The sequence below is a fragment of the Pelodiscus sinensis genome, chromosome 19 (assembly GCF_049634645.1).
Source record: "Pelodiscus sinensis isolate JC-2024 chromosome 19, ASM4963464v1, whole genome shotgun sequence".
Taxonomy (NCBI): Eukaryota; Metazoa; Chordata; order Testudines; family Trionychidae; genus Pelodiscus; species Pelodiscus sinensis.
In genome coordinates, this window is record NC_134729.1 from 1,042,481 (window position 1) to 1,112,835 (window position 70,355).

General features: G+C 56.0%; 1 protein-coding gene and 1 long non-coding RNA gene across 3 annotated transcripts; both read right to left on the bottom strand.

Annotated features, from left to right (window-relative positions):
• Nucleotides 1–25,762: 25,762 nt before the first annotated feature.
• LOC142818905 (uncharacterized) lies at nucleotides 25,763–29,638 on the bottom strand. Of its 2 annotated transcripts, none has more exons than XR_012896605.1 (3): nucleotides 29,544–29,638; nucleotides 27,782–27,959; nucleotides 25,763–26,826 (listed from the first exon to the last, which is right to left on the bottom strand). It is a non-coding gene; the product is annotated as an uncharacterized LOC142818905 (long non-coding RNA). The 2 variants fall into 2 exon arrangements; XR_012896606.1 differs by having other exon boundaries at nucleotides 25,763–26,118; nucleotides 26,482–27,959.
• Nucleotides 29,639–56,814: 27,176 nt separating this feature from the next.
• Nucleotides 56,815–68,974, bottom strand: SMUG1 (single-strand-selective monofunctional uracil-DNA glycosylase 1). Its single transcript, XM_075901643.1, has 3 exons — nucleotides 68,857–68,974; nucleotides 61,334–61,638; nucleotides 56,815–58,958 (listed from the first exon to the last, which is right to left on the bottom strand). The coding sequence occupies exons 2-3, from the start codon at nucleotides 61,607–61,609 to the stop codon at nucleotides 58,431–58,433; spliced, it is 804 nt and encodes a 267-aa protein (XP_075757758.1). The 5' UTR covers nucleotides 61,610–61,638; nucleotides 68,857–68,974; the 3' UTR covers nucleotides 56,815–58,430.
• Between the last annotated feature and the right edge of the window lie 1,381 nt (nucleotides 68,975–70,355).

Consider the following 70,355-nt stretch of genomic DNA (forward strand, 5'->3'; position numbering starts at 1 on the left):
TGCCGATAGATCTTTTTGGAGATGCACACAGTATTCAAGAGGTGGGCATCCCACGGTTTTATAAAGAGGCAATATGATATTTTCTCTCTTATTCTCTCTCCCTGTTTAAATGATTCCTAGCACTGTTGGCTTGTTCGCCTGCCGCTGCACACTCAGTGCGGGGGTATCGGCGTGAGATTGCAGGCCCTGCTGATCCCTCTGGCCCATGCCTCCCCCATGTCTCTGCAGCTTGTGTTAATCACCGGCACAAATGCGGAGCAGGGGGCTGCAGGCTCCCTCGGCGCTGGGGAACGTGCCTGACCGAACACGCCACAGGAATCCAGGCAGCCGGGCCCTTTCCCCCCCGGTGTCGTACGGTTATTTCCGCCGCAGGCCCTGCTCGGCTTGGCGCTGCGCAGACTCGGCCCCCGGCCCTGGGGGCTTCCCAAAGCCATCGTGTGTTTCCACCTGGCCAGCCAGTAAGGAGCCCCGGGGAGTCCCCGCTGTCCGCCTGGAGGAACCGGCCCGTGTTCCAGTCCCCTGCACTGTGACTTAGGATGAGCGGAGCCCCTTCAGGCCGGGATCCGAGCCACTTTCACCGGCTAAGCCGAGCAGGGGCGGGAGCGTTCACAGCATCAGGGCTGGGCCTCCGGTTTCGTTATTCCCAATCAAATAAAGAGCGCTGGCAAAATAGGAGTCTCCCCGGCCCAGGTGTGTTCTGCCGCTTTACAGGGGTCTCCCTGCTCCGCCACCCCTCCCTGTGCTCCACCCCTCTGACTCGGCACCCTCCATCACCCACCTCCTTGTCCCGGCCTCCATCATCACAGGGCGCCACCTCCTCCTCTTTTCTTCTGGACCAGGCCCGGAGGATGGCTGAGAACCCACATCCCTACCCAGACCTCAAGCCGCCTCCAGCACCAGAACCTTGAAAAGCGAGTGGCCAGGCTCTGTCGGCACTAGCTCCGGTCCTGTGGAACGGCCTAACCGAGGACCTTTGGGCCGCCTTGCCGGGCGACTGCTCCCGGCATTAGAAGACACCGTCTCCCCCCGGCGGGCGCCCTTCCAAACGGGGCAGGGACGGGCTGGAGCAGCCCCTTGAAGCAGCTGTAAACCCCGCAAAGGATGAAACAGACCCGCCAACTGCGGGAACCCCCCGTGTGCCCCGCCCCACAGAGTGCGCCAGCTCGTTCTCCCGCACGGCGCTTCCAACAGTCGACACAAGGCGCTGTTCCGCCACGCCCCGACTCCTCGTGGCACATCGGAGTAGCGTGCCCGAAATAACGGGCTTACTGTGAAGAGGCAGGATAGCGACTTCGGGATGCTCCGGCCTCCCGAATCACGCTGCGGGGTCGCCGTCCCCGGGTTTGCTCTCCAAGGAGAAAGCCGGGTCCCACGTGAACTCAGGACTTGTCTACACTTGAAACTCGGCGGGGTTCCTCTGCTGACACATGGAATCCGCCTCCCGGAGAGGGGGGTAGCGACGTTGACGGAAGAATTCCTCCTTCGACCTACTGCTGTCTACACAGGAACTTCGATTGGCTTAACCATGCTACTCATGGAGGTCGATTTTTCCCAGTCCTGAGCGACTGGCCTAATTTTGTACTGTAGACCAGACCTTAAGCTCAGAGGCCATATGCTGGCATAGCTGTTCCTAGATTCCAAAGCCAGCAAGGCCCTTTGTGATCACCGGCAGCCCCGGAGCTGTGACCCAGGCACGCTGGGGGAGCTCATAGAGGGACTCTCCACCTCTGTTTCGAAACGCCAGGCTCTTGGGAGCAGCTGCAGCCTTGTTTGGTTCCAGCACCAGCTGGGAGGAAAAGCAGGAATGTTCTGCCACGGAGGCCAAAGAAGAAATCTGCCAGGGCCGAGGGCGAGAGCTTCCCCAAGGAAGTTAACCACGCAGGCAAAGCCTGGCCAGGGAGGCAGTGGGATCTAGTGGCTAGGGCACCAGGGTAGGACTTAGGACACTGGGTTCCATTCCTACCACTGGCCAGAGCCCTGGGTGACCCATGGGCAAGTGACATCACCTAGCTGTGCCTCAGTGTCCCAGGACAATATTTCTGGCCACTTTTGTCAAGTGCTTTGAGATCTGCCGTTGAAAAGCGTAATACAAGAGGCAGGTATTAGAAGAAGAAGACGACGAATGTTTACTTCTCACCTCTTTATACAACCCCCACCCACCTCATCCCCTGGCCATCAAAAATCAGTATTTAGCCTTGGGGGGGGGGGGGGGGGGGGACCTATTTCAGTGCAAGGAACTCTCATGGTTTTATCACAAGTCTCAAAGTTTGGGGGGGGGGGGCTTAAATCCGGTGAATACATCAGGATCTCTGCTGCCGTTTCATGACTAAAACCTCTCTCACACCGACGGTTACACAGACCTGCTGGAAAACATGCCCCTGGCGGGTGCAGAAGCTGGAAAGCAACGGGCCCAAGGCTCGGCTGTGGTGGTTTTTACAACCTCGCGACCGTTAAAGCCCCGTAAAGCCGAGAGGACAGACAGTGGTTCGGCCGAGGTCACGCTGGGAGTCTGCGCCAGAGCCAAGGACTGAGCCTGGCAGGCGTGGAGACGAGGGTTTCTGAGCTGCGAGCCGAGGGGTGCGGGAGTGGAGGGGCTGGGCGGTTTCCCCGCCTCCTGGGGGTGCAGCGGGGAGCAGGCAGCGTGCCCCCTCTCCCACTAGGAGCTGATGGGACTCTTCTCGGAGAGCGGGTGGAGCAAAGAGAGCCCAGGATCCCAGGGGAATCTGCTGCCCCATCTCCTCCGCTCCCCCCCACCCCACAATATCGGCTTGGGCTGGGGCAGAGGGAGCTCGTGGCCCGAGAGAGGGGGCTGGCGGTTGGAGTCAGGCTGCGGGGGGCGCAGTGCAGGAGAATTTTGCTCCCCCACCCCTGGGTGCTGGGGATGGCACTGAGCTTTGACGCCCCCTAGTGGAGCAGGTGTCTCTCCTGGGCCGGGAGGGGGGATACGTTTTGAGGGGGGAGGACCATTCCAAGAATTCGGCAAGTGGCCAAGGGCCGGATGCTTCCATGATACTAATGGAGGGGCTGCAGGGTCTGGGGGGGAGGTTGGGTGCAGAGGGGTGCTTGGGGTCAGGGACTGGGGTGCAGAGGGGGCTAGGATCTGGGAGGGAGTCTGGGTGAAGGAGGGGGAGGGTGACCGGAGGAGGGGGTACAGGGCGTGGAAGGGGACAAGGGGGCTAGAGCAGGGGTGCAGAGGGGGCTAGGATCTGGGAGGGAGTCTGGGTGAAGGAGGGGGAGGGTGACCGGGGGGGGGCAGGGCGTGGAAGGGGATAAGGGGGCTGGCGCAGGGGTGCAGAGGGTTTGTGTTACATGGGGTAGGGGTGCAGGAGGGGAGGCAGAGTGTGGGGGGGGGAGGGGCAGATTTTGGCCAGGAGACGTTTACCTGGGTGGCTCCCAGCCAGCAGCCCAGCTGGTTTCCCAGCCGGGGTCCCCGCCTTCCACACCCCTGCACTGGCAGCGGGGCCATGTGTGGCTGACTCTGAATGCTGCGAGCCTGCGGGGTGGGGGTGGGGGGGCAGGGAGCCTGGCGGAGGCTCCTGCGGGCTGGATCCGGTGGCTTGGCGGGCCAGATCCGGCCCACGGGCCATATTTTGCCCCCTCTGACCTAGGCCGTGCGCTGTCCTTGGGGAGCCCTCTGGACACTGAGCCAATGCTCGTGAGTGGGGGGGGGGGAATCAGACCTCTCTGCCCCCTGCCTGCCTCTGCCAAAGGGGCAAGAGGAGAGCCCCCCAGTGCCCCAATGCCTGGTTCTTACGCAGGCTGGGGGGAGGGGAGGCGACGTCCTCGCTCTCGCTCCTGGCGTGCTGGGGCAAATCCCAGGGCAGCTCTCCGGGGTTCACGCTCCTGCGGTGCCAGCTGGGCAGGACCTTTCAGCAGCTCTAAATATACCCGGAGCCCTCCCGAGCCTCCCCGGCGCCGGCGCGTGTCAAGGCTGCCAGGGCGGCTTGCAAGGCGAGGGGCCGGCCCCGGGCTTTGCAAGGGGAGCTCAGTGACTGGGCTGATCCTGGCTGGCTAAGCCGTTTCGGGAGGCTTTGAGCAGCTGCTTCGAGGCTCTAATTCCCCAGCAGAATCCAGCCGGGGTCAGCGCTTACGTGAAGGCGGGAGGCTGCCGCCTAGGAGAAGGCCAGACTGCTGACGTTTTCACGGCCCCCTCGGCACGCCCCTGCCGCCTCCCCGGATGGCGCCTTTCATCTCCCCTTCCCCGCCACGCAGCTTGTGGCTCCAGGGCGCGGAGGAGGGGAGGGGGAGGGTCAAATTCTGCTCCCAGCTGACACCCGAGCCGAGGGGGATGGGATCGGCCACGTGGCAGCTCGATGTGGCCCTTTGCCTTCCCAGGGCCGGGTGGGTTAGCTCAGGGCAGGGCGGTTCAGCGTCCCGTTTCCGAAGAGAAGCAATGCCATCGTTTCCTGCAGTGCTAGGAGCGCTAGTTTGAGACCGGGAGCCATAATGCTAGGTATTGTACATTGTTCATTAGGTGAGTTACTGCAGTATCTAGTTACCACAGTCATTCACCCAGATTTGTTGTGCTAGGCGCTGTATATTATTTATTAGGTGCATTTCAGTCATGCCTGATGAGCCCATTGTGGTAAGCTATTAGCTGTATTACAGTAGCACCTAGGCACCAAGACCCCATGTTTCTAGGCTATTACATATATTACGGTAGCATCTAGGCACCAAGACCCCATCTGCTAGGCTATTTGGTGCATTACGGTAGCACTTAGGCACCAAGACCACATTGTGCCAGGCTATTTGGTGTATTGTGGTAACACCTAGGCTCAAAGACCCCGTTTCTGCTAGGTTATGAGGTGTATTACGGTAACACCTACATGCCAAGATCCCATTGCTTTAGGCTATTAGATGTATTACGGTAGCACTTCAACACCCAGGCCCCATTACGTGAGCTCTGTATGGTATTGAGAGCTAGGATTGTGCCCGTGGAATGTGCTAGGTGCTGTACACAGAGCACAAAGATGCTTCCATCCCCTGGCAGCTTCCACTGTGATCTGTATGTTGTAACCCGCCCAGCCGGAGCCTGGAGATACAAAATGGGAACTTTGCCGTTCTGTTTATGGTTTGACGTTTGCTTTTCACAAATATTCCAGGCAGAAAATATTCTGCCTGAGACTATTCCAGAGGTCGAACGTCACGGAAAATGAATGCAAGAGGTGTAGGGGCTGGGTTCGGGAGAGCGGCTGGCTTTCGGCTTGCAGCGCATGACCATGGAAAGGTTCGGCCAACAATTTCTCCGCTCTAACCATGGAGTTTCCGGGCATAGATCCCCTGATCCTGGGTGGTTCTGAGAAGGTGGTAGCACTTTCTGCGGGTTGACTTTCTTAAACCCATAAAACCCAGTCTGTGTCAAGATCAGAAAGGCAAGTTTCTGGCCAGGAAGTGGATTTTCAGGGCTAACAAGTCTGGCTGGCTAGCTCACCACGTCTGAATGTGCGTGAAAGTGTGGCCTCATTTTTAAATGCTCAGCCTGTTTCTGGCACTTTTTTGGTGCATATTCTTGCTGAGTCCTTCTCCATTACAAGGACGCTCCATGTTTTACTATACAGGTGGAACCTCTCTAGTCCAGAACCCTCCGGACCTTACCAGGGCTGAACCAGAGAATTTGCTGGATCACGGGAGGTCGAGATTGTCTAGCAGCATCACCAACATGGCCACTGCTTGCTGGGCTCGGAGAAGATTTTGAGGGGTCCATTCGAGCTAAATAACAGCCCAGAACACAGAGATCCAGGACTGTGAACAAACTTCATGGGACCGTGGGAGACTTGGACACACCCACGATAAGTGGACATCCGGCGAACCCAAATCATGCCGGACCACGGAGGTTGCCGGACCAGAGAGTGCCAGACTAGAGAGGTTCATCCTGTACCACAGTGCCATAGAAATCACATTTTTCCAGGAATGCGCAATACAGTCTTGCTGATAACAAGCCAAAAGAAATTCATTTGTGGTACTGTTTAACATGGAGATCAGGCCTGGGGAACCTCTTCTGGGTCAGGGGCTGCTGACTCACCGAAAAATCAGTCGGGGGCCAGGCGCTGCAGGAAGGCAGCGGGGGGCTGGAGTTCCAACATGGGCTCCCTAAGTCTTGGGAGCCAGATCCAGGCATCCCAGGGGCCGCACTCGGCCCCTGGGCCTTTGGTTCCCCACCCCTGATGTAGATCCTTTAATGGGCATTAAATAAACAGGTCAAGGGATCTCTAGGAAGTTAAGCTAGCACATCGTCAGAAGATGAATCTCTTTAATAATTTCCTCCCAAATCCATCATCTCTAAGGATCCACAAATCCCTGAAATTCTCTCTCTCTCTCTCTCTCTCTCTCTCTCTCTCTCTCCCCCCCCTCTATCCCAGTATGCACATACCTTTATTTATCTCACAAAGTCAGCAGAAAGGGGGGCAGGACCCAGTACCCATGCTGCTGAACAGACCGAAGCTGTTTATTGCATTTCACATACCAGGCCCCTGACCAGACCTGGCTGCAGAGTTAACAGAAGCATCTGAGGCTCTGACAGTCAACAGGAGGGATTAGGACCTGCTTTCCTGTGTCTCAACCACAGGAATTTGCATTCCAGAAGGGCAGCGCCTTGGTCCCAGCCAAGAAAAACGGCGGCCGTTGGTTGATTTTCTAGCGCAAGCTGGAGTGCCATGTTCACTTTGCATTAAAAGTCAGCCTTACTTCGTCTCCAGGAAATTAATGATTCCCGATTCCAAAAGGTCTCCAATATTTGAACAGTCATTTGGCGTCTTGACAGAGGCACGCAGAAAGAGAGGTAGTCAAATATGACAATTGCCTTGAAATATGAAGGCATCTAGCCCTGGGTAATATATGGACTGCATTCCCTGTAAAAATTATTTATTAGGAACTTTTAGTTACTGAGTGGCACCGTGATTTAGTGCTCTCCGGACGAGCACGGCTTTTGCCGCTGGGACCCAGAGCCCTCGTGCAACTTGCGAGGCTGAACTTAAAACGATGCAAAAAAGTTACCCGGCTCTCTTGGCTCACTTGAGGACGGGCCATAAAGCTGTCATAACGAGCTTAAATCAAGGTCCCCTTCCACGCCGGGAATTCCATCGGACATCTTCCTGCCACATGCGCAGGGGAAAGAAACAATGCAAAGCACAGGGGGCGCAAATTCTCTTTCCTTGCTTAGGGGGTGTGGAAGGGCTGGAGCCGAAGTGGTGTTGGAAGATCCGGATTAGGATGCTCATTAGCCAGAGGCACTGTGCAAGGGTGCCGGAACAGGGGGGCTATAAGGACGACCATGCAGGGGAGGAAGCAGAAAGGAGTGAACGGGGAGGAAGGGGCGCAGGGTCTCGGGGGAAGAAGCTGCACGAGGATAGGGCCTAAGGAGGCAGCGGAGGGGTGGAGCCTTGGGGGAAAGGGCGGGGCAGGGCCCAACTGTTTTGGACCGAAAACAAAATTGACACATTCCACTCTGGTGTTGTCTAAATGCAGCCTTTGGGGGTTTTAGCTTGAAATGATTTTAAATTTCAAAATGGCTTTGCTTTTTTGAAAATACCAGAACTGTTGAAAAAAAATGGCCCACCTTGAAATGAAATGAGTTTGTCGAAACACAATGTTTTGTTGGACTCAAAATAATTCTTTTCTTTCAAATTTTTGATGGGTCAAAAAAAAAAAATCTTTAACGTTTTGTTTTTCGTTTGACCTGAAATGATTCTCTCCCCCTCTCGCCCCCCCTCCCTCCCACTTGATTTTATGGAATCGTCAGCAAACAAAAACATTAGTTATTTGTCCAGGTCTGATTGCAGACGCTTTGTGGGAGAGCGTGTCGTAGGGCTTACCTACACAGGGCAAGTCTGGGATGGAAGTGACTGTATTGGAGAATAGGCGTGGTGGACTGAGAGAAACCTTCCAGAGGAGTTCACAGAGTTATAAATTCTATGACTGGAAGGGACTCTTGTGATCGTCTGACCTATAGCACAGAGAAAATCTTTTATGAAGACATCCCCTCTTGATTTAAAAATGGTAAGTGGCAGAGTATTCAACACAACGCTCCGTAAATTGTTTCAATGACAGAATATCCGCACTATGAAACATTTACAACTTATTGCCAGCGTGAATTTGTCTAGCATCCACTTCCAGCTGGTGGCCTCCGTGGGACCTTTCCCTGCTAGATTGAAGAGTCCCTTATTGTTTATGCGTTCCTCGGGTAGGTGCTTACACACTACAGGTTGAACCTCTCTGGTCCAGTAACATCTGTGGTCCGGCATGATTTGAGTTTGCCGGATGTCCACTTAGCGTGGGTGTGGCCACGTTTTCCATGGGCCCGTAAAGTTTGTTTATAGCCCCCAGACCTGGCTCTCAGTGTTCTGGGCTGTCATTTCCCTCTAATTTACCCTTCAATGACTTCTCAGAACCCAGCAAGCCATGGAAGTGTTGGCAATGCTGCTGGACAATATCGACCTCCCTGGTCCGGCAAATTCTCTGGTCCTGAGGGTGCCGGATTAGAGAGGTTCAACCCTGTGCAATCAAAATCTTTTCTGTTAAGCTAAATAGCCTGAGCTCTTGCATCTACTGCTCCGAGGCATGTCTTCTAGACTTAGCTCTTCTCTGAGCCCTCCTCACTTATCAAGACCCTTCTTGAATGGGAAGGTGCCAGAATTCCAGCAGCATGTACACCAGTGCCACAGAGAGACGGGAAAGTGCCGCTCGGCCCCAACTCGAGTTTCCCCTCCGGGATCACCCCCACGGCAGCACTAGCTCTTTTAGCCACGGCGTGGCTGCTAATTATCTACCATGATCCCCAAAGTGTTTTTGAAAGTCCCTGCTTCGCAAGATCAAGTCCACAGCCTACGCTCCTCCTTCCCGGGTGTCCACATTTCCATGTAACACTATTCAAATGCCGATTGTGTGAACGAGAGACCTGCCCTCTTCATTATTTACCATGGCTCCAGTTTGGGGGGTCATCTTCAAACTCTCAGTGAGGATTTTATATTTTCCTTCAGGTCATTGAGGGTATGTCTAGACTACATGCCTCTGCCGACAGAGGCATGGAAAATAGGCTCCCGACACAGTCAATCAAGCGGGGATTTAAATATCCCCAGCTTCATTAAAATAAACATGGCCACCGCGCTGTGCCGGCTCAGCTGATCGTGGGCACAGCGTGCGAGTCAAGACGCAGCTCAGGCGAAAAGGGAAGCCTTTGTCGACCGCTCCTGTAAATCTCGTTTCACGAGACATAAGGGAGCAGTCGACAAAGGCATTCCCTGTCGACTGATCCGCGTCTTGATTCGTGCGCTGTGCCCACGATCAGCTGAGCCGGCACAGCGCGGCGGCCATGTTTATTTTCCTGAAGCCGGGGATATTTAAATCCCCGCTTGACTGACTGTGTCGGGAGCCTATTTTACATGCCTGTCGGCAGAGGCATGTAGTCTAGACGTACCCTGAGCGAGGGGTTAAATAGCATAGGGCCAAGAACTGAGCCTTGAAAGCAATGTTTCCACTCATCAACTTTGGATGCCCCGGCGGCCACAGTGATACTCACAGCGCATGTCCAGCGCTGCAACTTAAGTGTGGTTGTATATACATGCAAATATATGCAAATATATGCAAATATATGCAAATCGTTTTTCACACTGATGGGCATAAATACCCAGATGAAGGCAAAACTACACATCACACAGGCCCCATTTAGGTCAGTTCTGCTGATACGGATAAAATGTGATAGTTACCCAATTTCCACCCATATGACAGCACTTTTAATGAGCAATGACAGTCCAGGAATTTAACTACTAAAATGCATCTCAACAGAAGACCCTTATATTGACGACTTTTTTGTTTTGGCTTCACAACAGTCCAGGAATTTAATGATTAAAACACATATCAACCCAAACCGCACCGTAGGCTGCAAACACCACCATGGGCCGCGTATTGAGTAACCCTGGTCTAGATAATCCCTGACAGGTGTTGTTCAAAATAGTTTTGGGGGTTTTTTTGGGGGGGGGGGGGAGGAGCGAATTTGGTCCTGTCACAGAAAATCACTCAGAAAGCTAGCAGAAGACAGATTTAAAAATAATTAGCTGCAAACCCGATTTTCAATGAAACACAGTTTGGGCAGGTATCAGAGGGGTTAGTCTATGTAAAAGGAATAAATGGGCACAAATCAGACATTAGGAATGGCAATATACAAAAACCTGTAGGAGAACACTTCAGTCTCCCTGGACACACAGTAGCAGACGTAAAGGTAACCATCCTGCAGCAAAAAAACGTCAGACTTAAAAGAGAAACTGCTGAGTTGCAGTTCATCTGCAAATTCGATACCGTCAGTTCAGGATTAAACAGAGACTGTGAATGGCTAGCCAAGTACAAAAGCAGTTTCTCCTCTTTTGGTGTTCACACCTCCACATCAGCTGCTAGAAGTGGGTCTCACTCTCCCTGACAGAATTAACCTCGTTATCTCTAGCCTGCATATTTATACCTGCCTCTGGAAATTTCCACTACATGCATCTGACAAAGTGGGTCTTTGCCCACAAAAGCTTATGCTCCAATAAATCTGTTAGTCTATAAGTTTGGGCAGAAAATGTTCAACCGGCCTTCGTTAATATTAATTTAAGGAAAACATGCAGGTCGTCAAATCCAAGGCAATTTTAGATGGGTCCATATGGCACGCTACAAGGCGTGTTAACTAATGAAAATCAGGCCTTGATGCTTCTGCTCTGAGCTGCCGTGAGGAATGCCCTGGCTAGAGAGGCTAGCATCAGGACCCTAAATCATTGTTTCCTGCAAGGCAGGAGGAATTTTAAGGCACCATGTTACACAGTCGTCTACCTCCTCTCTTCACCGTTTCCCATCATGCCTTTCTCCACTTGAGACGTTCATGCAATGCTTCTTGACCTTGTGAAGCAACCCTCTATGTGACTCTACATCAAAGCTTCCTCCGCCACGAGATTCCTACCTCCCCTCCAACATGTCAGGTGCCTTTTCCCCAAGGGGGGGTCCATTAATTGAACCCTCTTTCCAAAAGCCAGGAGAAGGAAATTTAAAGTCACCAAGAGTGATATTGTGGATCTGGTAGGAGCTGGAAGCCCTGATGAATTTCCTCTTTAACTGCAGACGATACAGCAGAAATGATGTTGTATCGATAATATTTCATGGGATTCCCACTCCAGTGTCCAGGCCTCAGGAGCCAGCGTTTAAGGTTGCCATTTTCTGTATATTTAATGACCTTGTTACCGTAAAGATGCTGATTCATTAATGTTGGAACTAATTAAGCATCATAAATTTGTCAGTGATATTCTTGTTCATGCCCTGTTTCATCGAAGCCGGGAATGGTTTCATCATGAGCGGAGACAAGGGAGCAATGTAAAATATGAACTTTTTCAAAATCTCCCTTCAACTTTGAAGCCTTTTCAGAAGTTTGATAATATCTCACGATGGCCTGTTTATATTTCAGTGAAACCAGCACATTTCTCCTTAGATGCTGTTAAGTTCTCCCCAGGTGCTCTTTAGTACAGCTGTGCAAATAACAGGGTTTTCAGCTCATTGGTAGTTCCCAAAACCAGGGGAAAAAATATTTTTGGGTTGAGCCAAAAATATTTTTGTTTGTCAAAATTTTCAGCTAATCAAAAAGTGAAAAAAAAAAACATTTGGGACCAAACAAAACATTTCATTCAACACAAAATGAAACACCGAGTTGTTTTTAAAAATATGTTTGCCTTTTTTTAAAATAAAAGGGAAGGAATTGAATTGTTTTGACTTTTTCGGATTTCTTTTTCTTGGAGGGCACTTTCAACATGACGAATCTGATGAATTTTCCAGGCATTTTGGGATCATCAAATCAGCATGTTTCCTGAACAAAAAAAGTTTAGTCTGAAAATTATTGCACAGATCGACTCTCAAGCTTTTTTATATGCAGTTCTGGTTATGGACTGGAATTTTCAGCTGCTCACACTGTTATCCTAACTCTGCCCAGACTGAAGTCCATGGCAAAACTCTGTGAACAATTAATAGGAATTTGATTTCAAAATCCCTTGGGTTGGATCTCAGCTATGAGCCTCAAAGTGTATCCAAATGCACCTTAGATTGAAGGGGCAGGACAGGATTCGATCATAAATAATAAAGCTTTAATTAAGTATAAAAAGTAGGATTTAAGTAATTGGAACTGGTGACAGACAACTCAAGGTAAGTTACTAAGTGAAAATAAAACAAAAACACACCAGCTAAACATAACACACTGACTAAAGGATGAGAGAGGATGCCTGAGGTTCGCACCCCTGTAACCTGTAGGGGGCATGGTTGTAAACTATCTATATTTCATACAACATCTTACTATATATTTTGTCTGTCTGTCCTTCCGTCTGTGAGGCTGTTTGTTCAGGGACTCCTAACCAGGCAGAGCTAGGGCCACTAAATTTGGCAGGCAGCTTCCTCTTCTCGTAACTTAAAGCAAGGTCAGGGTTTTGGTTGTGCCAGGACAATGGGATGTGCCTGGAATTTGATTGTTTCTCACAAAATGGAAAGGGAGGGGTCTGGTAGGAGGGACAGTTGTACTGCAGAATGACCACAAGGGGGCAGCCAGGGGCCAGAGATGGGGACCGGTACAGCTATTTCCCCATTGGGCCAGCAGGGGGCAGAAGTAGAGTAAGGGACAGCTCTCTCCTATATACAGTAGACTTCCAATAATCTGGAACCTTTGGGACCTAGGTGGTGCCGGATTATCGGATATGCTGGACTATCAGGAGGTACTATACACTGATTTTTTATATATATACAGTATATACTGTATATAAAGTGTTTTTAACCCTTTTTATTGTAGCACAAGCACTGTCCAGCATCACACAATGCCAGTGGCAGACTGACTCGGTCCCTTCCGGTTTCTCTCGGTTCAGCTGCTGCTGCCTTGTGATTTGATTTTGCCGAAGCTCACTCACGAGGTTCTTGCCATTTTGATGCTGGACTCTCGGGAGTGCCGTACAATTGGATGCCGGACTATTGGGGTGTGTCTAAACTACATGGATCCGCCAATGGAGCCATGTAGGTCAGACTGATCGGCAGAGGGAAATGAAGCCGCGATTTAAATAATCGTGGCTTCATTTATATTTAGATGGCTGCCGCGCTCTGCTGACCAGCTGATGATCAGCTGTTTGTCGGCAGATCGGGGCAGTCTGGATGTGCCACGGTCGACAAGGAAGCCTTTGTTGACTGGCGCAGGTATGCCTCGTGAAGCCATGTTTACCTGCGCCACTCGACAAAGGCTTCCTTGTCGACCGTGGCACATCCAGACTGCCCCGATCTGCCGACAAACAGTGATCATCAGCTGGTCAGCAGAGCGCGGCAGCCATTTAAATTTAAATGCAGCCGCGATAATTTAAATCGCGACTTCATTTCCCTCTGCCGATCAGCTTAATCTACGTGGCTCCATCGACGGAGCCATGCAGTTTAGACACACCCTTGGAGTTTTACTGTATTTCAGAGAGTCTGTCTGTCTGTCCCCCAGCTGGGGGAGATGCGCCCCTCTCCTGGCTGTGCCTGCTGCAGCGGCCACGGAAAGGTGCTTCTTCCGGGCTCCAAGCTGCTGCGGAGAGAGGAGACTGGGGTTATTCTTTCTCCGCGGAGCAGGCTGCACTCTGAACCCTCCTCCCCAGCCCCACCTCAGAGCCATGACTGCAATGAAACAAAACTTATTGGCACTAAGGAGCAGAGCAACGCTGGGTCAATCTTCTAGTCCAACCAGTAGTCCCCTAGGATTGTATGGGCGTCACTAGGGTGCACCCAACCGCTGCTGAGACGTGCAGGGCGACACAGGAAGAGAATTCAGAGGCTTCCATTCTCAAAGCACAGGCCCTTCCCACAGTCCGAAGAAGAATCATTGTTGGCTCTTTGCAGCACAGGGTCTCTGACCTACAGTTGAGCAGTTCCCCATCCATCCAGAGGAGGGCGCTATGACACAAACACTAGCCAGTGCACGAGAGCACATTCTAGTGCAGGGGTCTCCAACTTTTTACGCATGAGATCACTTTTTGAATTTAAGTGCAGTCCAGGATCTCTCTCGGACCCAAATACCCTGGCCCCGCCTCCTTCATGCCCCTCCTCCAAGGCCCCGCCCCTGCTCACTCTATCCTCCCTCCCTCCATCCGCACTCACTTTTATCAGTCTGGGGAAAGGAGTTTGGGGTGCCAGAAGGGTTCAGGACTGGGGGCCGGGGTTCCGAATGCAGGCTCCAGCTGGGCATCACTTACTACAGGTGGCTTCTGGGTGGTGGTGCAGGAAGCTCACCCCTCCCCTAGTCCTGCAGCACTCCCAAAAGCAGCCAGCAAACTCTCTCCATCCCTGCCCCCCTCTGCTCTGTGGAGATGGGGTACAGGGTGGAAGGAGGGGCACCTGACATCAGCACCCCCCTTCCTCTTCTTCCCAAGGCCTGCAAGCAAGCAGGAGGCTCTCAGGGGTCCTCCAAGGCAGGCTCATCTGTCAAAGGTTCCGAGATCTACCAGTCCATCCTAATCTACTGGTTGGTGACCACTGTTCTCGTGGTCTCCGGAGTCCCTTCTAAGCAGAGCCCAATGGGCCAGCGGGCCGGCCTGACTTCATTTCCTAGGCTCCGTTTTCTGGTCAGCCGCCCCCGCGTGCCACCCAAGGGAGATTTGTTACGAGACGACACGCACAGCCCTTGAGGCGTAGGATCATCCGTCTGACAAGGCCGCCCGTCGCGTCTCCACGCCCTCTCCCTCCATCGCCTCGCGCCCATTTGATTTCATCTCCCGCACGGCCTATTTATTCCACAAGATGCTTGGCTGGACCTGAACCGTCTGCCTTCCCCGACTCACTCCAGTCGGCATCGCAGACAGTAATTGGGAATTATGCCCTCTCTGGCCAAGTGAGCTGAGCTACAAACGGTATGAGACGATGCAAAGCATCTCCAGAGCCAAGCCCTCAGAGTCTTATTGATTAAAGCATGCAACCAAGGCAGCACCTTGCCTCATGGTTTTGGACAAGTAATTCAACCCCTCTGTGCCTCAGTTTCACCTTCCATAACTTGGGTATAATACCTAGCTTTCATCTAGCCCTTTTTTCTGTAGATCTCAAAGTGCTTTACAGTGGAGTCAGTCACCCTTTCACAGACGGAGAACTGAAGCGACTTGTTAAGATCCCGCCACAGACCAGTAACAGAGCGAGAAAATGAACCAAGAGCCATCCGAAGCTGCTGCTGTAGCCACTAGGCTGCACTGCAGTGGGAATGTAAGATTGGTGTTTGGTTCCCATTTTAAAAGTTTTCATTTTTTTTCAGAAATTTTCCCTCCAACAGTGTTTGAGGGTTTTTTGGGAAGAAAAAATCGACTACCCCCATCTCCCCAAAAGGAAACTGCTAAATATTGGTCAGTTTTCTGCCAATATTTGGTTTATTTGCATTAAAACCTCCATTTTGTTCACTAAAAAAAAAAAAAAAAGACAAAATCCTGGTGAAAAATGACAGCCAACTGTGAGGATAACGCTGGCCTACCTCCGAGAGTCATTGTGAAGTTTAATTAATGTGCGTTTTGACCTTGCCAGCTGAATTCATTAAGTATAACGTATTATGTAAATAGAACAGGCTATTTGCTTGTTCCTCCGGTTTCCTAATGGAAAGAAGCAACCTTTGCCTGCTGTTACACCTCTTGGAGCATCCGTCTTTGGATGCTGCTCCATGCATCCTAGCATCACCCCGTGCAGGGCCCTACCGGTGACGGCACTTCTGTTTGGGATCTATTTTTTCCATCGGCCATTGGGGTCACGGCCGGGTCTCCTTTCCCAGAGGGGAAATGGGATGCTTCTGCCGGCCCTGGGAATTGAAACTCTGGACTATGTGGCCTCCCATTAAAGGGCTAATGCAGCAAAAGTTAGTTTCTCCAGGCAGTGCCCGGCCCTCGGGGGTAATCATCCAATCGGAGTTCCTTCTAATGATGTCATGTTTCCCACTCGCTGTTCCATTGGCTGAGGGGGTAGACACTTGACATCCAGCTGGACTGGAGTCCCTCTCTTATCAATAAACTCGATGGTTCTTTTATGGTGGTTTGCCCTTGCTGCTCTAAACACTCTTGCTCTAAACACAAACTGGCCCAGACATCTGTGCTTGGGGCCAGGCATATGCAAGGACATAAAAAAGGACTCCGATATCCAGCTATTCCCTCCCCCTCCATTGTCAGTTTCATTCCACCCAGATCTGAGCCCTTCTGAGCTCTCCGGGGATGCGGTGCTAGAACAGGACATAGGCAGCTTCCAGCTGCCTAACATCTGGCTGAAAGAAGGGGCTGTACCAGGAGCCCACAGACTCCAAAGGACACCTCGCCCTCCTCATGTTTCACATGGCAAATCCTATGTTAAATTTCATTTAAAACCCATCTCTGCCTTAAGTTTCAAAATAAACCTTCCCTACAATAATAATGATAAAGCAGGGAGCCACGGGTCTGGACAGCAGAGATTTTTCTTGTTGACACCAAGTTTCCGATTAATGGCAGCCAAACGTAAATCCTTCTTCATAATTGCTGCACTTGGGCTCAGATGCATACCTTAGCTAAATGGATTTCTCAACGCCTCTTCCCCCCCCTCCGCCCCCGCGCACTCACACCTTATCTCCATCCCGCCCCCAAAGCGAGCAGAAGGGAAAATGCAGAACAAAAGCATTTCCTGCTAAGCCTCAACCGGCCATCAGTGTACTTCCCAAACCGCCCCCTTCCCCAGACCATTGGTTTAAATCCAGCCCAGATCCACCAGTGAGTGAAAGCTGCTACCCTTTGGCAGATGAGTGGGTGTCTACCTTACCAAACTGGCACCCTTTCTTAGAAGGGTACATGCGGAGTAACCATGCCTGGCTCTGACCACACACCGATCTCGAAAATGTTTTACAAAGGCCTCTCAGTGTGCCCATTTTAAAGATGGAGAAATGGAGGCATAGAGTAGGCCCAGTAACTCGCCCCTGGTGTCCCAATAGGCCAGAGACAGAAATAGAATGAAGGTCGCCCAGGCCCAGAGCTATCCACTCTGACGGGGGTTGCTCTAAGTAAAGATGGAAGTACGGCACTAGGAAGGGGACAAGGCACAGTTGTGCTACTCTTGCCTGCACTCAATCTACTATCCATTGACATTTCTAAGGTGTGCCATCCTGGAAGGGAGATGCAGTGCTTACAGCTATGACTTGAGAGATCTTGGCTCTGCCACCATCCCTTTGACTGTACTTGGACAATCACTTAGCTGGTCTCTGTGAAATAGAGCCAGCCGCACCTCTCCTCCTCACAGGGGGCTAGGGGTATAAATATGTGACTGTGGTGGCAGTGGGTCTGTACAAGCTGAAGGCAGATCAGTACTGAGCTAAAATACTCAAGTCCAAACAGCCCTAAGTCAGACAGCTTTGGGAAGCGCTAGCCAGGCAGCATGGGCTAGTAGTTGGAGTGGGGCAGTGTTCTAAGTTTTTCCAACCATGTGCAGAATAAATGTTGTTCTGCGCACAGAGACATGTGCAGATGCGTACCACCAGTAGAAACACAAGGCTAGCCACGGACGCTCTGTTAAGCAGCTGGGCGGCATCTGATTCTGTCCTGGGTGGCTGCCTGTCATGGGGCTGCCTGACCCCCCCAGCACTTCCCACTGGTCACTCTAGGAATCAGCACCCTCATCTCAAAGCGCCCTTTGCTGATCAGCGTCCCAGCCTCTGTTGCTGGCCTTCTGCTGGCTCAGCCCGGTGTCCCTGCAGCCTGGGATCCTCCCCGCCCAGGAAGCCACCAATTCCTGTGCCCCCCTTGCCTCAGTGACCCCCTGCCCAGCACCCTCTAGCCCCTGCCTCACGGGCCAACTGCAGCCTGACATGGCCACTCGGCCTTGGCAAGGGACCTGCTGCCTTCTCCTAGCCTGGCTGTTCCCCTGCAGCCCCAGTGCCCTCAGGCCTTGCTTCAGGCCCTGCAGGCTGGGAGTTGGGGCACGCCAGAGCCCCCCCAGCCTGCTCTGTCTACAGCCATAGCAGCCTCAGGCCTTGTTTCAGGCCCTGCAGCCTGGAAGTGGAGTCAGGCCAGAGCCCCCTAGCCCTGCACGGTCTACAGCCCTAGTAGCCTCAGGCCTTGTTTCAGGCCCTGCAGCCTGGGAGTGAAGTCCAGCCAGAGGCCCCCCCACAGCCCTGCACCATCTCAGGAAGCCCCCAGATTCCCTGACAGCCAGAGCCCTCCTCCCCCTTCCTAGAGCCAGAGTGTATCTGTGTGCGCCTCCCTCCAGGAGCCTCATTTATACAGCCCCAGCTGGGCCCTCATTGGCTGTCTCTGCCTCAGCTGTAGGCTCATTGGCTCAGCCTTCTCCCAGAGCTGGGTTTGAACCCTTAAAGGACCAGGGCAGGGCAGAGGCCCCCTCACTCGGCCCCAGCGCCCACCTTGCAGGGAACACAGGAGTGGAGGGGTATAAAAGGGGGGATTTGGTTCACTCATATTATGTGTTTTATGCGGGGAAGCTCTGGTTACAGATCATGGCTCCCTGGAGCCCTAAACAAATAACCCCCCAAAGCGCTTACGTTCTATCAGGGCTGGGGAACCTTTCTAAGGCGCCCACAGAAAAAAAATCAGTCGTGGCCCCCGACTGAGAAGGAGAAAGACCCTCCCCCCATTCCCATCCCCCACCAGAGCCTGGGGGGCCCCCGACTAGTAGATTCTGTGTGCTCCAGCTCCACTGTGGGAGTGAGGGGGGGGGGGGTTGGCACACCTGTGTGACCTCCCCAATGCTGGGGGGGGAGGCATGGAGCCTCGGGGGGCCAGATCCAGGCAAGGCAGGGGCTGCATCCGGCCCCCGGGCCTGAGGTTTCCCACCCCTGTTCTATGTAGAAAACAAGTCAGCTGACTGCCACACACAGACAAGGAAAGCACAAGGAAACAACCAGACAGTGCTGATTAATTAGGCCCCATTATTAGTCTGTGTCACAACATTATGTGTTTGCTGGCTCAGGGGGCTGGGGTGAGTTTTGGAATGAGCCTGGGAGATGAGCAAAATTTGGGGGTGAACCTGCCAGGGGGTGGAGCGGGTCTGAGTTTGTGGGTGAAGTGTGGGACAGATTCAGGAGGAGGGATAGCTCAGTGGTTTGAGCATTGGCCTGCTAAACCCAGGGTTGTGAGTTCAATCCTTGCAGAGGCCATTTGGGGCAAAAATTCATCAGGGATGATACTTGGTCCTGCTGAGAAGGCAGAGGACTGGACTCAATGACCTTTCAAGGTCTCTTCCAGTTCTAGGAGATAGGCAATCTCCATTATTATTAAGTCTGGGAGCCAGCATATACTTTGGAGGGACAATTTATATAAATGTTCCATGGAGTGTTCCCTGAACCCAGGCCAAACTCTGGTATCTCTGAGTTTCACATGGAGGTTCTGGTAAAATTTTCCTGCCTCCCTTTCAAAAGTGGCTCCTAAATCACTTTCAAAAACAGGACTGAGGTGAAGACGGCCGGGAATTTCCCGACACATTTTTTTTAATCAGAAAGATGCTGGTTCATCAAATTCGAATGTTCTAATTCTTTCAGGGAAAGGGTCAGTTCTGATGAATTTCCAGATGCAGGAATAAGTTACAAAATTGTCCAAATGTCCAAATGGACATTTTCTGAATGCAAAGTTCCAATTGTTTGGGTTGGAAACAATTTTTTTTCCAATTGGGGTTAAGTTATACTAAAAAAAAAAAAAAAAAAAAAAAAAAAAAAAAAAGAGGCCCCTTTTAAAAATAAAAGTCAAAATTAAAACAAAATATTGTGAAATGAGCCAAATGAATAGTATGAATGCACTTGGCCTGCATTTTGTTTCCCAAACAATGACAGATTTCAAGCTTTTCTGGCCCAATTCGCGATAGGAATGTTTTTCGAAATCTTGCACATGCTCACAGCCCAGGAAACCCTTTCCCATGTGGATCTTGACTTAAGCTTCTAAATCACTTAGGGCAGGATCCCCAATGGTATTTAGGCACCTAACTGTCAATGCAAAACCTCAGGGAAGGAGAGACCAAAGCTAAGCAAAAAAGAAACCCCCAGCCTGCTGAGGCCTGCATCGTGGCTAAGTTAATTTGGCCTTGACTTCCCCGGCTGCGTTCACACGGGCTCGATTCAGGAGCACAGAACCTCTCGAGTATCTTCCCGCCGTTCTCAGGGAAGAGGTGCGATGGAAGGGAGATGGGTGTTTTCAGTATCGGTTGCCATAGCAACTGGGCCTAGCCTGCACGGTGGACAAACAGCCGTTTTCAAGGACGTTCCTGCCTCCCCCCCCCACCATTGTCAGTCGGCTTTTTGTAGACGGGGCTTTCCCAGCAGCCCTTGCTGAATAGGTGTGAGTTCATGAACCTTCCCGTCGGCTGGAGAAACAAACAAGTATTTGACCTTTGACCATCTGTCGACGCTTTGGCCACATCCCACCTCCAGCCCCGGTGCCCCAAGACACCAAAATCCCTTGAGCCAGCGTTTGGGCGGGTTTCATATGGACCGACCGGATTAGGGCCCCGAATCTGGTTTGAGTCCCCACCGTGAAACCGAGTCGGATGCTTCCGATCAACAAAGAGAGTCGAATTCTTTGTTCTGGCTGAGCCGCGCACCAAGACTGGGTCCCTGAAACACGCCAGGCGGATAGACAAACATTGCTTTGCAAAGGAATCCAGGGCAGGGCCTGTGTTCCTTTGTTTTGCGGTCATTTATCACGTTATGTTGGCTGGTTGGTTCATGGGTTGGTGGGTTTTTACGCACATCCAATGCCGGAGCGCAAAATGTGCTTCTTTACACAAAGAATTAAAAGATGCAAAGAGAAGCAAAATTCCTCTCACATGCCCATTGGCTTATTGTTGTGGATTGCTGCTTACTCACGCCGGCGCCGCTGGTTTGTTATTGTAGGACATGAGAGTCGGGCTCGCTGCTGTTTATTATAGGATTGGTCATAAGGGTACAGCTTGCTGATTGATTATTGTAGAGTTGTTCATGAGGGCTTGACTCTGAGCACTGGCTTATTATAGAAGGGTTGCTTAGAATGGTTATTTTAGTGTGAAGTTGCGTATGAGATCTAGGCAGGGAACATTAGGCTGTTATTGTAGGGTTGCGAGTAAGGGTTGTGCTACACCGGTTGGTTTGTTACTAAGGGTTGCTCGAAAGTGCTTGTGTTAGGAGCAGTGGCTTGTTATAGTAGGTTGTTCAACAGCCCAGAGCTGGTTGCATTGGTTTGTTAGTATAGGGCTGTTCAAACCTGCTGCATTCCCTTAGGCAGGGGCAGCCAATCAGAGTTATGCGCATGAATGCCCATGCCCTTCTGAGTCTATCTAACAGTAACATCGACCTCTTGCAGAGTGCTTTTCCCCCATTTTACAAACTGGGAAACTGAGGCACGGGGCACAGAAGTGACTTGCCCACAATCATCCAGGAGGCTAGTGATTGAGCCTGGCATGGGACCCAGCTCTCTTGAGTCCCCTTCCATGATGCTATCTGCTGGGCCATGCTGCCAGGAAGAGCTGCAATAAGGGAACGGATATGGCCTCTCTCCTCCCGGCCGGGGGCAACTTACTAGAAATTACAGGCTCGACCCAGAAATTCCTGAGTGACACTCTGTGCCCTGTGTTATGCAGCCCAGACTACATGGCCATAATGTCCCTTTCTGTCGTTAAAAATCTCTGCATCTAAACTGGCTCATGCTTGAAAATTGAACCTGGGCAGTTTGTAACACAAGGCCAAAAAGTCACTCAGTGAAATTATTGACAGGTAGATCTAGAATGAGTTAAAGGATATATGTTGTTGGACAGCATACTGTTAACCTGTGGAACTCCATGCCATGGGATACCAGAGGTTGTGAATATCTAATGTAGCTAAGCACATTACTGTAAACTTTGTACAGCACAGAACAACAAACAAACAAACAAACAACAACAATAATCCAATCACATGCTTCAAGGCATAAAACGACTTCCCAAGTCAGAAAATAGGAAGGTTATTTTTCCCATCATGTTCTTTATGGCATAAACTGGTGCATTAAGGATGTTTCAGCAGGGTCAGTTCACATCGATCATTGCCAAAGATAGGCGACAAGGACTGAATGACCAGCAGGAAATGGGAGACCCATGAGTATCACGAGGCAGGATGCTGGATTAGTGAAACAATATAAACCCTATAAAATCATGACAGGTGTGGAAAAAGTGAATAAGGAATAGTTATTTACTTATTCTCACAATATAAAAACTAGGGGGCACCCAATGAAATGAATAGGCAGCAGGTTTAAAACAAACCAAAGGAAGTTTTTCTTCTCACAGGGCACAGTCAACCTGTGGAACTCCTTGCCAGAGGATGTGGTGAAGGCTAGGACTTTAGCAGGGTTCAAAAAGGAGCTAGATAGATTCACGGAGGTTAGGTCCGTCAATGGCTCTTAGCCAGGATGGGTAGGAATGGTGTCCCTACCTCTGTTTGTCTGGAAATGGATGACAGGAGAGGGATCACTGTTCCCTCCCCGTGAGGCACCTGGCATTGGCCACTGTCAGCAGACAGGAGACTGGGCTGGATGGACCATTGGTCTGTCCCAGTCTGGCCGTTCCTATGTTCTTAACAATAGTCTGTGCCCACATGGCAGATTCCACATTCCCCTTGTTTTACCTTTTATCAGCCATGGCCACAAGCCTCATAAACCAGGGACACGTCAGACGGTGGCTCAGCAAGCAGGGAGCAGAGACGGCAAAGCAAAGGTTTTGTCTGCCAGGTCCCAGCGCTCCTCCGGAGACAGGCTCCCCAGCCGTGCCCATGAAGCCAGGTTCCTCCCGCTAAACATCAGCTGATCCTTGCTGGTCTGACAAGCAACAGTAATTTATATCGGTTGCTAAAGACACAGGCAAATGTGGCCGTTATCAGCACCAGAAAACATTGTGGGTAAATAATGCAGCAGGAGAGAGAGGCACTCGCTTATTTATTTGTTCTGAGCCTTTTGTTCAGCTTTTGCAGGCACCCAAGGATGAGACAGTGGAGGAAGAGCACAGTCGTCAGAGGGGAGGAGAGCCTACCCATTGGACTGGGCGAGGACAGACTGGGATCCCTGGATTTTATCCCCAGTTCCAGAACAGGAGAGTGGAATCTCATGGTTGCCACAGGGGAACCAGGGTTTCACTGAGTGTCCATGTGAATTTGGTTACATCGCTTTTTTTTGCCTCAGTTTCCCCAGCTGCCCAATGGGAACGAGGACACAGAGGGCGCGTCTACACCAGGCAACTATTTCCAAATGAGAAAATTCGACTTAATAACTCTCCAATTGAACAAAATCAAACTAGCGGGACCTCGCTCCGGGGAGCATTGAAATGAGTCCGAGGCCGGCTCCGTTCATGTGGATGTGCCACCTCGCCTTAGAGCCCCAGGAAGCACTGGGGAGTAATTAGTCTGAACGACTCTGGGGAGTCGTTATTTCGGAATAGCAGCACCGGCGCAACCACACAGCCACTATTTCGAAATAACGATGTCGGAATTAGCATTATTCCCCAAGGAAAGCAGGAGTGCACATTTGGAAGTACGCAGCCTGTTCTTTCGAAAAAACGGGCTTGGTCGTATGGACGCCTCGCTTATTAATTGGACCTAAGGGGGGTTATTTCGAAATAACGCCCTCATGTAGACCCTGGCTTAGTGACCTACTTCAGAGTAAGTCTGGAGAGCCGCAATCCTTTACCGCTTGCCAAGAACTTCGATATCCTTTGCACCGAAGGACAGAAGATTATTATTTTACTGCCTCGGCACAGATTTGTTTTGTGTTTTTGCTTCTCACATCGGAGCCAGCTAATTCCAGCTGCCAACAGGCAGTCCCAGCCAAATAACCTCTCCCATTTATACACCTCATTTCATCCCAATCCACTTTATCCCCACGGGCATGGCTTCTCCATTGAAATGCAAAGCGCCTCCCCCGCCAACATGTTGAGAATAAGGAGACGTTTCTAACCAAGGACACCTGGACAAACTCTTCTCTCGCTGACGCAGAGGACAGTTTCCTAAAGAACCAGCCCCATTAAATGGATGGAATTCAATTTATCTTCTACGCTGAGAGGTCAAATCCTCATAGCGGGACTTGAACTTGTGGATCCAAGCCATGAAAACAAACTGACTAAGCAGTTGTTCCAGAGCCTCCGTGGAAGTTAGGTGCCTAAATACCTTGGAGGATCTGGGCCTAAGAGTGGGTCTGAAAGTCCCCAGATTTGTATGGGCAGCATTGGGTTTGCTTCAGTATTAATCACTTTGCAATTTACAAGATCCGAAATATGAGATTCGTCATATTCCCCCCACTCCAGGCTAAGCGGGGATGGAACAGCTTGGGAAACAGTAAGGATTCGAAGAGAAGATACAAAAAATGGGGGAAAGAGATTGAGGAAACAATCTTTAGCTTTTTGAAAAAATGCAACTGTTCCCCATCCCCCCGATAAAAGCCAAGAGCCAAAAAAACCCACCCCAAAACAAAAACCAAAAGCCCGCTGACCCAAAACCACCATCATTGTTATTTTGGATGTTTTTGGTTTCTAACATTTTTTCAACCCCCCACCTCTCCCAAAACAATCTTTCTCTAATTCTGCATTTGATCCTTTCTTTTCCATACAAGGACAAGCAAGTTTAGAAAGAAACAAAACATTTCTGGGAACATTTTCATTTGGAAAAGTCCTTTATGGGCAAAACTGAGGTTTCAAGTGAAAAAAATTCCACTGATCACATTGAACTTTTAGCTCAAATGCTTCTGAGCCAGTTTACCTTTTGGAGGTGCACGGCTTCCCGGGGGTGCACCCTCATGCCCCCTCCCTGTTCCTGTGGGTGGCCCTCCCTGTCCCCCCACAGGCACCAATCACCAATGGGATTAAATACACTGAGGCTTACGGTGATGCTGATAATAATTCCTACTCATCTAGTGCTTTTTCTCACTAGATCTCAAAGCTCTTTACAAAGCAGGTCAGATGGGGGAAACTGAGGCACGGAGCCAAGGACTGACTTCTCCAAGGTCATGCAACAGACCAGCGGTCAAGCGGCTCGCAGCGGTGTCCATATCCTCTCCCGCAATGGAACCATGTGCTTCGTCCAGCTAAATTACAACAGAAGCAGGGTGTTTACGACCTGCTTGGTAATTCAGTCTGTGGCCTGGGCCAGATGGATTCTCCGCCACATCCTCAGCTTTGAAACAGGGTGTGGGTTTATTTGCTTGTTGGGAAGGCTGCTGAGAGCTTCTTGGATGCCAGCGCTGATTTGAAATAACGCCCTGCTCGAGCAGCGGGGGTGTGAGAACTCTTAAGACGAAGAGGTCTGGGGATATTTATACGGATGACACATACCTTGAACGATTTCCAAGATGCAGTGATGAAGTCAGCGAGAAAGGAGAGAGAGAGAGACAGAGACGGAGACAGAGGCGGGGGGGGGGCGGCTTTTCTTCCTCACTCTTGGTTTTAACATTATAATAAAACGAAGAGCCATTCATCAAAGAGCAGGTGGATGCAAAGCCATGAACACAAAACCGTTCACCGACTTTGCAATTTCAGGCACTTGCAGTTGTACCAATAATTCCTTTCCCTCCTGACATGACCAAAAGATGTCAGGTTCTTGGCCTCCTCTGCGCAGCCACGTCCAGGAGAGAAACCTAAGACACCAGGATGGGCCTGGCACACGAGGCGGAGGGAGAAATAGACGGGATCTGTGGAGGCAGATGGTCTGGCAGAAACGAAAAGGGACCCATCAGATTCTACTTCCAAGTTCTACAGGGATCAAGTCATTATAGACCACGGCGTTACCGCGGCTGCTTTCCCTTTGAACTGCCTGGAACCGCGTCCTAGAAGAGGGAGCTTTGTCTTCTAGTCCATCCCCCGGAGCTTAGCAAGGATTAAACAGCAAAACCAAATGGTAAGCGCATCCTTTACGTAGTGTACCCACCTCTCAGTGGAGCCCACTGTGTTGTGTGCGGTAGAAGCTGCCAGAAATCAGCCGGAGCTGGTAAGTGTGGAGCCAGCTCTGGCATCGATTAGGCGGACAGTTTGTGAGTCTTCCTGGGCGGAGCGAACAGGCTGCGGGGGTCCAGCAGGAGGCGCTGTAGCTCGCTGGTTGGTGTATGCGCCGGTTGGGGTGGAAACCCAGGTTCCAGGCCTGGCTCTGAGTGGCGTGGGGCTGGCTTCTTCCCTTCGCTCTGTCTTCGCTGCCCCCTTTGGAAGAGGAGATAATGGCTCTGGAGAGATGGTTGGGCTTTGTGCGCACGTGTGGCTCTCTGGGGTCTCCGTGCTGGATAAAAGAGCACCAGAAACAAGGGCCGGAGGGCTGACTCTGCCGCAGGGGAACCATTTGTCCTGGGGGGTGCCTAGCCACTGAACTGAGCCGTAAACCCTGTCATATAAGAGCAACCGCTGCAATGCGGGGGCGCGGCTACCGTCCCCACCTCCCCAGGGTCAGCGCCCTGTTCAATCGGCAGGATGCTGCCAGGGACAGCAGGCCCCGCACAGACCACGCGTGCATCGCGTTCCCGCACTCCCCGGGGCCGTCCAGACAAGCCCCAAAGTCTGCACTTGTACCTTTAAGGAGTCCTTCGCTTTGCTGCCGGCGGATCTCCAAGCACCCGGCCAACACCGCAGGGGCCGTTCGGCCTTCCTGTCCCGAGAAGCAGAGCAGGGCCGTTCTCCGCCCGGCTCAGGGGAGCGAGTGAGTCGTGCACGACGGTGGAGGAAGTGCCGGGAACCTCTCTGCTTTCCTGTCGGCGCGCAAGGGGCTCTCGCCTGACCTTGCCAGGAGCAAGGAACGTACGCAGCACAGCAGCCGAGAACAAAGAACGACCATGCAGAAAGCACCCATCGTGGTCCCGTTAGGAGAGAATCCAGGGGGCTGTGTCCTCGCCGTGTGCTGGCGCCGCTGACGTCAGGCTGACAAGTCAACCCAAATATGTACAGAATGGGGAAACTGAGGCAGAAAGCAGCCCCCCCCCCCACTCCTCCGACCTTGGCAGCAATGAGCATAGTTCCTCCCCCGCCCCCATTCCCAAAATCTAGCAGTCTCTGTGAGGGGAAGGGTGGCCCGTTCGGTGACTCCAGAGATGGGGGGCGAAGTTGGAGATGTCAGTCGGCACAACAGCTGCTTAGCTGCTCCCCGAGCCCTGGAGGCACCAACGTTCCCGCCGCTCAATCCCAACAGCGCCCGATTTTCTGCAGCGGGGCGTGTGGGAAGTCGCCTAAGTGACTTAGCCCAGCCACGTGTCCGCTGCCAAGCGGGTCTGCTGGGCCAGGTCTGGCCGGAGTTCTTGGGGGCTGCCCAAGAACACACCTCCTAGATCAGGCCGTGCGCAAGGAGCCAGCACTCACCTGTTAGCACCCCATAATTAGACAGACGCATGTTCGAGTCCCCCTGCCACCCACTTCAGCAGAGGGACCAGATCAGGGGCGGGGGGACTACTAGCCTGGCCCCCCTGGGGTGCGGGGGGACTGTGGGGAGGGGCTTTCTCCTTTCCAGTCGGGGGCCACTCCAGTGAGGGTTGGTTGGTTTGGTTTTTGCGTCTCACTTGTGTGCGGCCCCTGACCGATTTCCCTGTGGGTCAGTGGCCCCCGACCCAAACAAGGTTCCTGCCCCTGGACTAGAACCTCCCTCGCCCACCTCTCAAACCGCCAGGGTTCAGAGCCCGCGGATCTCCGCGTGACGCTCCTCCCCATATCTCACACCACCGGGGGTGGGGAGTGGCAGATTTGTCCTCCCCCCAAAAAATCTCCCTTTTCTATTGGCCAGGGACAGTGGCGGGGACACAGAGCTTTTCCAGTCTTGGGGCCACTGTGAGGGGTGGAAAGGCGTGTGCGAGTGGCTGTGTTCCCCAGTGGTTAGCGCATTCACCTGGGGGATTCCATTTCCAGTCCTGGCTCCCGTAGATATCGCCTGGGTCTGCCCAGGGCGGAGGGCTGTGGCTCCCATCTCGCAAGTGGCTCACCCTCATCTCCTGGCTCGCCGCCGTCCCGGAGCCCCGGAGAGGAGCCTCCCCCGCCACGGGAATCACCTGCCTGGCGCCTAGAGGCTGCGCAGAGGGGTTTGAAATTAAAACACAAACGCCAGCCAGAGGGTCCCCTGCTTGGCCTGGCGCTGCTATTGCCAGGGGACTAGAAATTGCTCATTCGAGTTCATCAGGGACACACACACACACACACACACACACACACGCAGACATACACGGAGACTCACACACGCACACACACACCCATATCCCCCCACACAGACACAAACACAGACATGCAGACACACACACATACACACACAGACAGATACACACACACAGAGACATGCAGACACATATGCATGCAGACACACGCCCATACCCCCCACATACACACACACACACACACACACACACACACAGAGACACATAGATACACACACGGAGACATGCAGACATACACACAGACATCCCCCACACACAGACACACACACAGATACACACACACAGACACACACATCCCCCACACACAGACACACACACAGAGATACACACACACAGACACACACACCCCACACACACAGACACACATGCACACATACACACACACAGAGACACATGCAGACCCCCCCCACACACACAAGTATGCACAGACACACACACACATACAGACACCCCCCCATACACATACACACACACTCAGCTGTGTCCTTGCTGAGAGGCGAGACGGGGAGGACGCTGCAGGGGACGATTCGCCCCTGCCCCAGAGCTGTGATCTGCGGTTCAGGGGGCCGCCGGGAAGCAGCCCTGAGTCTCAGCCCAGCCTCGGCGCAGCCTGGGCGTCCTGCTGGCCGACTCCACGTGGCGCCGCCTGGGAGCGCCCCTCTGCTAGCAGCTCTGGCTGCGGGCCCTCTGGGAGCCGGGCTGCAGGCGCCTGAGCGACCTTGAGCGCAGGGCCTTGCCTCCTTCAGCCAGTAAGGGCAGGGCTCCCTGAAATCAAGAGAGCCTTGTCCTGGGCACGGCCTTCAAGCCTGGGTCCTTGCAGCAGCCAGCCAGGAAAGATTTTGCAGCCGTAACCCGTTCAGAGAGAGCCCAATACACCAGCAAGCCTGGAAGGGAACTCAGATCACAGGCTTAGAGGGCCATCCAGGGGTACACCCCCCGCACGCAATGGCCCACAGCACCGCCGGGCCGGCTGCAACGCCTGCCTTCTGTCAGCTGGCCACAACGGCCCGATCATTCCACCTCCCGCCCACTCCCTACGGTCCTGAGGAGCTGGGCTGAACGATCTCTAGGAGACCTGTTGCAGTCCTGCCCAAACCAAACATCCGCAGTGATCATTTACTACCTGCCCGGCACCGCTGGGCAGTGTTCCTGTACGCTGCTAAGAAGCGGCTGCGTTACACTCCTGAGGTGGCTGCATTTCACAAACGGGCATTGTCATACTATCTAGCGCTTAGATAAGAACATAGGAACAGCCAGATGGGTCAGACCAAAGATCCATCCAGCCAGTGTCCTGTCTGTCCACAGTGGCCAATTCCAGGTGCCCCATGCCAGGGCATGAACAGAACAGGGAATCATCAAATGATCCATTCCCAGCCCCTGGCAAACAGAGGCCAGGGACACCATTCCTATCCATGCCGGCTAACAGTCATTGATGGACCTCACCTCCATGAATGTATCTAGTTCTTTTTTGAAGCCTGTTAAAGTCCTGGTCTTCCCAACATCCCCTGGCGAGGAGTTCCACAGGTTGATCATACAGGGTTCTGTAAATATGAGAGAAAGATACATGGTTCTATCATGCAAGTACCATTTCCCGCTCAGTGAGATGACATTAGATAAAGATTTCTCCAAAATAAAGGGGTTTCAAACTCCTGCAAAACCGCAATTGCCAAACAGAACCAGCTCCGGCAGAACAGGGCACTGGCCGACAATAGGGTTAACAGCCTCCCATGGCTGGAAGTTGGAGTCAACGAAGTTTGCAGGGGAACTAAACCATGGATTTTTAACAGCGAGGTTCATTAATTGTGGACCAAGATTAGGAGGGAAGTGGGGGGAGTCCCCGTGTCTTGGCATTTTTAACTCCTGATCGTGGGTCTTGCTAAAAGACGTTGGACCCCAGCGTCTCTGACAGTCCCAGGGCCCGTGCTAGAAGGGGACCAGGCTCGATGAATTATGCCGCGGGAAGGGAAGGCACACAGAGTTTAAGTGGCTTGCCTGGGATCCGGCGGTAAGTCAGTGACTGTTCTGAGACCCCTCTCGGCTCCCAGAGGCGCTGTTTTAAGCACCGTGGTACGGACAAGGCGGTGGAAATACAGGACGCTGGTTATTATTCAGGGGCATCTTTCTTCGGTAACCGTACAGGAGTGAAAAATAGGCTGGAATTAAGCAATAATGGCCCACGCGCCCAGGTATTTCCTGGGAATGAATGGCCAGCTGGGAGCAGCGGATGGCCCAGGGAGCTCGCATAAGCCGTTAACTCCAGCCGGTCATTAGTCCCCAGGAAATACAGTGCATGGCGCCGCCGCCGTCATTGCTAGCACCGGCTGGGAATGAAATACGTCGCGGCGGGTTTTTATGGGCGCTGCGGTTTCAGGAGGGACAGCCCGGGCCCGGCTGGGGAACGAGCGCCCGATGCATTAAGCAGACAGATTGCTCCCCGCTGCCAGTTACAACACACGTTAGAGAGACAGTGGCCGTGGCGGCGCACGTGGCGTTGGTTTTGTGGCAGGTCTGGCCCGGCGGGACGGTGCAGGGAGGGGCAGGAAGAAGCAGAAAAAAGGCGATCACGAGAAACAGTGAGAGGCAGATGAAGGGGAGGGGAGGAAAGTTCTGCCTTGGCTCCCCACAAGGTGGTCTCGAACCGGGGTGGGGAATAAGGCCCAGGGGCTGGATCCGGACCCTGAGGCTTGGGGCTCCCCTCCAGCCTCAGGGAGCCAGCACTGGTGTTCCTACCCTGTGGTCCCCTCCCAGCTCCCCCTTTCGGGGTGGGGAGCCCCGCAGGCCAGAGTCAGGCAAGCCGGGGCTGGATCCGCCGCAGGGGCTCTGCCAGGCGGGGCAGAGGGGAGGAAGAGGCTCCGTGTGCTCCCCCTCTCCCCAGCTGGGCAGTGCAGCAAAGCGCTGCCTGGATGCCTTTCCCCTGCTGCTCCGATTGGCCGTAATTGCAGCCAATAGGAGCAGCAGGGGGCAGTGCCTGGGAGCAGTGGGGGACACGGAGCCACATGTGTCCTTGGGGAGCTGTGCCAGGTAAGTGCCCCCTCATTGCCCAAACCCTCCACCCCACCCCATTCCTGTACCCCCCTCCTAGGACCCCCACCTCCAGCTTGCTCCTGCACCCTACCTCTCACACAGCCCTCCCACCCTCACCCTGCCACTGCACTCCCCATGCACCCAGACCCCACACTCCCATTTTGCTCCTGCACCCCCTCCTGCCCAGACCCATTATCCCCCACTTCCCTCCTACACCTTCCCTCCCTCCCAGACCCCACACCCCCACTTTGCTCCTGTACCCCCTCCTGCCGAGACCCATCAACCCCCACTCCCCTCCTACACCTTCCCTGCCTCCCCAAGCCTGCTTCCTGGCAGCACCCTCCTATGCACTGAACCCCACATTTCTGGGGCCTTTCCGAGCCTAGGGGCCCCCCCAAAATCTACTGGCCAAGGCCCCCCTAGGCTGTGGCATGCAAGGGGAATATCTTTCTCCTTCTCAGTCAGGCCCACCTCCGCAAGGTGGCTTTTGGGGGGGGGGAGTTTTTGGGTGTCTCCCAACTGATTTTTCTGGGGGTCAGTGGCCCCCAACCCAGAAAAGGTTTCCCGCCCCTGCTCTAGAGATTAGGGCTGGATGTCCCACGGCCGTGGGCGAGCCGTGCCCCCTGCTATGCGCTGGCTGGCTGGCAAGTGTGAGTTCCACGGGCGAGGGGCAGCCTGTCCTCTATCCCAAAGGCCTGGCCCAGGCTGCCACGGCTGCTGTACCCTCCGTGCCGCTCGTGCAGCGCAGGGGCAGTCTGTGCTGCGGGGCGTGACGGCACCGGGTGCAGAGCAAAGGAGATGCGGGACGGAGGAGGCTCTGCCCGCCCCCATGCAGCCCGTGGGGTGAACGGAAAGCCAAGGACCGCCGCCTGAGGAGACCAGCTGGTTAGCTCAGCCTCTGGGCACCTGCCCTGCTCCATGCCGGACCCTTCAGCCGCCAGCAGAATGGGACCCGTTTGCAATGGTCCTGCGCTACATCTCCGGGGCAGGCAGACCGCAGAGATCCCCGGTGCTGGGTGCGCCCCCGCCCTTCTGTGCCGGGCTTTCCTTCCCGCCCCTCGGACCGGCGCAGGGCACGACATCGGGCCCAGAAACTCACACCCATGTCCGGCATCGAAATCCCATGCCCGGTGCTCGTGTCCACAGCCCGGTGTTCCAGGGTGCTGGAGCATCCCCGGATTCGGAGAGCAGAGCGGGACTCAGCACCGTGCAGGATTGGGCCTTTCCCAAGCATCTGCTTTTTCCCAGCCCAGGCTTCCTGCCGTGGCGCCTTTCCGTGCTGCCGTGGCACCGTTCCGTGCTGCTGTGGCGCCATTCCGTGGCGCCGTTCCGTGCTGCTGTGGCGCCGTTCCGTGCTGCCGTGGCGCCTTTCCGTGCTGCCGTGGCGCCGTTCCGTGCTGCCGTGGCGCCATTCCGTGCTGCTGTGGCGCCGTTCCGTGCTGCTGTGGCGCCATTCCGTGCTGCCGTGGCGCCTTTCCGTGCTGCCGTGGCGCCGTTCCGTGCTGCCGTGGCGCCATTCCGTGCTGCTGTGGCGCCGTTCCGTGCTGCCGTGGCGCCTTTCCGTCCTGCCGTGGCGCCGTTCCGTGCTGCTGTGGCGTCATTTCGTGCTGCCGTTCCGTGCTGCCGTGGCACCATTCCATGGCGCCGTTCCGTGCTGCTGTGGCGTCATTTCGTGCCGCCATTCCATGCTGCCGTGGCGCCATTCTGTGCTGCCGTGGCGCCATTCTGTGCTGCCGTGCTGCTGTTCCGTGCTGCTGTGGCACCATTCTGTGCTGCCGTGGTGCCGTTCCGTGCCGCCATGGCACCATTCTGTGCTGCCATGGTGCTGTTCTGTTCCGCCGTGGCACCGTTCCATGCTGCCGTGGCAAGTCGGGGGCAGCCACGCTGCTGCTGCTGTGATTTATGAGGCTCTCCCTCCCCTTGCAAAGCAATAGCCCTCCGCTGAACCCTATGCCCGGAAGCGATTCATTTGTACTTTCCACACCAGGGGGAGGTGGAAATGAAGAGGCCGGCCTTAGGCACAAGCAATTAGGCTGCGCCGTAGAAAAGACGGTTCACTTCAGCGTGGAGACGATTGCAACGAGCTAGAGGCATCTGCTGTATGTCTGAGAGCGTTTGTCTGTGTCTGTCTGTCTGTCCAAGAACTCCTCCTAACCTGTGGCAACCGACACGCCAGGCACTAGCCACTTGTGGCTATTTGGCCGGCTGAGCGTGGCTAGTGGCTGTCGTGGCTGCTGCTTCAGAACTGGGTGGACACCGCGGTCCTAAACGGTCAGAGCGAGGACCGCCAAATCCGGGAGGCAGCTGCCTCTTACCCGAACGTAAAGCAAGGGCCAGGGCTTGGCTGGGCCAGGACAGTGGGATGTGCCTGGACGGGGATGGCTGCTCATAAAGCCATGCAGAAAAGAGACGCAATCGCCAGGCAGGTGAAAGGGGCAAGCTGGGGGTGTGCCCCCCCGCCGTGAACCTCCCACCCCCAGGTGCCCGCTAAGGAGGGGGGAGAAGGCTGAAGCTCCCCCACCAATTTATATGGGGACATTGATGGCTGTTCCCCTTCATCAGGGAATGAGGGGAAAGTGCCCAGTTTGCTGCATTCCTCACCCTGTCTGGGGCGTGCAGGGGGCAGACGAACCTGGACCTGCCCCAGACGGGGGACATGCACCCCTCCCCCGGCTGAGCCCGCTGGAGCGGCAGCGGCCACAGAGAGGCGCTTCTCACCTGGCCCCAAGCTGCTGCGATGAGAGAGCCGGGGGTGTCCTCTCCCCCAGGGCACCCTGCACCCCTTCTCCCCAGCCAGGCTCCCCGGTGCAATGATTTCAATGAAGCATGGACCATCGCTCCTCGTTCTGCCATCTGCCCCCACTGAGAACAGCCTCCCTCCAGCCTCTTGGAACCCCCCTTCAGGGAGTTGCAGGCTGCTCTCAAATCCCCCCTCACTCTTCTCTTCTGCAGACTAAACAAGCCCAAATCCCTCAGCCTCTCCTCATAGGCCATGTGCTCCAGCCCCCGAATCATTTTGGTCGCCTTCCGCTGGACCCTCTCCACTGCACCCACATCCTTTCTGTAGTGGGGGGCCCAGAACTGGACACAATACTCCAGATGTGGCCTCACTAGTGCCAAATAAAGGGGACTAGTCACTTCCTTAGATCTGCTGGCAACACTCCTCCTAATGCCCCCCAATATGCCATTCGCCTTCTTGGCTACAAGGCGCCCTGTTGACTCATCTCCAGCTTCTCAGCCACTTTAATCCCCAGGTCCTTTCCTGCCAAACGGCTGCTTAGCCCTGCTGTAACAGCGCTTGGGATTCTTCCGTCCCAAGGGCAGGACTCGGCACTTGTCCTTGCTGAACCTCATCCGATTTCTTTTGGCCCAATCCTCCAATTTGCGTAGGTCAATCAGAGTGTGGATACGAACTCTGGGCTCGGAGCCATCTCGTCCTTTAGCAGACTGGGTTTTATCCAAGTTTTCCCCTGGATTTCAAGGACAGAGGTTTCACTGACACGCAGCAGATGCAAGACAACGGCCTTCTGCTTCGTGAGCTGAACTCACTGCAGAGCAATTCGGAGCAGCGGCGCCTATGGAGGGGGTGTGGTGAAACTCCCCTCCTTTGGGTGGGAAGACGCGGGTAAATAAGATGATCCTTGTGCAAAGAATTCAGCTTGACTCTGAGACTCAGTGCCATGGATTTCTCTTTGCAGTGTAGACACATTCCAAGGAGCTTGTAGTAGAGATGACATTTGAACCCAGATCTCCTGAGTACCCGTCAGGATTCTTTTCTGGACACTTACTCTAGGAGACCTTGGCCGCTTCTTGTCCAGCTTTGGGGTCCTCACTCCACAAAGGGCGTCTCCACACTTGGAAAGGGCTCAGAAAAGTGCCACTCGAATGATTTAAGACCTGGAACCACAAGAATTTCTCCAGATCCCTTGCCATAAAGTTGAAGGTTTATCTCACAAATGTCTGGCAGGCTCTTCTAGGATTTGGAAAATGCAGATGCTTCCCCAGTTTGGTCAGAACTGGAAATCTCGGGAGATAAGCTGATTTCAGGGACATTCAGTTGTAATGACCCTGAAAAGCAATTTCTTTGCAGCTCTGTCTCCCACCTCCCCTGCAAGCACATGGAGGCCATCAAAGTCTATGGGAACATGGAGAATGCAGCACTCAAAAGACCATAAGAACGGCCAGACAGGGTCAGACCAAAGATCCATCCAGCCCAGTATCCTGTCGGCCCACAATGCCAGGTGCCCCAGAAGGAGGGAACAGATCAGGGAATCTTCACATGATCCCTCCTCTGTCACAGATTTCCAAACAGAGGTTAGGGACACCATTCCTACCAACCTGGCTATAATAGTCATTGATGGACCTAACCTCCATGAATCTAGCTAGCTCTTTTTTTGAACCCTGTTAAAGTCCTAGTCTTCACTACATCCTCCAGCAAGGAGTTCCACAGGTTGATGTTGCACTGCATGAAGAAAAACTTCCTTTGGTTTGTTTTAAACCTGCTGCCTCTTCATTTCATTGGGTGACCCCAAGTTCTTATATTACGGGAACAAGTAAATAACTTTTTCTTATTTACTTTCTCCACACCAGTCATGATTTTATAGACCTCGATCCTACCCCCCCTTTGTCTCCTCTTTTCTAAGCAGAAAAGTCCCAGTCTTCTTAATCTCTCTTCCTATGGGACCCGTTCCAAACTGATAATAATTTTTGTTGCCCTTTTCTGAACCTTTTCCACTCACCTGTGCTTTACCTGTGCAGCCATCCTCAGCACTCACCTGAGCAGAAACCAGCACTCACCTGTCCCGAACCTCCAGGGGCTCACCTGCTGCTTACCTCTGGGCATGCCTGGCTCTCTCTCCTGCCCTGCACCCTGACTTCCATCAGGGTACCCATAAGCACTTTCCCACACCCTTCCTAGCTCAGAGGCTGTTCTCATGCAGCCTGGGTTACCCAGAAATAACAGGCTTGGCTCTGGTGCAGCCCGGTCCTAGAGCATACGGGGGGGAGGCACTGGTTTTATTGCCCATCAAGGCCCCTGGCCACCTCCGCACAGCCCCTCAAGGTCTCTATTCTCTTCCTTCCACCAATCCTACACAGCCCCTTGTGCCTCAGGCCTTCCGGTCCCCCACTTGGCTTTCAAATGCCACTTGTCTCTAAGCCACAGGGCTGGCATCCCCCTGGAGAAAGGACGCCCCCCCCAACTATGCAGGCCCCTCCAGTCTGCTCCCCATCTCTGCATGGACCCCATGTTGCATGCCCCCCCTCCCCCGGCATCTTGAGTGGCGCTCGGCTCCGGCGCCTCCGGCCCATGCGCCATTATCTTGGGGACTCCGACGCCAGCAGCGTGGTCCTGGCTGCTGCACGGCGAGCAGACGGCGGAGCCGGGCTGGGGAAGGAGGGGCGTCGGGAAAGCAGCGCTGCCTCCAAGCAGGTAGCCGGCAGGCCATCCATCATGGGGCGGGCGGCAGATGCTTAACAAATAACCGGGGGAGGAGGGGAGCAGGGTGTCCAGATCACATGATCCTTCTGGGCCAATGGGAGCAGGCAGGCCCGGGGCAGAGCTGATTGGCTGCTGGCTCAGTGGTACCCAGAGGATGCTGGTATGACCTGAAGGTGACCTTGTCCCCCCCTACATCCTTCCAGCTGCCGCTTTCCCTGCCACCGCCCTCTCCCTCCGCCCGCTCCGGCCTCCTCTGCCTCCCTCGCTCCGGAGCGGAGCTAGCGTCTCTTCTCAGCCCGCCCTGCGGAGAGCTCCGGGTCCAGCGGGCTCCGTGTTTGTCAGCGGCATGCGACACGGGGACCCCCGGTGGCAGCAGGGCCGACTTATCCATTAGGCACAATAGGCACAGTGCCTAGGGCCCGTGATACTTTTAGGGGCCCACAAAAAAGTTTTAATTTCTTTTAAAATCGGAAGAAAAAACATGAACTTTTAGGGTCGAAGAAAATGTTTTAATTTTTTTCTCACATCAGAAAAAAATGAAACTTTTAGGGCCCACGAAAATCTATTCAATTTTGCCTAAAACAGAAAAAAAAAATGTTGAAGTATTTAAAGTTATATCAAAAATAATTTTTCAGATTTTTTTTTATGGAGGCAAAAGTGCCTAGGGCCCATGTAAGTCATAATGCGGCCCTGGGCGGTAGCACACGCCATCCCGCGCTGGCCGGGGGACAGGTGGCAACGGGGAAGAATCCCAACCCGGAGTTGCTCCCCCAGCTACAGGCTGTCTGTCTGTCCATGCCCTGCACCCCTCCTCTCTCCACACTGCCAGGCCATCCCCCACACATCTAGACAGTGACCTTTTAGTCCCTTTGCATCCCCAGCCCATCCCAGGGGCCAAAGATCCCGGGTGTAATTCCATGGCGGGCGAAGGGTTTCTATCAGAGGTGAATCGGACCCTAGACGCAGCCACACATGGGTGCTGGAGCTCCGTGGGTGGAGAAGCCAGGCGCGATGTCCCCTTTGCGAGGGGATGGGCCCCAGGGCTCCCCCTAACTCCTGCCCCCTTTCCCTAAGGCGAGTGCCGAAGAGCCCAGACACCTGCCAAGCGCTTGGGGAGTTCTCCCCGCCCCCGCCCTCGTGCAGCCATTTGCCACCTTCCAAAGGAGCCGCCTGACTTCTCGGCTTGCTCCTGATACACCGGTTCACGTCTGCGACAAGCTCAGGGCGAAGGAAGAGATCGCGTGTGCGCATACGTGTTTAAGTGCAAGTGAGCCCGTGCGTGTGCACTCATGTGCGACGATATGGTGGCTCCCCCTGAAAACACAGAATAAACCCTACATAAGCACGGCCAGATGGGGTCAGACCAAAGGCCCATCCAGCCCAATGTCGGCTCTGCCCACAGTGGCCAATGCCAGCTGCCCCAGAGGGAGGGAACACAATAGGGAATCATCAAGGGATCCCTCCCCTGTCGCCCATTCCCAGCCTCTGACAGACAGAGGGACACCATCACTGCCCAGCCGGCATAAGTATCGATGGTTCTGTCCTCCATGAATTGATCCCGTTCTTTTTTGGACCCTGTTAAAGTTCTGGACTGCACAACATCCTCTGGCAAGGAGTTCCACAGGTTGACTGCGAGCTGCATGAAGAAATACTTCCTTTTGTTTCTTTTAAACCTGTTCCCTACACATTTCATCTGGTGACTCCTACTTCTTATGTGATGAGAACAAAGGAATAACTTTTCCTTATTCACTTTCCCCACACCTGTCATGATTGTATAGACCTCTATCCTATCCCCCCTTCGTCTCCTCTTTTCTAAGTCCCAGTCTTTTAAGTATCTCTTCCTATGGCACCCCTCCCACGCCCCTCATCATTTTCATTGCCCTTTTCTGAACCTTCCTTCTTCTCCCACGAGCTGAAGCCGCACGCCCCCAGACTGAAGTCCCTGAAGGCAGGACGGCTTTGGGCGGTCCCATCCCACGGGCTGTGGCCTCGGGAGTCTGCTGGGAAGAGCAAGAAAAATGAGGACCTGGATCTGAAAGGGGGATTTCCCCCCAAGAGTCTCCTTTCTCCGGGGATCGGAGCCTTTGGGTTCATTGAATCCCAGAGGCGGCTGGGGATTCCGCAGGCCCGATCGGCCTCTGCCCAGGTGGTGTCAGGAAGATGGAGAGCACAGAACCAGCCTCCGACGCCTCCTTCTCCTCTCCTCCCCTCCCCCCAGCCCTTTCCTCCTGGACACATACATCATCTGTATTGGCATGTTTGACAAGTGCACATTCACCCTCGCCCACTGCCCTTTCAGCGGTGCCGGCGAGGGCTGTGGATGAGCTTAGCCCGTCAATACCTGCAGCATCGCCTGAATGCCACCTTGCAGCGCCTCCCCCGGCACCGGGGCAACATAATTACTCTGGGATGCCGGCGTGCAAAATAGCCGAGGCTTTTCCATCAGCCCGGCCCCATCTGGCCGAGCCCGGAACAGGGTCCGGTCGGGACGTGGTGACGAAGAACGAAGGTCGGAGAAGGTCGTTTGTACCAATCCTCAGGAGCATTCAGCCTCTCTATGGGGAACTCTGTCCTGCGAGGCTGAATGTTCTCGTGAGCTTACAAGTTGGACTGAGAAAGGCAATCGGGTTGATGCCATGATGTGACCCCTAGGTGGGGTCTGACTTAGAATCATAGAACTGGAAGAGACCTCAGAAGGTCATCAAGTCCAGCCCCCTGCTCTAGGCAGGACTTGGGGCTGATTAGAAGAAAACGAGAATGAAACCAGATGAACACGGCCCACATTAAATGGGTGACACACTGGCTAACTCATAGCTCTCCAAATGTAAGGGTAAACGTCGAGTGGGCCTGTTTCCTGTTGGGTCGTGGAAGGCTCGGTTCTTGTCCATACACTGTTTAAGGCCTTTATCAATGACCTGGAAGAAAACAACAAATGGTCTGGTAGCACTTTAAAGACAAACAAAACATGTCGATGGGATCCTGAGCTTTCGTGGGCACAGCCCACTTCTTCAGATGACCGGAGTCATGAGTTTAGGATGTGCACACCCAAAATAAATAGGAGAGGGGAAGGGGAGGGGGAAAAAGAAGGGGTGGGTGGGAGACAGAGAGCTAGAAGGTGAGTTTCTTTGTGAAGTTGGTGCTAAGAAATGAGGACAGGTCAGTCGTGTGGTGTGATCCACAACTCTCGACAAACTGGTCACAAGCAAAGCAAATGTCCATGTGTACATCTGGGAACCAAAAAAGTGTCGGCCAGACTTACGGGGAGCGATGTGACCAGGGAGGGTGTGTCCACACTGCACCCGGAGCTCGAAATAAGCCGCGCAATTTGAGTGATGCAAATTGTGTCCCTTATTTCGAGCCAATTCGGAAGAGCGCTTTTGGTCATGTGGCGCGGTCCACGCAGCACTGATTTCGAAATAAGGCGCTCGTCCAAAATGCCCCTTACTCCTCCGAATGAGGCTGACAGGGATGCCGGGATAGCGCGCCCATTCTATTTCAAAGACGCGGACTAGCTATTTCGGGATACTGGAAGCATGCGGAAATAGCTCCGCCGTGTGGGTGTGGCCCTACTCCGATGGCCAAAAAATGCCCCCAAATTACAATCTGCCACAGGTCATTGTAATCCGCTGGCGAGTGGGTCGATGCGCCCCCCCTGATCACCAACCCGCCCCACCCCCCGAACCATGGCTCTCTTATTGCTTTAAGCTAGAGAGCTCCCCTACTCCGCTCAAGCAGGAGGGCCTCGTGCATTTCGCTCTGGCTGCCCCGGGTTCGAGCTTCTGTGCTACCTCCCGGTGGCACCCAACGTTACAGCAGCTCTGTGCAGCCGAGGAAGCAGCTGGCAGCACAGGCCAGGTCCCGGGGCTGGGCGGAGCACCGGCAGCTGGCACTACGGAGGCTCCCCTGTGCGCCGGCTTGTTCCACCAGGTAGCAGAACGAGGCAAATATGCCTCATGGCTCCATGTGGTTGGATGTGGGTGAGCGGCTGCCGGCGTTAGTCTCACTTAGCGCGTCTGCAGCCCACACTGCATGGGGGTTAGGAGCCTCTTTGTGCAAATCGCCAGCCAGGAGAGAGACCCCCAAACCCCACCTCTGCTCCATCCTTCCCCCCCCCTCCTACCCCCACTGCACCCCATCCCTGAACCTTCCCTCCCAGCAATGTGAACTGGGGGATTAGAGGCAGGGACTTGCGGGCTAAGACCAATATGGGGACTGTCCCATTCGGAGGACAAGTGAGGCAGCCATCACGGGGACCCCCCGAAGCGTGGGGCCGAGGGCAGCCACCCCGAACCGTCCGACGGAAAGGACAGCTCGGATTTGAGCCTTTTTTTCATGCAACATCTAGAGTAATCGAGGTCTGTCGTTCTAGAGCAGTGTATCTGTCGTTCTAGAGCGGTGTATCTGTCGTTCTAGAGCAGTGTATCTGTCATTCTAGAGTGGTGTATCTGCCGTTCTAGAGCAGTGTATCTGTCGTTCTAGAGCGGTGTATCTGCTGTTCTAGAGCGGTGTGTCTTAAACTATGTTCCGCGGAACGCTGGTGTTCCGTGAACAACTCACAGGTGTGCCGCCGCCTCCTCTTGGGTTTTGTCTTTTTTTGTCTGACAACAATTTGTTTTTAAGAAAATGTCCATAGGTGTTGCACATTAAAAAAATATGATTGTTTGGTGTTCCGTGGTCTCAAAAACTTTACGAAACACTGTTCTAGAGAGTGAGTGCATTGGAGAATGGCCCTGGAGTGGGCCCCGGCTTAGTCTAGTGCCCCCCCCTCTCGGCACCTTGACCTAGAACCCACGCCGGCAAGTGAATCTGGAACCCGCACAAGGCCATGGCCTGGGATCTGTGCGGGGCTGTTCTAGGGCACCCTCCGAGAAGTGATCCAGAAACTCTCTAGAACTCAAACAGACACGGGACTAATCTGCCACCTGTCCAGGACCCAGGTGGAGGACATGACCAAGAGACCACCCCAGGTCATGAGCATCAGTCCACATTGCCTGTTTGGGGAGGGGTCACTTGCCGGGGGAGAGACTCCTGCTGAGAATGAGTTGGAAGCCCCCAATCCCGCCCTGTCTCTCCCCCCGCCCCGTCCCCTTCCTTGCGGAGCATTTTGCGGTGTTATTTACCGAAGCAGGTGATAAATCCACTGTGATTCCCCGAGCGTGAGGCTATAAATAACCCCACACCCCATTAAACCCAGCGATCACACCGCGCCTCTTCCAAAGCAAGATGAAGTGCAGCAGCCAGATGAAGAACCGAACCCGCTCGTTCGCCACCCCTCCTCCACTGCGTAGCCCCCCTGCTTGGGCCTGGCGAGCAGCAAGGAGAGCCGGCTCTGTCCCGTCCGTTACCCCACGGCCGCCCAGTTAACCGGCTCCCTCTGCCAGCAATTGCTAAACATCTGGGGAGACGCACCCGCAGCAGTGGGGACGCCGGGCCTGATGGGCACACGAGAGAGATCCAGTGGGTTTGAACCTTTGGCTAGAGCCCCAAAGACCCTTCTGCAAAGCCAGACGGGAAGGGGAAAGGCCTGCTCATGGGTCACTCACAGCTGGGTCACCCAAGGGTCCATGCTGCTCTGGATGTTCCTAAAGGATCGGGAAAACGTCGCACACATGGGGGGGGGGGGGGTGTCTACACTAGGAAACTGTTTCAACGTAACGACACTCAGAATCAGAGCTCCTGAAACCGCCATCTCAAAATCAGCTTATTCCAGCGGGAGAGCAGAGTGGGAAAGAACCAGCCTGTTCTTTCGAAATACCCCACCCCACCTCCCGGGGTCCCTTATCCTGCCTTCTGAATGGTAGAGCCAGCTCCTGTTCTGGGGCAGCCTGTGTTGGCTGTTCGGCTGTGCCCAGGGTGGGTGGGAAGGGTCAGGACTCGAACCTGCAACCCTGCTGTCATGCGGACGCTCCGCTTATTATTCCAAAATAAGGGGGGTTATTGAGAAATAACTCCCTCGTGTCGACCAGGGCAGAGGTGGGGAAGTTGGCAGACCATGCAAAATTCCTCCAGCTAGCGAAATCCGAAGGAGGCAACAAAGAAGGACAAAGGGATCGCTCAGGCTTTGTCTAGACTGCAGGCTTCTTTCGGAGGCTTTTCCGGAAGAGATCTTCTGAAAAAGCTTCTTCAAAAAGAGCAAGTCCACACACAAAAGCGAGTCGAAAAAGTGATCAGACTGAATGGACGCTCTCTCGCATGTCAGCTGTGGGCGGAGAGGCCACCGGCACACCTGTGCTGTGCCTCATTCCTCGTCTTGCGAGAGAACTCCCTCTTCCCCGTCCACATGCGCCTTTTTCCGAAAGAGCTCTTTTGGAAAAAGGCTTCTTCCTCGTGTGACGGCGCGATGGGGTCCCCCGTCTCCTGCACCCCGAAATGGCACAAACAGACTGCACCAGCCGGTGGACTAGAGGAAGTTTATTGCCTCTCCAGGATACAGCACAGCACAGATGGAATCTGGTCACAGAGCTGGGCTAGGATGCCTCAGGCCCCCTTGAGATGGGGGAGACTGAGCCCCTAAACTCCAGCCCCTTTCCCTAGGCTGTCTCCTCCATGCTTCCAGCCAACAACTCACTAACTCTCTTCCAGCCCTGCCCCCCCAGCCAGGGCAGCATTCCCCCTTCCTTTGTTCCTCTCCATGGGGGGTGTCTGGCCACTGGTTTGCATAGTGACTCATCCTGTTTTGCTGGGTCGTGGTACCCACGGCAGCCAGTGGGGGTTACCCCAGAGCCAGCAGCATAGAAACCAGCCAGGTACCCCCACTACGTCACACCTCGTAGAAAGAGGATTACCAACGCCGGGAACACCCCTCTGCTCTTTCGATTTCCTTTCGGAAGAACGCGATTGCGGTGTGGACGTAACTCAGGTTTTGTCGGGAAAACGGCCGTTTTTCTAACAAACCTTTGTAGTGTAGACATACCCCTGAACGTGTGTGACTGGGTGACAAAATGGCCAAGGAAATTCAAGGTGGATAAATTCAAAGCAATGCACAGCAGGGAAACACCGCCCCGACTTCCCAGACACAGCGACAGCATCTACGCCCGTTGCTGCCACTCAGGAATGAGATGTGGGGCCACTGCAGCTAATTCCCTGGAAACATCCACTCAATGAGCTTCAAAAAAGCGAACAGGATGTTAGGAGCCATTCGGAAAGGGCTCGTAATCACAGAGAAAATATCATAACGCCACTATATAAATCCACAGTACGCCCTCCCCAGGAGTGCTGCGCGCACGGCTGGTCACCCCAGCTCAAAAAACGGATCGATTACAACTGGAAGAAGTTCAGAGAAGGGAAACAGAAATGATGAGGGGTGCGGAACAGCTTCCATCTGGGGAGAGATTAGAAAGACGGGGGCTGTTTGTTTTAGAAAAGAAACAGCGACCGGGGGGATAGGAGAGAGGTCTACAAAACAGTAAATGATGTGGGGAAAATGACTAGGGAAGTGTGTTATGGACCCTTTCACCTACCACAAGAATCAGGGGGAGACACTCAATGAAATTAGGCAGCAGGTTTAAAACGAAAGGAAGCAGTTCACTGCACAAGGCACAGTTAACTTGTGGAACTCCTCGCCAGGGGATGCTGCGAAGTCCAAAAGTATTGCAGGGTTCAAAACCACAATGAGATATGTTTGGGGGGGATAGGGCCATCAATGGCTATTAGCCAGGGTCAGGGATACCACCCCATAGTCCAGGTGTCCATAACTCTGACTGCTGGAAGATGGGACAGGAGAACAGAGGGTGGATTTGCCCGGCTTTGGTCATTCCCTGTGCAGCAGCTGGCATTGGCCACAGTTGGAAGACAGGATCCTGGGCCACACGGGGTACGTCTAGACGACAGGCTTTTGTCGACAGAAGTTTTGTCGACAGATACTGTCGACAAAGCTTCTGTCGACAATGAGCATCTAGACGACATCCAGTTCTGTCAACAAAGCGAGCCGCTTTGTCAACACGACAGTGTGGACGCAAAGGACAGTGGAGATGCAAGAACATTTTCTGTCGACAGAACTCTGTCCACACAAGGCGTTATTCCTCGTAGAATGAGGTTTACAGCCATCGCCAGAACTGCTGAGTTCTGTCATGTTATAGCCACAGACCTCAGCGGCAGAGTAGACACAGGGAAAGTTTTGTCGACAAAACCCTGTAATCTAGACACACCCACGGGGTCTGACCCTTCTGTATCCTAGGCTGTCCCCCGCAGACCACCGGCCTCCAGCGGTGCCGGAGACCAGAGCGATCCCAGCTTAGCACGGCTGTCTGTGCATCCCCAGTGTCCTCCCTGCGTCCCCAGCACCGTCCGCAGCACCCTCCGTGGCTCACCGGGGCGTCTCTCGGGTCCCCGGCATGGGCTGTGTGTTCCCCGGGCGGCCAATGTGTCCCCCTGCACCACCTGTCTGTCTGCGGCACTGGCTGCATGGCAGCGCTGGCTGCGGGGGCCCGTGCACCCACCCTGGGGGCTCCTTTGTTTGGCGGGGGGGGGGGGGGTGTCTCCAGACCCCATCTCTCCTTGTCCTTATTGGCTGCTGACTCTCTTATTCCTTCCGCGGGGCAAGACCAGGAACGCGCCAGCTGGGGTCGGGCACAGGCCGGGCTCACCCAAGGGGAGCTCCTCTGTTCCGCTTGCTCTGAGCCTGATTCGCCCCCCTCCCCAGCTGTTCTCCTGTGAGAGAGAAAGAGAGAGAGAGAGAGAGCCCCGCCGACGCCCCTACGTCTGATCCAAGGCTCCCGTTATTCCAGCCCCCCCCCAGCTCCGCCAACGCCCCTACGTCTGATCCAAGGCTCCCCTGTTATTCCAGCCCCCCAGCTCCGCCAACGCCCCTCAATCGCGCCCCGCAGCCCCCTCTGATTTTCCAGCCAGGGTGTCCCATTCTTGCTCGGGGGGTTGCTTCCGCTAGCAGGGCCCTACGGCCAGGGGCTGCTGGCAGGCAGAGCCTTTGGGCAATGGAGGCCTTTGTCGTTGTACAGCACCGAGCACGCTCCGGCTGCAGCAGGCAAGTGGCGCTCCAGCCCAGGGAGGGGGGTCAGCACCAGCTGGCCGCCCAATGGAACGAGTTTGCCAGGCCTCGGGTGGGCTGAGCGAGGGTCCAGGGGTGAACGCCCCCGTGGGGAAGTCAAAGGCCTGGGTTCTCTTCTGGCTGACTTGGGCAAGTGCTGTCCCCCCGCCGCCCCCCCTCTGCCGGGCTGCTCCTGCCGCCCTCGGGCCGCGAGCTCCAGGGGGCAGAATCGGCTGGTCCCAGCTGCGGCCTCCAAACGGTGCTGGCCTAAAAACTGGGCTGCTGGTCGCTTTGGGAAACTCTTGCAGGATTGGGCTCCACGGGAGTCCTGGGGTGGGGGGAGGGAAATTCTGCCCGGTGCGTTCCCCCGTCTGTGGCAGCCCAGCCCGGAGATCTAAGGCTCTGGGTTCACTCCGCCCTAACCACTAGGCGTGCCACTCCCCTTCCCAAGCTGGGCACGGGCACAAGGAATCTGGATCTACCCACTAGAGCCCACTGCCTCGACGCGCTGGGACGAGAACCCAGGCGCCCCGACTCAGTGTGCTTCCATCCAGAGTCGGCAAACGCAGGCCTGGCTCTGTCCGAGGACACGGCGATGATGTGGGGGGGGGGGGGGGAGCGTGCCTGGGGGATGGGCCTTGATGGAGGGGTGTCCCCCCCAGAGAGAGCTGCGAGGACGCTCCGAGGAGCGAAGGACGGGAGGGGACCTGCCGGGTCATCGGATCCAGCCCCCTGCCGTCGCCAGCCGCCCCGGTGTGGGGCCCCAGCCAGGAATGCGGCCAACTCTGTCCCCAGCTGTTGCCCCCCTGGCTCCGATGGCTGGAACCCTTCTCCTCGCCCCAGCGTGTCTCCCATCCCGGAGACCCCACCCTCCTCCGCACTCCTGAGACCTAATGCACACGGGCCATGCCAGGACGCAGCCCTAGGCACCGCCCCAGCTGCTAAAGGGGGGTCCGGAGCAGGGAGGAACCCCCCCCCCCGGGTCCCCCCAGCTGTCCCCTGCCGAAGCCCTTCACTCCCCTCTCTAGTCCTCTGTGCCCCACATTCACAGGGAGGCCTGATTCTGGGGCCTTCACGGTGAGCTCCCTCCTGGGTCTTCCTGCTACAAAGGCCAGGTCCTCTGACCCCCCCCCCCCACCGCCCCCCATCATGCAGGAGTTCCCACGAAGGCTGCTGGGCGGGGCGGGGGGACGCACCACCCTGTGCCCCGGTCCCTGCTGCAATATACACAGAGGAGACCGGGTCGGCCCGGCCGGCTGGCAGCCCCAAAGCCCTGGGCATTGCTGCCCTCTACATGCGGTCACGCAGGGTGCCTTGTTTCCCAGGTTATCGTCTCCTGCCTCAGCCAGATCCAGGCCCCGGTGGCATCAGGGGCTGCAGAGACAGAGTGAGAGACAGCGCCTGCCCTGTGGGGCTCAGAGCCTGAACAAAGGGGAAACTGAGGCACCAAGCAGGAAAGTGACTCTCCCAAGGTCACACAGTACGTTGGTGGCAGAGGTGAGAGCGCGCCCTAGCCAGGACCTTGCCAGCCACTCCCCGCTCTCCGCACCCGATATCTGAGCCAGAGTTCAGGCAACGCAAGGCCCGAGGCGGGGGCGGGGGGGGCTGCGTGTCTAGAAGGGGGGGGGCCCTAGAGCAGGTCCATCAATACCCCCAGCCCGCTGCCCCCGCAATCGCGGGGCCCTGGCAGCTCATTCTGCCGCCTGTCTGCGGCCGTGATGCAGGGCCGGCCACTTGAGCGGCGATTTATGGCGGCAAAGGGCGCAGGGCGTAAATCCCCGACCCGTCGAGGTAAATCATCGCTGGCGACACGCCGGAATGAGGCAGCCGCGCGGGGCTGGGCTCCCCAAGTGCTTCCAGTGCTCATCGCTCAGTCCATGGCGGGGGCGGGGGGCAGCCCAAATCCAGGGGGCCTCCCTCCCTGGCGCTCGGGGTGGGACCGGAGCTGGTCCCCCCCCCCCCGGGCCTGCCCCTCCCACAGCAACAGGCCCCATTGCACCCTGAGATTTCAGGCTGAAAACGCGACCTGGGGAACGGACACTCCAGGAACGCTGCGCGGGCGAGGGGGGTGTATCTGAAATCCTGCCAGCGCAATCCCCCCCCCCCCCCGCTTGGACGCCTCGTCCCCACGGGGGGTCGAAACCAACCCGCGTCTGCGAGGAATTTTGGTGGCTTTGTCAACGTGACGGCGACGGGCGGAAAACCGATCCCCGGAGAATTTCTGCGGTCTAGTCCTGCCTGCACCCAGTGCTGCGCGGAGGAGCTCCGTGTGCCCCTCCAAATCTGCCGAGGCGTGGCCTGGCGGGGGAGGGGAGGGGAGGGGCTCTTGCTAATTATGAATCGAGCCGCATGGGGGAATAATCGAGCAATTCATGACCGAATGCGGAGGAGTCAGAAATACACTTGCACCTCTTCCAGCTGCCAACCGCGGGAACCAGGGTGTGCCGGATTACAGATTACACCAGGCCAGGGAGGGGGCTGCGGGGCAGGGGGTGGGGGTGGGGCGCTGCCCTGGCACCCCGCTCCCAGGGGCACACAGGACGGGTGAGAATAAATCGTAATAAATTCACAAATCTCTGCCTTGCGAGAATGTGCCTGAAGGAATCTAACCTCATGCCCCTGTCCCCACACATGCTTTTTGGGCTTATGTTCCTGTAGGCATTTGAGGGCGCAACACAGAATCGAGGCACCGCACAAATACAGGGCAAGAGGCCACCGCCCCCACCTCTGCAGAGCGCAGAGTCTGAAGAGACACAGGGTGGGAGGGGAAACTGAGGCACCGAGCGGCGAAGTGATTTGACTAAGGGCACGCAGTGGCAGAACTGGGAAAAGAACCCAGATGGCCTAGCCCAGTGGTCCTCAACCTTTCGGGGCTGCCAGGCACCTGGGGGTGGAGCTGCTCATGCGCCAGGCATCCGGGGCCGCTCACACGCCACGCATCCGGGGGTGAGGCTGCCCAGATCATTCAGTGGGCGCACATAAATGCCCCGGTGGGCGCCATAGCGTTGGGGACCACTGGCCTAGCCAGTGGGCCGGGCTGGCTGCCTTGCTAAGCTACTTGCACAGCAATAAAAATATCCCGAATGTGGAAATTCAGTGTCATGGGCAGCAAGATGCAAATGGGGGGGGGGGGGGCGGATTTGGCCCCCGGGCTGCATCTTGCCCTGGCACAGCCAGACAGACAGACAGACTGTTGAGTATAGGGACAGACAACAGCAAGCACAAGTGCACAATTTGAAGAAAATCCCAGCCACCAGCTTTTCCAACGTAATTAGCAAAGCACCAGATGATGTTCAAAGTTCTACCCCCCCCTCCAACCCCCCCCCAACAACGCTGGACTATAAAAGCCGCCACGTTCCCCCTCGCTGAGAAATTGCTGCAGGAACTGCTGAGGTGCACAAAACCCAGCAGCGGCAGCGGATTACACTTTGCCAGCTCACAATTTTCATCAGCGCTGGATGTTCCCGGGATTGTTATGCATTTAAATGTTATTTAATTGGATTGCGGAGTAGCTGCAGGCCAGCACGCGCGCCGTAAAGTTGATAGCCACTAACCGATAATCGACATTCCCAAATAGCAGCGCATCCTGTCTGACTGGGGACATTTTTCTTCCCAGCAAGTGAATTTTTCTTTTCTTTAAGTCACACGTTCTTAAGGGTTCCCCCCCTTTTAATGCTACCGCCCTTGGTCTTAAATACACACCACACTCTCTGATCCACCCCGCGCATTCGCACGGCAAAAAATACACACCGCTCAGAATACACAACACACTCTCCGAGAGACACAACACACAGACAGAAGAGTGGACAACACGCAAGCACACACTGCCCCACACAGGCTCCAAGACACACCATGCACACTGAGAGGCGCACAACACACACAAGCACAGAAACAACACAGCAGTCTGAAAGATACACGGATGCACAGAGGCACTCCCGCCTGCCACCACAGGTCACTCAGACCCAACTAACGCCTGCCCAACACACACACACATATACACACACACACCCCTCCAGCCCACTGCACGGTAGCTGTCTCATGGTGGGGTGTTTGCGCACACACACACACACACACACACACACGCTGCACGGTAGCTGTCTCACTGGTGGGGTGGCTGAGTGCACAGATGAACACACACACACACACAAACGCTGCAGTAGCTGTCTCACTGGTGGGGTGGCTGAGTGCACAGATGAACACACATACACACAGACCCACACACACACGCTGCAGTAGCTGTCTCACTGGTGGGGTGGCTGAGTGCACAGATGAACACACACACACAGACACACACACACGCTGCAGTAGCTGTCTCACTGGTGGGGTGGCTGAGTGCACAGATGAACACACACACACACAGACACACACACACACGCTGCAGTAGCTGTCTCACTGGTGGGGTGGCTGTGTGCACAGATGAACATACACACACAGACACACACACACACACACACACACACACACACACACTGCGGTAGCGGTCCCTGTGTGCGCAGATGATGCCATGGCCCGAGGAGGTGCTGGCATTCTGCCCCCAGTGACCAGTTCAAGACTTCAGACAGCTGCCCTCCTCCTCTGGCCCCAGGCTGCCGGACGGGCTCCCAGACACCAGACAGAAAACGGGCAGGAGGCCTTCACCGAGCCAGCACAGAGCCTGTTCCCCGCGCCTGGACTTGGGGGAGCACGATGGGCCTGGAAGGGTCACTGCATCAGGGGATACAGCCGGGCCCGAAAGATGCCCTGCATGTTCCAGGGGCTTGGTCCCCGACCCCTGCCAGGTGGGGTCATCCTTGGCTGCCCCCCAAGTGAGCATGGTCTCTGCTTCAGAACCCGGTTCTGGTCCGAAATCAGTCAGGTTTATCCAGCTTCCCAGGATGCGGCAAAGAGCCTCCTTTTGCACCGCACCCTGCAGAGAGGGAAAGGAAAGGATCAGGCCGGCAGAAGATGGATCCACCCTGCACTGAGCTGTTCAGGGAGTTCCAGATCTGCTTTCTCGGCAAGGCGTTGGTTCTGAACTAACAGTACTTTGTCTGAGGAAGGCTCGCGGCTTCACCCTCTCACTGCCCGTAGAGAACAGAACAAAATAAAGTCAGGCCTATGGAGATGAGAAAGAGAGTTGATATTTTTCCATTGAAACCACGTTTCGATGAAAAATGGCTTTTTTGTAAAAAAAAATAAGGGGGGGGGAGGGGACAGTTTTATGGAAACATTTCACAGGGGATGACTTTTTCTCACAAATAGAAATTGGGAAAAAAGCCCTACTTTTGTACCAAAACCCTTAATTTTTACCCCAAACCAACATTTTACCAAAACTCGACATAGTGTAAGACACGGTCCTAGTGAAAATGATGTGCAAGAACCAAACATAGTTACCAAAACCTGATTTTTTCCCCCTGCCTACAACAGATCAGAACCCAAACAATGATCCAGGTTTCATTTTTTTCTATTAAAAAAAACAGAAAAATGTTCAACTCGAGCAAAAATGTTTTGAACCCCCCGAGGGCGACGAATGCTTTTCTACAACGCGTTAGCCTCTAGGAAATCCAATCAGCAGCTTGTGATATCGTTGCATAAATTCAAATAATAAAATTGATGACACCAATCATTTGCCTCAGACACCGTAATGTATTTTCTCTTCTAAGCAGGAGAAGGTTGGCTTTGGCTTGACCTACAAAGCCATAAATGATTTGGACTTCAGTCCCTGAGAACTCGCCTCTCTTCCTGAGCCATATTGCTGCGGGAAAGAACATTGCAGTTTCTCCTTTGAGATAACAGACACCGGGAGGGACTCTGGAACTCTCCCCCACTTGAACCTGGATTTGTTAGCCCCCCGTCCTCCTCTAACAGGTGAGGAGCGAGGTCTGAGGCCAGGCGAGGTCTGAGTATTTTTGGCCAGGCCTGGATTACACTCTGTTTTAAGCATTGGAACAGGGGCCTAGAGCGCAGGATAAATCTGAATCCATAATGAAATGCATGTTCAGCAGCTACAGGGGCTGGAAATTTCCTCCATGAAAGGGGATTCTCATTGAATAACTCCAAAACCCTTTTTTTTAATGGCAGCAACAGAAAGGGGGTGGGTGAATTTGAAAAGACAATTCGCCTAACCTAGTCAATTTCCACAGGCCCTGATGCTGACCCAGCCCAATGAGTTTGTGCTGAGAATTCCCATCAAAAGGTCCCTGGTCGGCGTTAATAGGATCCGTCCCACTTGTCCCAGCCTGGCCTCCCTGCCTGTACAGGGACAGGAGCGTAGAGCTGCCCACACTAGCCCAATTGTGAGCAGTAGCCACAATACGACCCGCAGTACATGACACCAAATTACCATCTGCACAAGAAAGGCTTTTCCCCCGACAAACGGTCGCTTGCGATGAGCCGGCCCTGAGCTTCCTGGCACGGGGATCAAGTGATTCTCCCAAACTGGGAGGCGATGCTTCGAGACAGTCATTTCTCGGGTCCGTAAACGTGGCGGCTAAAACATCCCCGCTCAGAGACGACTGATGGAGCGACCCCTCCAATGAGAAGCCGGGCAGATGTGGGAATGAGTTGTAGGGGGGTGACGAGCTGGTCCGTGGGGAGATCCGGGAGGAGGGGCGAGGGGGCTGTTCGCCCTAAGAGCATCAGCCCAGACCCGGTGGAGGTCGCTGATCGTGCAAAGGCATCGCACGGCTCGCAAGCAGCCCGTGTGCAATCAACTGGGGGGGTCGCCCCGTTCCTACCGCATCCGACTCCAGCTGCACAATCCACCCTCTGCTCTCCCTGCGAGGCCCATGGGCTGGGCGGGTTCGAACCCGCGGCAGAGCTTCTCCATGTTACAGACGCACCGAGCTCAGGGCCCAGGAAGTTATTCACTCGCTCCCATCTCACATGCCCCCTAGGGGGTCGCCCAATGAAATGAACCGGGAGCAGGTGTAAAGCCAACAGTGGGAAGTATTTCTTCGCTCTGTGGCGCCGCAGTGACGCATGGAGCAGAGGCTGCCCAGTGGACACAGAACAGGGGCTGCGGATCGGATTTTAGGGCGCTGGGCGTGCCCTGCCGTTATTCGCATGATGGCAGCCAACCCATCCAGCTGCCAGCCCCTACCTGGCCCTGCAGCAAGAGCATCAGACAAGGCCTACTCTGGCTATGTCTAGACTGCAGCCTTTTTTCGGAAGAGAGCGTCCAGACTGAATGGACGGTCTCTCGCATGTCGGCTGTGATTGCTGTGGGCAGCGTGGCCACCAGGGCACCGGTGTTTTTTCCTCTTTCCTCTTCTTCCGAAAGAACTCCCTCCACATGCGCCTTTTTGCGCGAGAGCTCTTTAGGGAAAAGGCTTCTGCCTCGTAGAATGAGATTTACCGATGTCGGAAAAACCCTCTGTTCTTTCGACTTTTTTCCGAAAGAACGCAATGGTAGTGTGGATGCAAGTGAAGTTTTTTTGGAAAAACAGCTGTTTTTCCAAAAATACATAGCGTATAGATATAGCGTCTGTGTGACGGCGCGTTGGGGGTCCCCCGTCTCCTGCACCCCGAAATGGCACAAACAGACTGCACCAGCCGGTGGAATAGAGGAAGTTTATTGCCTCTCCAGGATACAGCACAGCACAGATGGAATCTGGTCACAGAGCTGGGCTAGGATGCCTCAGGCCCCCTTGAGATGGGGGAGACTGGGCCCCTAAACTCCAGCCCCTTTCCCTAGGCTGTCTCCTCCATGCTTCCAGCCAGCAACTAACTAACTCTCTTCCAGCCAGGGCAGCATTCCACCTTCCTTTGTTCCTCTCCATGGGGGGTGGAGGTTTGCATAGTGACTCATCCTGTTTTGCTGGGTCGTGGTACCCATGGCAGCCAGTGGGGGTTACCCCAGAGTCAGCAGCATAGAAACCAGCTAGGTACCCCCACTACGTCACAGTCTGAAAAGCTGACAGTATCCATAGACAAGGCGGAAACAACTCCCCCCCCCCCCCCCCAATCTCTCCTCTTGTGCACAGTGACCAAAAAAACCAAGACTGGCTGATTCTCTTGGCTCTGTCCTTGTCCCACGCCGGGCGCAGGTGGGTCAGGAAGAAACGCTTTGCTCCTTTAGCAGATTAGGCCCAGAGCCTGGGATGTCTTTAGCCGCCTAATGGCTCTTGATGTCAGTGGGAATTAGCCTGCCTAAATACCTTGGCTGATGTGGGCCTTACAGCAAGGCATCTGTTTTAGCTGCAACTACAACAAAGTCCCGTTGGCCCGCCCGCCTGAATCCAGGACTCAGGATCCTGGGGTCTCTGTGGCTCGGTTGTACCCTCCCGCCAGGTTTTCCTGCTGGGTTTTAACTTCCACAGCCCAACCCAAAACTTTGCGCCGGATCAAGCCCGACCTCCACATTTTTGAACTGTGCAGAAGTTCACCTGGCGCTTTACGAATGGGCCGAGGGCAGAGTCCCCTCCGGAACGAGGGAGGCATGGAAAGAACTGGGTCTGTTGTGGGGGGCCCGCTGGATGACGTCCGCTGGGCTGATGCAAGGAGCAGGCGCCACCGGGATCAGGGGAGGGGATCACGGTGCAAACCGCCAGACCCATCAGGGCCAATTGTCCAACCTGTGCTCTTCCCGGAGGCGCCGCAGTCGTTCATGCCGCTACCCCCTCTGCTCCAGGCTGGACCACGAGACCCGGCGACAGCCACATTTCACCATTGCCAGAAGGACGAGCTAAGCCCCATTTCTGCAGGGAGAGCTGGGAACAGCAGAAGACGCTGCCCAAGGCCAGACGCTGCCTGGCGAGGCCCCATGAGACACGCGGGCCCGGCAGGGTGGGAGAGGCAGGGAGCGGAGAAACCAGCAGGTGGCATGAGCATGGCTTGGCAGAGATCCTTGGGGCACAGGACCGTCCGGAAAGGCAGGCCTGGGGATTTCTGAGCATGCCAACTGCCTGCGGTCCTGGCGGGTTCCAGGGCCGGGTCTCTGGGCGTTGGCTGCCCCAAGGACAGACCTCACAGCACGGACACAACTGGCAATTCCCCCCCACCGGCTAGATCCCTGAGCCGGGGGGGGCGGGGAGGGAGAGCGTGCAAGCCAGATGCACAAATCGCTCACGTGCCCGAGCTTTTTATTCAGCACGGACAAGCCCCCTCCCAACCGTCCCCCGCAAAGCAGGGATGGTGAGCACCAGTCGGTGCTGGCAGCAGACAATGCAAAGGAAGCAGCCCGTCGAGATGCGCCCACCGGGTGATCCATCATCTGGCGTCACGACCAGCCTATTCAAGGCCTCCTTCGAGGGTGGGGCGGGGGGGTCCTCTGGCTGTGTGCGGGGGGGGGGGCAGCAGGACGCAGTGTAATGCAGGAAAGTGCCCCAGGACTGTTCCTCCGCATCCCACCTCAATAACACCCCGCCTCTGCCTCCCAGGGCTTCACCCCCCCCTTGGCCCTTCCAGGCCGGAGCTCGGGACCGGAGCAGCGACCCATGCTGCAGATGGGGCGGGCGTGGTGGGAACGGCCCCAGGCTGGCCTTTCAAAGAGCTGAGGCAGCCCCCAGGCCTGGCAAGGCAGGCTGGCTCAGCGGCTGGGACCCAAGGGAAAACCTGGCCTCAAGGCCCGGCTGCGACAGGGATTTGGCAGGGGGCTTTGAATTGGCCGACCCAGCCCACAAAAGGGGCTGCCGGGAGTCTCAGAGCTGGAGTACACTGCACTATCACTCCAAATAAGCTATGCAATTTGAACTATGCAAATTGTCTCTCATTTCGATGCTATTTCGAAATAGCTTATTTCGGCATTTCTACACAGCGCCACATTTCGATAAAGTGCTCTTCCGAAACATCCCGTACTTCTTGTAGAATGAGGTTTACAGGGACGTCGGAATAGCGAGCCCAAAATAACGGGCTTGCTGTGAAGATACTGGATAGCGATGTTGGGATACTCTGGTTCCCGAAATAGCATTGCAGTGTAGACATAGGCCCAAATGAAATGAAGAGGCAGCAGGTTTAAAACAAACCAAAGGAAGTTTTTCTTCACGCTGCGCAGTCAACCTGCGGAACTCCTCGCCAGAGGATGCGGTGAAGATCAGGATTTTAACAGGGTTCAAAAATGAGCTAGACAGATTCACAGAGGTTAGGTCCATCAACGGCGATTAGCCAGGCTGGGTAGGGATGCTGTCCCGAGCCCTGTTTGTCTGGGAATGGGCGACAGGGGAGGGATCACGCAACGATTCCCTGCTCTGTTCACTCCCTCTGGGGCACCTGGCGTTGGCCACTGTGGGCTGACAGGAACCTGGGCCGGATGGACCTTGGGTCTGACCCCGTCTGGCTGCTCTTAGGTTTAAGTTTGAGCCGTTCGGCCTCCCCGCCCCAGCTCTACCCCAGCGCAGGTCTCTGATGCCGTCTCTAACGACACGATCACATCACTGGCCCCCGCAGGCATCCAGCCTCATGCCACGCAGGGGTCAGATGGCCCCAGGGGCCAGCCCGCCCCTGGATGTCCGACCCCACAGGCCAACCCTGCTGGCTAGTCACGTCACTGCCTGCTGGCAAAGGGCAGAGATGGGGGGGGTGAGACTCGCCCCATTCTAGCAAGGGGGGGAATTTGCTTTGTCCCTGGATTAGGCTGGTTAGGAGGCACACGGCCCCCTGCCCTGCGGGAAAGCACACGGCCAGTTTGGGGTCAGGTCCCAGCCCAAAACCCCAGGCACCAACAGGCCACGCACTGAACTGTTCTTTATTCGGACAAATGCACTGCAGACGCCAGGCGCTGCCCCGACACGGAGCGGGAGACACTCGCTGCCCCGCAGAGCTCACAGCCTCAAGAAATGGCTGGAAGGGAAACTGAGGCACAGAGGGGGAGAATTTACCCATGGTCACCCCCAGGAATAGGACCCGGGGGCCCAATCTGCTGCCTTGCCCACAATAGCAAACACAGAAGGAAATAAATGGGTGGCACAGCGAGCGGCTTAAAAGGGGGCGTCAGATCCCTGGATGGGATTTTGCTCTGGTCACGCCTGTCCCCCACCCCCACTCTGCTCCTAGCAAAAGGCCCCGCTCCCCCCCACCAGGGGGGTGAAGCACCCGGCCCCCCACCGGGGGGTGAATCTGTAAGTGGCTGCGTCGGCGGATCCCGGGCAGCCAATGAAGTTAGTAAGACAGCGCAAACTGCTTCTGTCCGCCCCGCATCTGGCCGTCCATCACCGGCCCGCGACAGCCCGAGAGGTCCGGAGACAGAGGCGCAGCGGCACTTAGCACTGAGTTATTTGCAACATTACAGCTTGACAAAGGTTATTAAGTGGAGAGATGTTTATACTCTTGGCTCGGAATAAACCTCCGCTCTTCGCCGCAGCCGGCTCACGTGCAGCTCGCAGCTCATCCTTCAAAGCCCCTTTCTCCACCAAATGATACGGCCCCTCTCCCCCGGCATCCATACTGATCACGGAAGTCGAGGATACAATTCTCCCCAGCGGCACTTCAACGCACTGTCCACGGACATGGGAGAAATGAGGAAGAGAAACCTGAATGCAAGAAACTCTCTCTGCTGCTTTTAAAGGGAGAACTACAATAGGAAAACATGTATGGCCTTCCCCCCCTATAAAGGTGCTACGCACCCACCCCTGCAGTCTCCAAATGTCCATTGTGATAACCCCTGGAGGGGCAGATTAGGAGCTCTCTGAATAGCTTTCACAGAGACTTCTTTTCTCCCAAACGTTCCTTGGGCATTTAAGCTAAATAAGGCTGAGCACAACCAAACCAGAAAACAAAGACGAATTCAAAAAGCAAAGTTGCTTCCCCTCCCAATCAAGGTTTCACTTGCCTGGCACGTCGGGGGCGCCATCTTCAGAGAGGCCACGTACGCAACAGGGGGGCCCTAACCCCCGTGTGACAATAAGGATCATTCTAGCACCTGGAGGGAAGCGTAAAAGAGGGACAGCAACACCACCCCGGGTCCTCTCCTGCTGACATAGGCCTGGCGCGGAGGAGACTGGTCCCAGGCAGAGGTCCAGGCTGCGTTTTAAGAACTGTAACCTATCTGTAGCACCCAGAGGGGCGAGAACAGCTGATCGATGCAACTCTTGCTGAGTCTGCTCAAGCTAGAATTTAGGCTACGCGTCTATTTTTATTTCGTGTGTAACCCCCAGTGGTCTGTGCCTCGCACCGACAGTCACTTAAAGCCGATCTTCCTGGAGTCAATCCACTGCAAACGTCTAATCCTTAGCAGGGAGTGTGTCTAAAGCGCTTGAGGGATCCGCTCCGACTACAGAGCCTGGTGCATGTCCCCTACCCTGTGACAAAGGGCAAATTCATTCAGGAACTTACAGGGTTCAGGAACAGGACTGGGAGGAACCTCGCAAGGTCATCAAGTCCCATCCCCTACCCTCCCAGCAGGACCAAGCACCACTTAGATCATCCCTGACAGGTGTCTGTCCAACCTGCTCCGAAACGTCTCCAGGGATGGAGATTCCATGCGGGAGTTTCCCTGGGCCCCCTTCAAAGTGGCTTGGAGATACATCTCCACAGGCGGGTACGGAAGGTTAACAGCCCCGGCAGGGTTTGGCCAAACACCCTTAAAGGGGGCCCAGAAGTCCCCTCGTTCCAGGTCGTCCCCCAGGGTCCCATCGGGGGGGTGGATCTGGTAAATGGATCAGCACCGTCTCGGGGCCGAGCGGCGTGGGAACCGAACCGGTGTGGAACGCGCTGGCGGCAGAGCCGAAGACGGGCCTGACGCCCGTGGGGCTCTAAAGGCTTCCGCCCGCCGAGAGCGGGCCCCGAGGGGGAGCCGCCGGAGTCCAGGGGGTGGTCCGGGGAGGTAGCGTTGGTGCAGGAAGCCGCGTCTTGCGGGACAGGGCCCCCGTTAGGCGCGAGCCCACAGGAACGTATGCCCCAGGTGGCCAGCGGCCCCGGCCAGGAACCACCCAGCCAGCGGCCGGGGCTGCCCTCCTCAGCCCCACGCTCAGCTCGTCAGCAAGGGCAGCACCTGCAATTCCTCCAGCCGGGCCCTGGCGATGGCCTCCCAGCCCTGGTTGGCCTGGGGGTTGCGGGGCGAGGGGTGCATCAGGCCCTCCACCCGGACCTGCAGGCCGGCGGAGGCCAGGGCTTTGCGGGCCCGCTGCTCGGCCACGCGGCCCACGCCGATCACCATGGCGACGCCCAGCAGGCCCACGGCCCGGGCCAGCCCGTCGTCGCAGACCTGCAGCAGGCGCTCGCGCTGCGCAGCCGGCAGCTCGGCCGGCGTCAGGTTCTTGCCGCTCGGGCTGAGGAAGAGCAGCGGGCAGAGGTTGTGCACGAAGCAGCGGCGGAAGAAGGCCTCGGGGCTGGGGCACAGCGCCCGGAAGAGGCCCCAGAAGCGGGCACCGCTCACCTCCGAGCGGGGGCAGGCCAGCCCCAGCACCGGCCGCTTGGGGTGCTCCTGCGCCGGCTTGGACACCTGCCCGCTGACCTGCAGCCACTCCCGGACGTGCCGCACCTCCCCAAAGGGCACCTGTGGGGGACAAGAGCAGGGTCAGAGAGGAGCCCGTCTCCTCCACCCGTTCGGGCTAACGCCAAGAGCAGCCAAGGGAGGTAGGCACCAGGGAGGCAGTGTGGCCTAGTGGGGAACTGGCTCGACCACTGGCCTGCTGGATGACCTAGCTCGTTATTCCTCCCCACCCTCCCCCGCCGCTATGTGCCTCAGTTTCCCCTCCTGCCCTTTGTGTCTCAGCGTGCAAGCTCCCTGGGACAGGCGGGTCTGTAGCCATTGGACAGCTCAGAATTCACTGGCTGGGGTCTCCCTCCCAGCGGGTCCCCCTTGCCAGCAGCCTCAGCCGAGAGGCAACGCCCCCTCTGCACCGCATTACTCCCCACCCCAAAAGCCCGCCTGCTCTCTGCTGGATGGGACCTGGCAGGGCCCGGAGAGGGGGGCCGGGAAGAGAGGTTTGCAGGCGGCGGTCAGAGGGCAAACACTGCCCGAATTGCAGGCTGACACAGCAGGCCAGGAGAGATGAGAGACTGGGCCACTGGTCTCTATTTTTTTTCCATCCAGGTGCGGAATAAATTTTGTTTTGCGCACCAGGGCATGTGCAGATGTGCACCAACTAAAGAAACGCATGCTCCTGGCTGGGGCACTCTGCTAAATCCGCAGGGCGGCATTTGAATCCCTTCTGAGCGCCCGCCCGAGCGCTCAGCTTACCGGGAACACGGGACTGGGCAGGGAAGGGGAGAGCTCCGAGTCTGATTTCCCCATACGGGCACTGGCTGGTCTCTGCTGGTGCAGCCACTCGCTGTGGACATCCCTGGTTCTTTTCTCCTTCACCGACAGCCAGTGCTGCCCAGAGCGGAGAGCAGCCGAGCAAATCCGCACACGGCTTCCCACCACCCACCGCCGGGGGGCAGTCAAAGCCCAGGCCGCTTCCTCACCCCACGGGCGAGGGTTATTCGGAAAGGGGGCAGAGGAGGAGCACAGAGGCTGGAAGCATCTCCTTCGGGCGGAGGCAGGAGGAGATGGAGGTGGAGGGGGTGGGAAGTACCGGACCCGAGCTCCAAGTCAGCCCTAGGGGAAGCCCCGAGTGAACACAGGCCGGATCTCCAAGCCCGGCAGGGCAGGTGCGACGCTCTTTGGAGGATCTGGGGAGGAGCATCGCTCTGGGAACTGCCAACCTGGGCCCGGTGCGGTAGGAAAACCAAACCCTTCCTGACCCCCGCAACCAGCCTGCCTCCTGGAGCATGCGAGTGCTGACTCCCTCGGGCACTTTTACAGCCCCCAGCTCCTCCTAATTTCCGATGTACTTCCCCACCCAGCCCCCCGGCAGGTCTCTTGCAGCCTAGGCTGGTGTCCTAACCGCTGAGCCACGCTTCCTCACCCTGAAGGGCAGAGGTCTGGCGAAAGGGAGGCTGCCCCTGATTGCCGGACGGGAGGCAGCAGGCCCGGGCGGGGTTAGTACAACAGGCTCCCAACCCTGCTGACCCCCAGAAAGGGCCCGCAGGCCAGGACACCACGGTCGGGTGAAGCTGGCACCCGCCAAAGTGTAATTGACACGAAACGCCACCGGCCCCCCACACCTGCACCACGCCCGGCCACGGCAGCCCTGGGCCGCGCGCATCGGCAAGCACGTTTCGGGAGAAGCCAATTTCACCCTCTGCAGCCCCCACAAAGCACAGGCCGCCCTCCCCCCCCCGCCTATCAATCCCCCCCAGGGCCAGTGTCCAGAGAATGCCTCCCCCCGCCCCTGCTTGCCAGATCTGCCAATTAGCAGCTGGACAAACGCTGCTTGGCAGGACACCCCCCCCCCCACGACCCTCCAATATAAATTAAAGTGCATTATTGAATGATTTGTTTGGCTGATCCCTTGACCTCTGACCTCAGAACCAGAGGGGCTCGGGGATGGAACAGCTGTCAGGCACCGGGAAGGAGGGGGCTTTGCTCTCCCGGCCCCTCCCATCATCCAGCCAGCGAGACGGGCGCCTCTGCCAAACGGAGCCAGCTGGGGGGGGCTCTCCCCTCCCGGCCACGTGGATAACGTGGCCACATCTCGATGCCCAACGAGGTCCCGCGGGTGCTACAGGCGGGAAAGGCCCCGGAGCAGGGAGTGGAGCTGGGGGGACGCGCCCCTGGGGGACAGCGGGGCGAAGGCGTTACCCAGGCTCCTCCCGCAATCCCCACACGGGTACGTCCCCCCCCCCCCGATTGAATGTGGGAGACAGGTCAGGCCTGAGGCATTAACGAGGCTCTAGGGCCCATAACAACATGGGGCGAGATCCTGGCCGCACGGAAATCAACGGCTGGACGCCCAGCGGGGCCGGCACGGCGCCCAAAGCCTCTGCCTCCGAAGGCTCCTGAGCCCAGCCCCTCCTGCACCCCCCGGCCGGCGGGCAGCTTACCCCGGTCTGCGCCATCCCGAAGGGGCCGGGGTTCATGCCGAGGAACAGCACCTCCTTGGGGGCGCGGCAGTACCGCCTCACGTAGTCCTCGTGGGGCTCCCAGGCGTACTCCAGCGGGCTGTAGACGTAGCGGACGGGGTCGGGGAAGGAGAGCGCCCGCAGACGCAGGTTCTGCTCCAGCTCGGCCTGCAGGAACTGGGTGGCCAGGGAGTCCCCTTGGGCCGAGGCCTGGCCTGCAGGGGAGGCGCCGGGGGGAGCCGCCGGCTGTTCCGTCATGCTGCCATCCCCCGCTGGCCAAGAACCACCTGGCGGGAGACGTGGGGGGAGACAGGTGAGGGTTGGGGGCCGTTTTCAAGAAGGAACAAATCCCCTCTCTCACGCTCTGCGTATGCCCGGGGTATGTACAGCTCCGAGCACCGGCTGCCGGGGCGGCGAGGGGAACTGGGTCTCCACGGTGCCACTGATGGGGCTGTCCGGGCGGCTCCAGGCACGGCTAAGTCCCACTCCGCACCCACCAGCTTGCCTCACGGAGGCTGGGCCCCCCGGCGGAGCCAGGCAGCCGGGGCCTGGCGCGCTCAGAGTCCACGACGCCCGCCCAAGCCACCCAACCTCCGCCCCCACCCCGCCTCAGTCCCATCCCGTGAGCCAGATTCTAACCTGCGCTCTAACCATGGATGGCTCCGTACCCCGGCACCCAGCCCCCTCGAGCCAACCAACCGAACCAGGGCCCCACATCCCTGATGTCTCCTAAACCGACCGGTCCCTTGACTCTAGGAGCCGGTACCCGACCGGACGGCCCCGTTCCCCATGACCCACCCCCTCGAGTGAGTCAATCTCCACCCGGCACCCTGCATCTGGATCACAGCTACCGCCCCCCGGAGCACACAGCACCAGATCCCATTCCCCAACCTCCACCCCCAACCAGCCTTGGAACTGGGCAAAAGGGACATGGATGGAGCCTCTCTCCTCTGAACCGGGGCCAAACCGGAGCCGGCCACCTCTCCCCCCCAGCCCACATCCCTGTCCGGTCCATTTTGTGCCAGAATTCTTCCCGCGCCCCAACTGTGCCGAGCGATTTCTTCGTCGCCCTGGTTACAAGTGAACCAAGACAGACCTCCGCACGGATCCCTCCGCGGGGAATGTGCTTTTTATAGCCCGTTTTATGACTGTAATTAGTAAAGCATTCGCTCCCCTCCAAACCATTACTGTAAATAATCTATAAACGCTTTGTGCTGTGATTACACACACACGCACGACCTACAGAACCCAGCGTCGGGCTCCGGCACGGGAGGGAGGAGAAAATTAACCTCCCACCGGAAGGTGTTTGCAACGTGCAGTAGCAGACCACCAAGATCAGGACCCCATTATTATTAATGACACGCATGACCGCAGTGCCTGGAAGCAGCAGTCATGGGGCAGGACCCCCGTGCGCTAGGCACTGTAGGGTATATATTAGATGTATTACGGTAGCATCTCGGAGCCCCCGTTAAGGGCTGGGGGCTTGTTACAGGTACCGCCCAATAGATTTAGGTGCATTCTGTGCTAGGTGCCGCCCAAACAAAACAAAACGACATCCCCAGCCAGAGAGCTTTCAGCCGGAGAAACTGAGGCACGGACAGGGGATGGGAACAGCCCACAATCACCCAGCAGGCCACGCTCGGGGCTGCCAACTTTCCAATTGCTCTCTTGTCCACTTCTTTCTGAGGCCCCACCTCCTCCTTCCCTCCATCCCATTATATAAGAACTAGGGGACACCAAATGAAATGAATGGGCAGCAGGTTTAAAACAAATAAAAGGAAGTTCTTCTCCACACAGCGCACAGTCAACCTGTGGAACTCCTCGCCACAGGAGGTTGTGAAGGCTAGGACTTTAACAAGGTTTAAAAGAGAACTAGATACATGCATGGAGGTTAAGTCCATCAATGGCTACTAGCCAGGCTGGGTAAGGAATGGTGTCGCTAGGCTCTGTGTGTCAGAGGGTGGAGATGGATGGCAGGAGAGAGGTCGCTTGATCATTCCCGGTTCTCTGGGGCATCTGGCATTGGCCACTGCGGGCAGACAGGGTACTGGGATGGATGGACCTTGGGTCTCACCCAGTGTGGCCGTTCTGATGTTCTTATGTTCCCCCACCCTCGCTCACTCTCATTGGGCTGGGGGGCACGAAGGGGGGCGGTGAGAGCTCGTGGGGGGCTGTGGATCAGGGCTTTGGGGTGTAAGCGGGGACTCTGGGCTGCGGCCGAGGGGGCTCCAAGCAGGGGCAGCCTGTCCACGCTGCAGGCAAGAGTTCGTCGGAGTTTAAGCTCTGAGTCCGCAACATTTTTCATCGATTTCGAGGCCACAAGGGCCACCGTGAACCCCCAGCGTGACCTCTTGCACAACCCCCCCCCCCGCCCGCCCCGCCCACCTGCATTAGCACAGGCCTTTCAGAAACGAGGAATCCCAGAGTCAAGATTTATTTTGGTCATCGGCTTCCCTGGGCTAGACCACGTCGTGTCCACGCAGCGCGCTCTTGCCCAGGAAAGCGGACACGAGCCGAGTGCAGACCGCCCGGGTGCAGGAGTGGGAGCCAGACGGCGCCTCGGGCTGTGGCGGACGCGTCCCTCCGGCCAAGCACCAGGCAGGAGGCAAATTAATCAAGCCGGCCAAGAGCATCACTGGCTTTAGCCACAGAGGATGCTCCGCTCCAGAGCGCGGGGGGTTCGTTCGCTGGGAGGGGAAACGAGTCTCTGGGAACGAGACACACACGTGATCGGGTGGCGTCAGAAGGAGAAGTTCTGGGTTCTAGTCCCAGCTCTGGGAGGGCAGTGCGGTCTAGTGGTTCGCACAGGGAGGGCCTCGCGTCCTGGCTGCTAGGCTCTATGCCCGTTTCATACAAGGGGGGTGGTGTCTAGCGGTCAGAGCAGGAGATCGGGCACTATTCGGACTCCCGCAATGATGCTCTGTGCGACAGTGGCTAAGTCACGGCCCTGCTCTGTGCCTCAGTTTCCCCACCAGTAAAATGGGGACAGGGGGGAATAGTGACCTGCTTCTGCTCCAATGGGAGTGTCCTGCCAGCCAATCTCCCAGGGTGGAGCACCTCAAACCCTCCATGCATGGGGGAAGGAGCTGTCCCGTCCACACACCGCCTGCTTGCACCAAAACGTTACTCCCTTGCCGACGGCACAGGGCAGAAAGCCGGCTGGAAACGGCCTAGGAGTGCCCAAGCGATGCACTAGCACCAGCCTGCCTGCTGGAAGGGGGGTCCGGTCAGTGTGTGACATGGGAACGGGACGGGGGACGGGTTCCCTGCAGCGCCTCGGACACAACCCAGTTCCCCAGCAGGGGGCAGTCTAGACTCCAGGCAGTGGCGCGGAGGCACTTGGGCGACCCGGACCCAATTTCCCTGAGTCCGCCCCGGTTCTCTGCCAGCCCCCGTCTCCCCACACAACCGCTGCCCGGCTACGCGGCGTGGTTTGGCTCTGGGCATCATTTCTGCTGCCCAGCAGCAGAGGAAGCTCCCACCCATTTGGGACAGATATGGGGGCCCGCAGGGACCCATGGCTGACGGGGTGCCAGGAAGGAATTCCCCCCTCCCCAGCCAATTGGCTGCCACCTTGGCTGGTTTCCACCTTGCTCTGCAGCTTGGGGAGTCGATCATCCGGGCATAATCGCGCCTAATCAATTGGGGGCAGCTTGCCACATAGGAAGGGCCACGTGGACCCGGCCACAGGGCAGCGACAGCCCCCGAGCGCTGCGTGGCCAAGCGCCTCCTGAGGACGAACACGGTTCTACCTACCGAATGGGCTCGGGGGCGCTGCTGACGCGGAACGGCTTGTGACAGCGTCCCATGGACCCGAAACTCTCCCCTGGTCTGTCGCCTCGGCCGGGCTCCCCCCCGGATGCTTCGTGCTGCTGCCAGATCCCACCACGGCACGGGCAGCACACGAGAGCCTGTCTCCTTCTGCGGGAGCCCCCGTCCGCCGGCACCTGCTGCCCGCAGCTCCAAGCGGCAGCACCGCGGAGCCAGGAACGCCTTTGTGTTGTGTGTGCACCGGGGGCCGGCCCGTGCCGGGGGCTCCTGGGGCGACAGCAATAAGGAGCCACGCTGCAGAAAGCTCAGGCCACCTCTGCGGAAACCGTGACTGGCAGGCCCGGCTCAAGGCGGAAGCATCAGTAACTGGATCTGGACCGGATTCCCAGCCTGCCCGCCCGCTCAACCTCACGCCCCTCTGCCATGCAGAGATGGGACCCAGGCGATCCGACTCCCTGCCAGGCTGCCCCGAAAGAGATTCAGGTGCTGCCCCACTGATTAGCAGAGCGCCCCCAGCCTGTACTTTGATGGGTGGTGCACATCGGCACATGCCTCAGTGCATGCAACAAAATTTCTTCCGCACGTGGATGGAACGCTTTAGAGGGAACATTGCTCCCAGCCCCCTGCTGGCATCCCAAGATTGCCCCTCCCTTTCCCAGCCGACGGAGGAGTGAAGTTGTCTGGATATTCACAAAGCAGGTTCGGCTCAGCCATCGCTCCCCCCTCCCGCCGAGTCTGAAGCTGAACGAACAGGTGGCAGCGAGTCACTCCGCCTCATTCCCTGCCCTGCCAGCTGCTCCAAGCATCCTCCAGACACCTGGATTCTCCTTCGGGTTCCCTGCAAGCCCGTCCCTCCATACTCTAGCTGGACTGGTTTGACTGCAACTGATGGGCCGATTACATGCTTGGGTCTGGCTTCCCCGGTGCGCTCCCGGGGAGAGGCTCAAATTACCAGGTGTAAAACTGGGCATCCGCCAACAACCCCTGGGCTCCCCCGCCCAGGCCAGGGCCCAAGGGCAGAACCCCTTCCCCTCTCTGTGCTGGAGGCTCCTTGAGCAGTAACATCTCCCCACACGTCCATGGTGGCTGCAGCACCAGGAGGAAAACAGCTGGAGGCTGACACACTTCGATAATACAGCGCCTTGCGCAGCCAGAAATCTCAGAGGGGGGAGCTGTGTTAGTCTGGAACTTGAAACTCTACAGGCAGTCCTGCGGCACCTCAGAGTACGTCTAGACCGCGGGGCTATTTTGGCGGTATCCCGAAATAGCTACCCCGCGTCTTTTAAACACGCCCGGTATCTCGAAATATTTTTCGAAATAATAGGCGCGCGATTCCAGCATCCCTGTCACCTTCGTTCCATGAGCTTAAGGGGTGTCTCAAACTAGCGCATTATTTTGAAATTGGGCGCTGCGTAGACGCACCAAGTTTCGAAATGAGCTATTTCGCAATACAATCGGAATAAGATACGCAATATGCGTAGCACAAATTGTGTCTCTTATTTCCGGTGCGGTGTAGACACACCCTGAGACACTAACAAATGCAAAGACAGTATCATGAGCTGTAATTAATGGAGACTGCCTATCTCCTAGAACTGGAAAGGACCTTAAGTCCAGTCCCCTACCTTCACAGCAGGACCAAGTACCATCCCTGACAAATTTTTGCCCCAAATCCCTGAACCGTCTCTGCAAGGATTGAACTCTCAACCCTGGGGTTAGCAGGCCAATGCTCAAACCACTGAGCGATCTCTCCCCACTTGCTTCCCTGGGCAAAACCCATTTCTTCAGAGGAGCTGGAGTGAAAATACAGAATCCAAGGTCTATAAAGCAGCGCTGAGACCTACTCAACTCCCAGTCCGTCAGTGCTAACAGCTCTTCCCAACAGCATTGAGCTGAACTGCTGAGCCAGCCGCCAACCGCCCCACGCCCAGAGGCCGCCGCCCTGCCTAGACTTTGCAAAACTAGTTGTCCGAGGCCCGAAGGCTGCCATCAGGGGCTCAAGTGCAGCTCCCTGACCCTGCTCAGGCTGCAAAACCAGGCCCAGAGAGGTCGCCCCCAGCAGATCAGATTACCTGACAAGCCAGCCTTCGCATCTGACCAGGGCTGGAAGCGACAGTGTGGACTGGGAGGGGGTGGCTGGACCTCTCCTCTCCAGGTCACAGGTTCAAAGCCAGGCAGCGGGGAGGGAGGTGGTAAGGGCTGGTTCAGTTCTCTGGGGGGCAGGAGGCCACGTTGCACAACCCATCGGGGCAAAGGGCACGAGCGGCCCCCTGCCTTGGGTCCTTGGCCCTCTGCTAATGGGCTAGTAAGTTCTCCTCCGGCAGGGGGACTGGGAGCATGGAGGAACAGAAGATTCCCCGGGCACAGGGGCAAGAGGGTACAACCGCCCTGCCCCAACCCAACTCCTGGACAGAGCTAGAATGTTGCCTACACCTGGAAGCCCCAGATTCTCAGACGGCACCACGAAGTCAACGGCACCGCACCCCATTACGCCCACGTCCTGGGCATCATCTAGCAGCCCGCCGGGGGCGGGACGAGATGCTGCCCACACGCCACGGAACAGGCCCTACAGCAGGGGAAGGCCACTTAATGAACCGTGGTTCTGCCCACCGGCCGGTTTCACACGCGCCCCCCGGCAGCGGCAGGGCCGGGGACTAGCCTCCCACCAATTTCTGTGGCCCGGGGATTTGAAATGAAAAAAGAGCAAAGGGCTCGCGGCTCCGGCCCGCCAGGGTAGCGCTGCGACCGGGAGCCATTTAAACAGGATCCTGCGGCCTGAGCCACCGGCTGGAAATTCAGTGGCCCCAAGGCCTCTGCTGCACCCCAACCAAAGCACGCGAAGGAGGGGGGCCGCACGCGACGGGAGGGGGGGATAAAGTGAGCTGGGGGAGGAGCCTCAGGGAAAAGGCGGAGCAAAGGTGTTTAGTTTTCTACCATCAAAGTGGGCAACTCCCCCCCGGTTCGGATCCCAGGCTGCCTGGGCAGCAACCGAGACTTGGCTACAAAAACGACCAGGGCAGGGCCAAACAGCCAACGGGAAGCAAAACTCGGCCCAAGGGAGCGATGTGGCTGGTGGGCCCCACAACCCCCTCCCCCTCCTCTGAAGCTGGGGCGTTTGCGCCCCCTCCGCAGCGCAGGGCTTAGGACAACGCCCCCACCCCCACGTTATCTGCTGTTTCCGTCTCTCCAGGCCACTTGCCCGTTTGCTGCATCCCCCTCCCCCAGATTTCGATGCTGGCCAGGAAGCGAAGGCCGGCGGGGTTCACACTGAGGCAGACAGGGCTGAGGGGCCAGACAGGGTAAGTCCAAACCAGGGGCCTGGCCCAGGCTGCCAGCTAGCCCAGAGCAGCACAGGGGAGCCAGAGAGGGTGCCCCGCAGTAAAAGAGGGCAGAGTAGCAATTCCTAGCTCGCCTCCTAGCCCTCCCCCATTCCTCTCCAGTGCCCCATGGAAGGACTGCATGCTCTTCCCCCCTCCCTCCTAGCACGGCCCCCCTCTGTCCAGCACCCCATGGGGGGGAGGAAGCAGACAAGGGGGGGGCTTTGCATGCTCTTCCCCCTCCCTCCTAGCACGGCCCCCCTCTGTCCAGCGCCCCATGGGGGGGGAGGAAGCAGACAAGGGGGGGCTTTGCATGCTCTTCCCCCCTCCCTCTACCCAGCGCCCCATGGGGGAGGGGGCTTTGCATGCTCTTCCCCTCTCCCCTTGCAGCCCCGACGCCGCCACCCCGCCTGCCCTTACCTTCCCCCAGCGGCCGGCTTCCCGGGGGCTCACGCAAGGGCCGCTGGGAGTGGTAGTCCTTCCGCCGTCCACGCCCCCTTGGCGCTCCGCGGCAGCCCCTCCGCCCTTGCACTACAACTCCCAGCAGGCGCCGAGCGCCGGGGGGATGCTGGGAGATGTAGTTCAGGGGTGGGGCAGATGCGTGCGCCTGGCTGGTTGAGGGCTGCGGCAGCGTCAGATGTCGCGGGGGCGTGTTAAAGGGACGTAGGGGGTGTGTGTGTTTCTTTGTGTTGGGGGGGGGGCGGTTAGGAATATAGGGGGAGTGCGTTATAAGGGGGTGTGTGTATTCTTTGTGTTATAGGGGTGTGTGTGTGTATTAGGAACACAGGAGGAGTGTGTTATAAGTGTGTGTGTATTCTTTGTGTTATAGGGGTGTGTGTGTGTATTAGGAACACAGGAGGAGTGTGTTATAAGTGTGTGTGTGTGTGTGTTCTTTGTGTTATAGGGGTGTGTGTGTGTATTAGGAACACAGGAGGAGTGTGTTATAAGTGTGTGTGTGTGTGTGTGTGTTATAGGGGTGGGTGTGTGTATTAGGAACACAGGAGGAGTGTGTTATGGGGGGTGTTCTTTGTGTTATAGGGGTGTGTGTGTTAGGAACACAGGAAGAGTGTGTTATAATGGTGTGTGTGTGTTCTTTGTGTTATAGGGGTGTTTATTAGGAATACAGGGGGAGTGCGTTATAAGGGTGTGTGTGTGTGTTCTTTGTGTTATAGGGGTGTGTGTGTGTGTTAGGAACACAGGAAGAGTGTGTTATAAGGGTGTGATAGAAATGTAGCCGTGTTAGTCTGGGGTAGCTGAAGCAAAATGCAGGACAATGTAGCACTTTAGAGACTAACAAGATGGTTTAATAGGTGATGAGCTTTCGTGGGCCAGACCCACTTCCTCAGATCAAATAGTGGAAGAAAATAGTCACAACCATATATACCAAAGGATACAATTAAAAAAAATGAACACATATGAAAAGGACAAATCACATTTCAGAACAGGAGAGGGATGCGGGGGGGGGGGGGGGGGGGAGAAGGAAGGAAGGTAAGTGTCTGTGAATTGATGATATTAGAGGTGGGGAGAGTGGGATGTTTGTGAGTTAATGGTATTAGAGGTTATAAGGGTGTGTGTGTTTTAAGGACGTGTGTGTGTGTGTTAGGAACACAGGAAGAGTGTGTTATAAGGGTGTGTGTGTGTGTGTTTTAAGGACACGTGTGGGGGTGTTATAGGAACACAGGTGTGTGTGTCATAAAGACGTATACAATGAGGGGGACTAAATTAGCTCTTAGCCCTCAAGAGATCTTGGACTCTCGCTGTGGGTAGTTCTCTGAAAACATCCACTCAGTGTGCAGCAGCCGGAGTGGGGGGAGGGAAACCAAATAGAATGGTAGGAATAATTTTAAAAGGGTTAGAGAATACACTGCGGGCTTTAACAGGGTTCAAAGAAGAGCAAGATACGTTCGTGGAGGTTAGGT

What these genes read in the sequence shown, in the direction of transcription:
- SMUG1 (XM_075901643.1), bottom strand. Translation starts at nt 61,609, where the DNA reads ATGACGGAACAGCCGGCGGCTCCCCCCGGCGCCTCCCCTGCAGGCCAG. An exon ending in TCGGGATGGCGCAGACCGGG is followed by an intron (nt 58,959 to 61,333) that starts GTAAGCTGCCCG and finishes TGTCCCCCACAG; the next exon opens with GTGCCCTTTGGGGAGGTGCG.